Here is a 67,478-nt window from a genome sequence, read left to right as displayed (position 1 = left end):
CGCACACGTGTTACCCACACACGCACGTGCTACCCACACACACACAGGCGGACGTGTGTATACACGCGCGCGCAACGGGTACGCGAGCACACACGCGCACGTGCTACCCACACGGTCACGCACATTTGTAAATCGACGCAAGGCACGCGTAAACTCTAGGCCTGCGCAAGAGGCACAAGGTTAAAAAAATAATCATGGGATGCAAACCAACGATGCATTGCACCACGATGCAATCTTGTACGATTCACTTTTTTTTTTTAAAACAGGAATCATGACGATATATCTATACAGCAGCAAGGTCAACGCAAATCCTTATACTGGGATCGCCCTTGCTAAAGGTCAACAGCACTCGCTCAGTGGTTTCTGTTCCCTTGCAGAGTGAACTCCACGGCTGTCTATCACCAGCGCGCTTGTTGGGACGGCTCCCCCTACAGCCACGTTCATTCCCGAGTTACGAACATTCTCGGTCCACAATTGTCAGTCCACTACCGAATCCGTAGACCGAAACGTCCTCAGTCCGAGGCATACGGACACCGCACAGAAGCCAGACAAGGCGACGTGTTCATTGGCGATTGGCACCGTCGGCTACGTACGGTGCGAAGGAAGTTCAACGTGCGTGCGTGCGATGTGCGGAGCTGTAACGCGACGCGTGTAACCAAGCGTGAATTGGGAGTTGGAATTTGCCGCTGCGCGTGTAACCCCCGTCTCCAGAAGCCCCGTGGCGCTTATCGTCCCTGTGTGTCGACTTTGTCCTGTACTGTACCATGAATAAAAGCGAGTACCTTATTTACGATAAGCCGGGTGACTTGGTCATGTTTTTTGTTGTTGTTGTTGTTGTTCTCTACGTGCGAGCGACGCGGGTTGCTGCGCCGAAGTGGTCATCAGTTCGCCGCATTCCGCTGCCAGCCGCATGGTTCCGAAAGCGTGCAGGTGGCTGGCTGTCTTTTGACCGGGGCTGTTGTATGTTTAACTTCTTTCGCACCGCACGTAGCCAACCGTGCTAATCGGAGGTGCGGTGCAAGGACAACAAACTAAACACACAAAAATAAGTTTTAAATGAGTTTTCAATATAAATTATTTAAAGTGCCGTAGCTCCAGTGGCTTCCTGATATCAGAAGTAATGGCGTTCCAGAAGGCAGCAGAGGCGCATCTGAAATCGCGCGTTGCAGTTGACCGCTCTTAGTTCGTCGACTAGCCAAAAGCCGCTGATGTGGGAGCAATGAGCCAGCAAAGCCGAGGTCTTGGACCCATGTGCAGGATGCAACGACTTGGGACAACGGTGACAGGAAGAAAACATAACATTTCGATTTTGATCTCAAGTTAACGAACTCCGTGCAGTCACACATCAGACCAGAGTCACAAACACCGAACAACTTTTACTCGTCGCCACGCCTTCACATGTGTGCTGCTCGTGTCAGACGGACGCGTGGAAAATATTCGACGAAGGGTGGTCTGCTCACGGTAGGGGGGATTCCAAAGTGAATTCATTAGCAGTGTCAATGTCGTCGTCACTGATTGCGTCGGTCGTGGCCTTGGTCAGGTCGACAGCCGAGGCAGTTTTAGTCAACGCTTAGTCTGTGGATTTCAGCCTTTGGCTAAGTCTATTTCACCGAAGCGGTCAAACATTTTGTCCTCTTAACCGAGTCAACACCCAACGTTGTGTCAACGTGGGGCCAGCGGTTCGAACCGCATGTCACCATTGAGCTAACGATTCGTGATTACTGGGCAGTCACCAAACGTTGGTGTGTGAGGGGGTGGGCAATTCCACCCTGCCCCCAACCCCCCAATATTATCGGGCTGGCCAATCAAATTGAGCTCAGTAAATATGTATATTGCATATACAATATATGGCCAATTTCCATGTTTTGGTCTTCTTCGGTGCGTTGCAGTCTCTAATAACGTCACTAAATTACCATACTCCACTTCTTCATTCAGGCTCGTTCATTTCGTGTCGGCTTAATCAGTGCTGATTTGGTCTTTGGTTGGGCGGCAGTCATAGCCAATCGTCGCGCTTGATTATTTTATTTTTCCGCTCGGTTATTGTTGACTGAAAATAAAATTAATGTTTCGAAATATTTTCGGTCACAAATTTTGGTTTAAAATAAACTGCAACACCGTTTAAAGTAAAGGGTAGCCCAAAAGTTAATTCACCAAGACAGACACACATTCGGTGTTATTGTTATCTTCTCGGCATTAACTTTCCAGGCCACCCTGTACTTCACTTTGCTTAGACGCTGATAACAACCACCGGGATATAATTATCCTCGGTGCTTTTCCATTGTGAGAAGACAAAACAAACCCACCCCAGCAATATTTAGGGTGAAAGTCATTGCGGTTAAATTCCTCCTTGTGTGGAAATGCCATTCCCGTTATAAAAACAAACAAACATAAAACCATCTCTCCGCAGTGCAGCCTTGTCGATGCCAGGCTTATTCCATGCCAGCGTGTTCATTATAAACCTCCTCAATTCAACATAAGTTGACATCAATTACTGTCACGTGACACGAGAGCGTGGGGGGGGGGGTATGACGTCAGTCATACAAAGCACGCACGAAGAGGGACGCCATTTAGAACTTCCTGACATATCACATGGGCCTGGGAACCTTTGAGGCAAGAGGCAGCTGCCTGCCCAACTGTTGTATGAGGCTAGTGGTTAGGGCAACATAGATATTCTGCCTCCTCAAAGAGTCTTCACGCAAACTCTCTCCCATAATGATTTGCCCTCCCAGTTTCGAAATTGTTCCCATATGCCGCTGGCATGGAAACAAGCAGTGGTATGCCTGCGTGTTAAAGCAGAGTAATTCTTCTTAACCTGGGGTGCACGCACCCCTTTGGAGGACGAGATGCCCTTTCTGGGGGTGCGAGACATGCCAGCATTGTTTAGAAGGTAAATCATCTAAACACAAACTAAGGACGGCCACGTAAGGTACAACTGCTTAGTTTCATCAAACCCCTCTGTATTTATTAACATTTTGCATTTTTTTACGATTGAGAACCAAAAGGGGTGCAGGGCTGCTGTAAAGGTTAAGAGTCACTTTGTTAGAGTACGAACCATACAAGTGGATTTCACAGAACTACATCTGCTGAGATCTCCTCCAAGTGACCTCTGGTCTACGTAGCAGAGCCAGGGAGCAGCACTTCTCCAGCCCCGCCACGGAAAATAATGTTCGTCGCGTGACTCCCGAACCGATATTTTGAATGTGCGGAACTGTAATGTAACCAAATTCAGTTGCAGAAGCAATTTTAACGTGAAGGTTTCTTCTTTTTTTTTTATGGCGTATGCCATAGTTTGGCTCATTTGTTGATGAATGCTGCCGATGCCAAGCTAATTACAAATAATTCACCTATTTATCCAGGAAAGCAACACTGGTGAATACAAAGCCACATAAGGTAAAGGCGTCGACTCGGTTATCATTCCAGGGTCTATATAATAAGGACCACCACTTTGTGGGAAATCATCAGCCATCGAACTACGGGCGAGACTGGACCCGGTCGTGGGAATTTCATGAAATATTGCCCAATCATTTAAACTCGCGTGTCGTGAGCGTGAGACACGGGCTTATTGGCCTCGGAAGCACGGACTGTTGCGAGTGACCCCTTTGCAAATTAAGTACAGGAGTAGCAGTCGTAGAAGCCGCTCGTTGTATCCTTGGCTCGAGGAAAAGACCCAGGTTTCTATTGACTGGACACAGAAGCAGCAGCAGCAGCAAGCGAGCAACATGGAAACAAGCCGCTTGCACCTCAATGGGGACACCAGGCACCCAAATGTTCCGAGGGGGCCTCGAAACCTCCGCTGCTCAATGCCCCGCGACAAGGTCGTGTGATCGTTGGGGGGGGGGGGGAGAGTGGCGGCGCTGTTGGATCGTTCAATGATAAATGTTCCCCCCCCCCCACTGGAGCCCGTGCCCCCGTGCACGTCTACCGCACGTCCTGCACGTTCCACTTAACATTCCTCCAAATCTGGCCTCAGCTGCACGTGCCTCGTCCGTCCATCTGCGAGCACCCAATGCCGCTCTACGTTCACGCACACGCCGAGCCAATGGCGAATTGCGTTGTGGGTGGGTAATGTGGGGGGTTGGGGGGTTGGGGGCTAAGGCCACCTCCCCACTCGCAACAAATTTCAAGCAGCGGAGCTTTCCTTGTGCGAGACCCGATGTAAACATACGTATGTTGAACTTATTTCCCACCGTACGTAGCCGACCGTGCTAATCGGAGGTGCGTGGGAAGGACAGCAAACTAAACACAAAAAGCGCTTCTGAAGAAATGAGTTGACAATCTAGATGATGTAAAAGCGCACAGCTCCAGTGGCTTGCTAATATCGGAAGAGCGTTCCAGACGGCCGCAGAAGTGCATCTGCAAGCGCGCGATGCGGTGACCGTCTTTGTTTGATGGCCAGCAGACAAAAGCCCCTGCGAGGATGACCGCAGTTCGCGTGATGGTTTATGTTCCTTGACGAGATTAGCAAGGTGATTTCGGTTCAATCAGCAAGGTATTGTGACTTCTGTTATCCGCGGCCAGCACCTATGCATAGAAGGATAGATGGCACATATTAGAATGCCTATGTGCCCTAATGTGCAAAGTTAAGAGGAAAAAAAAGTTTTCTTATAAATACAGGGCCATCCAAAATTCCATCTATTCATTCATCACTTCTCAGACACTTGTTCTACAAACGTTTACTTCCCACTCCAGATACGTTGGCAGCTCTGGGAGAAACTCCAGGCATCTCTCCAACTAATCCTTCCTGCCATAATCTCACGACCTGTGCCCCCTGTTGAGATACTTGTGAGATGTGACCCTCTGATGTTGAGCACACATCATAGGGGTCACATTGTGATGTTGGGGGCGGTGGTTTCGGATGGTGGTAGTAAAAGTAGTGGTGTGGTTGGTGGTTGTGGTAGCTGTTGTCATGGCAGCACTCTTTTCCGCAACCCAATTGTCCGTTAATCAATTATCAAGTTCAACATCACGGATAGGAAGAGCCAATCACAAGTCACGGCAGCTGTTACTTTCCTCAGAACATCCACACATTTTCTCTAATAAGAGTAGACTCCGGAAGCCATTGTGGTGGGCACTACAATTATTTCCATTATCTGAGATTTCCCGGTGATCGGCGGGCAATGATGAAGTTGCCAGCAACGATGATATTCACGCAGTAGCTGCTCCTGACGGCAACAGATGACAGCAGTCTGCCCTACAGCCGTCAAGTGACTGTTGGGGCAAGCGCTCTTCGTAAGCACCTCTTTAAAAGCCTGCACGGGTGAACAAGGAGGGCTTGGTGTGGCCAGCAATGTGCCCTGATTGCCTTTGTCTCCCCATCGCCGATGTTGACACACCACACCAGGTCAGAGAAGATAATACACGCGCGAGCACACACGTATACCCATATGGACTGTGACAACAACAAAAAACTCACACAAAAACACAAGTATGCACAATAATACACCCCCCACCCACCCACCCACACACGCACGAACATGCAGAGTCATGCACGCGTGCAAACACACACGCAGGTGTGCACAGCGCAGATAAGAGATGGACGCGAACGCGGGGCACGCACAGACTCACACGGAGACGTGGATTTTTAGCTCGCACACACACATCACAGCCAAGCGCAGCGCCATAAGCTGACATTCATCACTAGGTGGTGCTGACGTTTCCATGGCTCTGTGCCAAGCTAGGTTCACTGCGAGGACACATGGGCTCGGCAAAGGCTTACTGACCGGAAAGAAATGCGTAGTGGGTGTACTGGTAATTGTATCAAGCCCCTAGCACCATATCCCTTACCCACTGGCACCATGACATCGTTTTCCCCGTTTTGCGATCGGCGTGCTTCCCCGGAGGGTGGCCAGTGGGTATTTTCATTTACATCAAAAATCATCTCAAACGACTTGATATGGAGGTCGAGGAGGAGGGGATGGCTATGGGCGGATCCATTTCCACGATTGATTTTCCACACATTTTACTCCTTAGATCTGAAACGTAAGCTAGAGCTAAAACACAAATACCACCAACCATGATCTATCCATTGCTAGATGGCCTGCAAAGCCCATTATTAAGATGATTTGGCTGCTATAAATTGAGCCATCATGTGGCCAGGTCGCTTCTAAAAAAAGGAGCTAACAGCTCATTGGGCTTTTTAGCACACTTTTCAGCGTTTGTTACATTTCTTTTGTCAGTGTCCACATTTCTTATCCATGTATCACAGCAGGAAATCACGGATAATGATGGGTCACTTCCTCTCATCGCTACAAAGGCTCTTATAATAGGAAATCAGCGGCATCGGAAGGTGTGTGGGGATCCCGTACAGGAACTTGAGTAATGCTTCTCCACGGGCCAGAGCCGACACTGCTGATACGAGGCTGTTGAAATGCCCCCTCTACCCTCGAGTCCCCATGCCCTACATTCACATCCACCCGGGGCTTAAATTCTCACCAAATATTTTCCGGGTTGCTTCTATATTGGAATAGGCATGTGACTAGTAGCCGCCATGGCCATATAGCATGGATGTGGTGTGCTGAGCCCAGATTTTTTTTTTCTCGGATGGATGACCTGGGTAGACCCGGCTGAAACGGAAGCCCCTGCATCTACCCCTGCGTCTCTGGCCGTGTGCTGTGCCCAGTTTGATTCCATTTGTATCGCCGGACAAAACCTGCATGGGAATTCGATAAATGGGTACGTGGACACTACTACTGCAAACTTTACAGTCTGCAACGTTCCCATACAACCCCATCCACGGATGAACCCAGAACGATACACAGATTTTTTTTCGTTTTTACACCATACACATTGCACACATTTAAAGAGTCACATATCAAAGGCGAGCGCTGTGTTTTATTCGTATGTACACATGAACAGGCAGTAAACTTGATTTCGAAATTTTTTGCCGATTCATTCTTTATCGACGTTGATTCAGCGAATCGAGGTCACTTCCAACTCGCCAGATGACAGCCCATCGAGTTCAAAAAGTGTCAGCTTGCCCAAATGTGCGTTCGATAATGCCCATCTCGTTATTTACAGCCCTGAGCCAGTGGTAGAAATTCCACGTTAATGACAGGGTCACCAGTCTCTCCAAAGGGCCTCGTGTAAAGCGGTACTTATTTTAATAGACCGCCCCCCCCAAGTGTCTGGCCGAGGTGACCCCTGTTTAGGAATGTGGGACTCGCAGCCGTCAGATTTCGAGCAGAGTTCAACCCACAGCGACGGGCAATTACATCGACTTGGCCTGTCCTGCCGTGGCCACCTCATGGTGGAATGGACCTTGGCTACAACAAGATTGAATGAGCGGTATGCAGAGCAGCTAGCTACCTGCAAGGCAGTGGGCGTAGCTACATCAAGTGCACAGGCTGTGCAACTGCACCAGGGCCCACGTAGTGAAGGGCCACGGGGGGGGGGGGGGGGCTGGGCTACGGAGAGGGAGGGGATATTGTGCCCTCCCTAATCGTCTGCTCCCGACTGATCCCCGTTGTAGGCACGTAACGATTCTTTATTTAGAACCGCTTGTTGTTGCGTTTAGTTTGTTGTCCTTCCCCCGCACCACGCGATTAGCACGGTTGGCTAAGTATGGTGCGAAAGAAATTTAACATATTCATGAAACTCGATTCTCTTCGTCGGACAATACACTATTTACAATATATGCAAATTACAAGCAAATTAAACTCTGATGTTACATCTGTGTAGGGAGTGAGGATGCAGTGAACATCTGTAAAAAAAAAACGACATCTGGGAAAAAGAGCTTCATAGCTCAACGGATTCCTCCAGCATAAATAAAGATTCTGATTCTGTGTAGGTGAGTGGGGGCCCAGTACAGGATGTGGGGGACCCCGGGACAACACAGCATGATTCTGCAAAGGACCCTGGGAAAGGTGGAACGGGCGCTTTTATAGGATTGAGTTTGGCCCCAAGCACAGACCCGCGGTCTCGGTCTCATTCGTTATACTTGGCCAGCTTGAGGCGAGGGATGATGTTCATGGACTGCAGCTCCTGGAAGAGCAGCTTGCACGCGTACGGGATGCGCAGGGACGACACTTGCCTCGACGAGCGGCAGTAGTGGCACCTGCGGAGCGAGAGTGAGCATAAGACAGAGACCCGCCCCCCCCCAGTATAGCCTCAAGAGACTTTCGGGGCAAGTGCTGTGAGCGAGAACCTATGAACGCCGGCGCGGCACACGAAGTGGGTGGGTGGCCAGCACCACGTCCGGCCGACTTCCGTCTCGTGGCGATGCATGAAAGAGCCCGTGACGCGCACACCCACTCGCGCGCGCGCGCGCGTGCGCGGCACGCTCACCAGCCCGAGTACGCCATGAGCCCGCAGGTGCCGCACACGTCGACTTGGAAGGAGTCGCTGGAGATCATGAGCCGCTCCAGCAGCAGCATGCTGGCGCCGTAGCCAATCAGGCAGTCGCGCTCCATCTCGCCCAGTCGCAGGCCCCCGTCGCGAGACCGCCCCTCCGTGGGCTGCCTGTCGCGCGCACGAACACGGCGCGGAGAAACACAAGGCAACGGCAGGCGACGCTATCCCGAGTAGCCCCTGCCGGACTCCGAGCTCGTCAAAGTGACCACTTCGTGCCAGCACTCCGATCCATCCACTGGCTCCTAAATCCACTCCCGGATCAACTTCAACTTCACACTCGCAGTGTTTAAGATGAACCGTGGACTCGCCCCTTTGAAGTCCATGGTCATAGAGACCCATTGACTCACAGAGACCAAGAGACTAACATGGATAATGACACTCGTATATAGATAAATACACACTCAGAACCAGAATGTTTAATTAAGACTGGAAGAAACCAATGAGCGATGAAGCTCTTTTGCACAGATGTCCAGTCGGGGCGGGTCAGAGAGTCACAACAACAGGAGCCAGGGGGATTGTTGTGTCACGAGGCCGTGAAGGATGACAACAAGCGGAGGACATCCAATGAGGCTCTCCTTGACACACCTCCAGACCCATGCTGTACAACACAAAGTGCTTGCGAGTGACGATTGCATTTCACCACAGTAACAATTCGACGACTCCGTAACCGCCCCCCCCCCCCCCCCCGCTTATGAGCAGACCTCCCCTGTGTAATGATCATCTCACAGGGTCGAACGTGCGGTGCGCAGTGAACCCCTCTGCCTCGCGAGGCCGGACAATGGACATTTGCCCGCAGGCTACCTGGTAAGCACGGCCCTTGGTCCTCGTGCTCGTGCGTGCATCTTATCCAGGACCATGTGCTTCAGCTTTTGGTAGTAGACGGGCCCGATGTAGATGTACGCTTCCAGCGGCTCCCTGCGGGTGGCGAGCGGCCAAACGTAGACAGCGGGCACGCAGAGGGAGACGGGGGGGGAAACGTGGCGGTGAACAGAGGACAGCACGCGGTTTGTTAAGATGTGGATTCGATAACACGTTGGGCTCGGTCAATTTCACGTAACTTACGTGTGACATGTCGGTTAGGGAAGTGCCATGCGCAGTTTGCATCCGTTGCACACACGATGCCAATCTTGCATTTTGTTTACTTGTCACTGGCAATGATTTGTTATTGCCAGAAAACCTAAAAATCAAACCGGAATCGGTGGAATGATGTGTCGTTACATGCCTAGTGCGTGGCTTTTCCAAGTGTGGCTGTGAACGGGCGAGCGTGGGTGGCGAGGTGCATCCCTGTCCGTGTAAGCGTAGTCATTTGATGGTTGGTGCATGCGTGCGTGCGCACGCGTTCAATCGTTCACTGATTAGTCCGTTCATTAGTTTGTGCGTGCGTGCGTATTTGGCCGCGTGCACACTGCCCCGTATGTTCTCGCGATTGCCGGCACGGCGTAGTACCCTGTGATGCCGGACGTGACGAAGTCCTTGCCCTGGTAGTTGTAGCCGTGTCGGATCAGGTCCTCGCAAACGTCGCGCACGCGGCTGCCCCCGAACGCCGTGCCGTAGTGGAAGCGTCCGTCCAGAACACCAGCCTTGCCGGCCAGCAGCTCCATCAGCTTCCCGACCTGCAGCACGCATGCACGTACGTATGCACGCACGGATGTGCAGACACACAAGCACGCAACATACAGAGCCGGCCGTACGGTTACAACCCTGAGCACGCATGCGTACGGACAAAAACGCACGTTTACAAAATGCTCACGCGCATAGGCGCACGTATGCATGAACTCACACAGATGCGCGTACAACTATGGTGAGCGCACGTTACGTACACAAGCATTTACACAACGACAAAGACACCTCCGTGTGTGCTTTAACAGACTCTTGGGACACGTGCTGTTCGCGAGCACCTATTAAGGCCAGAACAGCACACCAGGGGATCGTGTGGCCAGTGCTGATGGTCACACGCCGCGCCAGGTACTCACTCGATAAAAAGTTGGGCCAGGACAGCTCCAGATAACCGCCACCGCTTCAGATAACAACGAAGGGGTGCAAAGACGCTGGAGCGTCATCGGGCACAGCAATGGATTTTACTGCACTGCCCTCTGCTGCCAAAATTGCCCCCCCGCAGTCAAATTGTGATGCTACTGTGTACACTACGTTACTGACGTTACTTCTGAAACCCCGGCATAACCTATAATGAGAGCTGGGTGACTTTTCAAAATCATCCCTAGCGACACGTGTAACACGATAACGAGACAGAACACGCTACCGTCATGCGAGAGGGGAAGCCGTGGGGGTTCATGATGATGTCGGGGCAGATGCCCGAGTCACAGAACGGGACGTCCTCTTGGGAGGCGATGAGTCCACACACGCCTGCACACACACAGTGATCATCGTCAACAGCCAGGATCTATCCACTACTGGATGAAGGCCTCCCCACCACACGGTCGCAATATCTACAGTCCTGCGATGCAATATTCCACCTCGGTCCCACACGAGCTGATTTCATCGTTGCATCTCCACAGTTGCCCGTCCTCTCGGGCATGTTTCTTCCTTTGCCTGCCACTCCGTCATTAGCCGAGACCATCGGCCATCACCCCTCCTCGTGACGCGTCCTGCTCAAGCCTGCCTTCCCCAACAGTCGATACGGTGTCTCTTTACTTGCGTATGTCCTTTGACCCACGTGTCCCTCCGCCGGTCTCTCAGTGTGCACGTATAGTGGAGGGAGAGGACTGGGTTTGGTGGCGAGGAATGGACAATGTGGTAGCCGTGCACGCGTTGACTGCGCCATGCAGCGGTTGGCGTGTGCCGAGCATGCGTCGACATGAGCATTAGCTGGCTGGCCCTGGCTGGGCATGCCTTGGCCGTGCATGCAACGGTTGAATAGTGGACAAGAATACATTGCCTGCGCATACGCTGGTTAAAGAAGGGCCAACGTGCGAGGGCTGTGCATGCGCTGGCTGCCTGTGCAATGGTTAGCAGGCACCGAGCACGGAATGGTCTTTGGACATAGCGGTAGGCGGTGGCTGGGCATGCATTTGGCCGTGCATATTGTGGACGGAGAGGGCCTCGACATTTGGTGGCCTCTTGTGGCTGTGCACGCGGTGGTTGGCATCGACTGCGTGCGTGCGCTGGTTGGAAAGGGCCAGACATGCGGTGGCCGGACATGCGATGGCTGGACATGTATACATGTTCAATTTCTTTCGCACATTTTCTTTGGTTCTTTCGGTAAAGTCACGTACACCGTACATGGCAAATCGTGCTAATCGGAGGTGCGGTGGCTGGGCGTGCATCGGGTGGATACGCAGCAGGGGAAGTGGGGGGGGGGGGGGTGGTGATAGTTGCTGTCGACGGCACGCGGTCACGGTGTCGGCGCGGTGGTGAAGAGGACTGTGAGACCCACCCTTCTGGCCGTGGCGGCTGCTGAACTTGTCTCCGATCTCCGGGCGCCTCGTCTGCCGCAAAAGCATCTTGATGAGGAAGGCGTCCTCGTTGTTGGAGGAGATCATCACCTTCTCGACGTACGAGTCGGTCGAGCCCTTGTACCTGCGACGTGAGAACGGAAGCGAGGATACACGCAGATGGGACACGGAGATGGGACACGGAAGAGATGGATACACAAGGCAAACAGAGGGCCACGTAAGTAATAAGAGAAGCAGGCCCACAAGTGGATGGTGAAATTCACACGGGCAAAGAGGCACTCACAAGCAGACACGAGACTGTGATGCAGATGCACGGGGGGGACAATGTAGACGCATGGGTGCAAATGGACACCAACGAGTGGACATGTGTGCGTTCATGGCAAACCGGCAGATAAAAGTGACACACGCAGCAATAAATATAGAGGCGGACAGGTGAACACGCGCGTGCAGTATGAGAATAGAGAAAACAGGAGGACAGGATTGTGACTCTAAACTGTTCAAAGAATGGACTCTCGAATTAAATATCACAATTTCCACGTTCCTGTTTCGTCAGGGCTCTTTTTGGCACAAAACACAGTGAAGCGTTTCAATCGTGGCAGCTTTGCATGTGTGCTAGCGTGCATGGGTGTGAAAATACGTGTGCGCCTTGTGCACATGTGCGTGTATGGGTGTGAATAAATACGCGTGCGAGCGCAAATGGGCGCAACCGTACACCCGGGTGTGCGTGAGATGGGCGCTGGGGCTCATGTATACGTGTGCACGTGGCCGCGAGCGCACGCGTGCATCTCGCGCTCGTGCGGGTAACGCACGTGATGGGCACGTCCTTGTACTGCACTTGCGTGGGCGCGCTCGCGCCCTGGATTGGCGTCTGCGTCATCGAGGGCATCGACTTGTTCACGAGCACCTGCTTGTTCTCCACCCTCTCGCCTGCACCAGCACCGGTCAAAGACAAACATGCCCCCCCCCCGCCGTACAGACTTAACAGACTGGTTGGGGTAAGCGCTGTTAAGCGAGCACCTATTGAGGTTGAGTCGACCTAGGGGAGGCCCAGGATCGGTTCAGATAATCATCACTGGCGTTGGCCGTGAGCGTGAATTGAACTTGGGTCACCGGGTTCACAGCGCAGCGCGGTAACCGCGACACTACCGCTCCATGGTACGCCACACACACTCACAAAATATATAAACACTGGCCCCTGCATAGACTGTTTATGGCAAGCGATGTTAGTGAGCACCCAAGAATGTCGTTGATGCTTAACACACCTGCACTATGTACTATTTTAAGGCCGAGTCAACCAAAGGGACTGGAACCGGTACTGATACCACTCCCCACTGATTTTCGCCATGGCTGAGAATTCCACTCTGCTTGCTGGGTTTGTGCAAAGTGCACTAGTCACTGCGGTGCTACCGCAAACCAAACACGCATACACACAACAGTCACAATTCCCAACTAACGGAGCTAGGCTCGATGCACTTTGAGGCCATGTGAGGTGTCAAAGCCTCCCTGGCAGGAGGAGGTTACGCAACAGACCGGTGTTATGGGTGACCTGACTCGAAGTGACTGGCACTGCGTCAACTTCCTGTGTTTGAGCCACCCGGCGCTCTCTCTGCCCGATGTTGGAAACTTACACACACACACAGATATAATTTTGATTACAGCACACCCACATTTCACGGTGCTCGCGCACGCGCGTGTGTTGCATGCGTGCCTGACCTGGGCTGCAGATCCCATCAGAGTCGAGCACCTGGTGCCGCCAGATGGGCTTGCGTGTTGCCGCGTCCAGCATGGGCCCCATCACGCGGTCGAAGGTCTGGTTGGTGTAGCGCTTGAGCGTGCACTTGGCATTCTTGTACACCAAGCAGCGGCCAAAGCCTGCGCACACGGACAGAGATCCCCCGGTGTTCAACCTCACGGACAGCAGGGAAAGTGCCGTCAAGAGTCTAAAGGCTGCCGAGGTGCACAAGGAGGCGGGCAGTGGTTCGCCCTGTGGACAGCTGCCTGCGTCACTCTTGCATTGATGCTGTTTACAGTGCATCAGATAACCCATTTTCGGTGGAGAAGATCGCAGACGCAGAGGATTCCCTCCATAGCCATACAAAAATCAACGCAGTCTCCAATAACACCGTGGCCTTACAGGAAAAATATATAATAGGCGACGTACCGGGCAAAGGCCCTTCCTCGCAGCACGTAAATTATGTGTTGCGCATTTCATTATTTGGCTTTGTGCACCACTGCCAATGCAGCCTCCCTAAATATTTGTTTTACTTTTATAGCCACACAGACTCTGTTTGGGGCAAGCGCTGATGTCGACCACCTAAGGCAAACATCCCGCCCTCCCCCCAACCCCCTTCACACCGACGGCTCAACCGGTGACGCGCACCACCCGCCGCTCGTGACCTATCCGCACCGCGGTCGAGCGAGGCTTTGTTGAGGACGAGGGCGTCCTCGATGTCGTAGCCGCTGTAGCTCATGACGGCCAACGTGGCGTTCTGGCCCGCCGGCAGCTTGTCGAACTGGATGAGCTCGATGGTGCGCGTCTGCACCATGGGCCGCTGCGGGTAGGCCAGCAGGTACATGAGAGTGTCGATGCGGTTGCGCTGGTTATAGCCGATGGTGCCTGGCGGGAGAGAGGGGTTTGGGTTAAGGCGGAGGGGGGGTAGGGGAGGGGGTTGCAGCGATGATTGTCATCGATCTCGTCGGGCAACCAGTGTGCGATTCAGCCCGCTACAACAAAATGCACAAATAAAACAGGTTTTTGCAATGTATACGGACTAAGAAGATATAAAGAATACAAATAATAATTTACAGCTCCACTGTCAATACATTGACGAATGAAGTGTCAGCCACCTGAATTGTTTGACGACACTTCACCATGTCGGTCAGTGCAGGTTGGTGTAGGCCCAGGGACTGGTTCACTGATGTTAGCCGTGGCCACAAATCAAATTTAGGTTGCTAGATTCGTAACTAATCATGATGCCAAATATTCAGAATGGGAACAAATGAATGTTCCTGGAACAACCAAAATTTGGGGGTAGGCAGGGAACATATATTCTCTGACACGGGCTTACGCTGCACTGAGACGCAGATTCATGGGCTCACGGACACAGGAGTACACAGAGGGTGATACGAGGAACTGATCTCGTGAGAAGCATGACGAAGAAAGCGATCACGTGTCCAGATTCGTGCAGAGAGAACATTAAGGATTTGGGTGACAATTAGTGGCGGCCGGCCTACAGAACTCGACAAGCAAATGGTGCCGAATCTGGCAGCAGTTTATCTCCTAAACACTGCAAATCTTTTGGTTGGATCGGCTTCCCGTTTGGGCAGATGCTCGCTCACTCACTCACCCATGGCCTGCTTGCCCATGGCGCACTGGTAGGTGTTGCGGGGGGATTGGTTGTGGTGGGGGTAGGGCACGAGCCCCGCGCACACGCCCAGCAGCGTGAACGGCTCGATCTCCAGGTGCGTCGTATTCCTGCCGCCCGCGGGGAAGTGTCACGTAAGGCGCGGGGGGACGACGGCAGACACGGCGCAAGGCGGGCAGAAAACACCGGCGTGACACGGAGAGACGAGGTGCGGACAGACGCATTCCGCATGCCACAGGAATGGCGATGATGGTGAATAATCAAGAAGGAAACAGCGTGGATTATGTGGGAATGAGAGGCGGGGATTGGCGGCCAAATGGGACTAGATGCGACAACAGTGGAAACACGTGACAGAAGGGCACGATGGAGACAACACGGGAATGACGCAAGACATGACATGGGGACACAATGTGACAAGAAGATGCCTACTTTATTGAGGGCTACATAACACACATGACACGCAACGCGGAGCGAAGTGCCGGAGAACGACACAACAAGCGGACGAAACGACGGTGACACGGAGGCAACATCCAGGCGACAGGGAAGGTTGTAGCACGTTGACAACGGAAATTACGCAATACGATGGAGGCCGCAGACGGCGCGTGACAGGGGAATGCATGGCGTGGGAAAAGGGGTACCAAATGGAGATCACGCAAATGACATCGGGGATAATGGCGGAATGGTACGAGACAGCAGAGTTGATACGAACAAGGGGACAACAACGCACAACGCGAGATTACAAAAACACGTGGAGATAAACATGAGCGCTATTCAAGACTTGGAGATGACATTGTGACAGACACAGAGAAAACACAGCGATGACACATGCCTGCATAAATAGCACGGGGGAAACAGCATGGAATTAATATAGCACAGATGCAAGGAAATTACATACTGGCTATATGTAAGTATGTATGTATGTTTAACATCTTTCGCACCGTACGTAGCCAAACGTGCTAATCGGAGGTGCTTTACAAGCATTGGGGATGACACAGGGCAACACGAACACAACCCAACGTAGACACAAATGGTAGACACATGGACGATACACACCGGCTACACACAACGATGCGTGCCCCCCCCACCCCCCACCCCCCACTTACGGATTGATGATGTGCTCATAGAGCGCGATGTTGCAGTCGTTCTCCTCGTTCACGTCCAGATACTCGACCAGTCCCTCGTGGAGGAAGTCCTCAAATGTCCTGTAACCAATGGGAGCGCAGAGACAGATTTTCCCGTTAAGCTCTATAAATCGCAAGGGGGCAAAGCTGTTATTAAGACACTGGCAAAGATCCACTCGTACAGCGTTTAACACTGTTGGGGCAAGTGCTGTTCGCGAGCACCCACGAAGGCCGCCATGACACACGAAGGGCATCGGTGGCCAACACCACGCCCAATCACCTTCGTCTCCCCAGTGCTGATGTTCACACACTGCATTAGGCACTCATTTAAGGCCGAGTCGACCTGGGTGAGGCCCGGTACCGGTTCAGATATTTGTCACCGACGTTGGGAATCGAACTTTGGTCGTGCGTTAACCACTGCACTGCCATCCCCACTCATCAAACACACAGCTACACACATGCCACAATAACACACATACATGTACATCTGTATCGACACACACACTGTGATCAGTCTATACAGAATCTGCCCAAGCTACAGGGAAGTTATTTAATGGCGATTAATGTTTGTGCAATAATTTTCATTTCTCACACGAGACAGTTATTTTGATCCGATTACAATTTTGCTTCTTTTCCTGTCCTTTTAGATTTTGTTATATTGGTGACCCAGGTCACTCTTGCAGATGAAGACGACTGTGGTCTTTTGAACTCCCACCTGGTTAAACAAGAGTAAACTTGAAACTTAAAACACAACAACATATGCACGAAAATATCCTCAACATTTAAACTGCGTGTGCCCATGAAGAAAGTCAAGCTGAAAGTGAATATGGCTGAAAGATGGGCCACACGGCAACTGTAGAACACAACGTTGAGGCCTCTCCATGACGGACACACCTCATCACGACTACGTCACACCGAGTTGGAACTGTAGATACGTAAAATAACTCGTAATGACCACAACAATGTCACGCACTTCCATCGACACATTGCAGGCCTCGTCCTTCATCTCCAACCAACACACCGAGTGCTCAACTGCACAACGCGACTGGTGCACCTGCAACGAACCCCACCACAGCAAACGTAAGCCGCACGATACGACAACGCGTCATCACACCTCACCACACCTACGACACACCACGTTTGCATTCTACACAAGAGGGACCCCATCAAACTCAAGCCACACGAAAGGACCCGTGATGCCCACTCACCGGCAGCCTTGGCACAGTTCCTCGATGTGTTTGCTCGTCACCATGGGCTGCCTGTTGTTCACGATGATGTACGGCCTTCAGAGGTGAGGGGGAACGAGGGAACGTCAAGAGAGCAAAAGAGGAATTAGTCAGGATGGAAGAGAGAGAACGGGAATACACAAGGCAGATTAAAACTCTACAACGCAACGGTTTCGAAGGCTTCTTTGACCAACATCATGATTCTTAATTCGTTTCTCTTGGGTTAGACCGTGTATTGGGTATGTCGATGATTGCAGATGCAGTAGCGAGCACCTGCAGAGGCGCCCGCCGTCGGACGAAATGTAGACGCAGCGGTCGTTGAGGTTGGTGGAGATGGAGACGAACTCGTTGATGTAGCCGGCGCGGCGCATGATCCGGAACGTCTGCACCAGCTTGGGCGGGTCTTGCGTCACGCCCAGGATGTTGCCTGCGCGTGCGCACGTCCACACACCAACACACGCGAGCACGGCGCGCGTTTTCACTCGAGCAGCAGGGCACGAGGACTACTGAGTCCCGCACTTTAAAGGCGCACGAAGCTATAGCTATAAAATAAAACTTGTTTTTTACCAGGTAAGGCCGACTGAGCTAAACAGGTCTTTTACAGAAGCGACCTGGCCACAAACGATAGCTCCATGAAATGGATTATCACGTGGAAATGGATTATCACGTGGAAATGTATTGCAGCGAAATACTATAAATGCATGTTGATTCTAAATGTGGAGGGAAAAACCGGAGGACCCGGAAAAAAATCCATGCGACCACTTTGGAGAGAGACTCCAATATACAGGCGTCAGGGTTGAGATCGAACCCACGACCTTCTGTACACCTGGCAAGGTAGTTACCATCGCGCCACCGTGGAGCCCCAAAGAAATAATGCAGTGCTCTAACCCCTACGCCACCACTCCCCAACAAACACACACACACACACCGTTGAGGAACACGAGGTAGGTGTCGGGGTAGCTGAGTTCCTCGCCCGACAGCAGGGACAGGTCCTCAATGCCCAAGTTGAAGGCCAGCTTGAGGATGGGCCCATCCTCCATGTCCGTCGTTATGTGGGTCATTAATGCCAGGTTCTTAACAAGCCCGCAAGCCTGAATGATCACGCACACACACACACACAATACCAAGATCCCCCATATAGCCTTGACTGTTGGGGCAAGTGGTGTTAGCGAGCACCTATGAAGGCCGACGCAGCAAACGAGGGGGTGGGTGGCCAGCACCATGCCCGGCCACCTTGCCTCCCCTAGTGTTGATGTTTACACACCGCACCAGGTACTCAATTGAGGCTGAGTCGACCTAGGCGAGGCCCAGGACCGGTCACAAAATCGTCACTGGTGTTGGCCGTGAGCAGGTATCGAACCCAGGTCGCCGGGTTCGTAGCGCAGCGCACTAACCACTACACTACCGCTCCCCACGTGTCCCCACGTGTCCTCATGCACACACACATTATATTTAATCCGTGCACACGTATGCACCCACAGGTGTCACGTCTGCACAGCCAGTGGCCGTGCTCGCCGGACGGGCGCACATCGCTCACCTCCCCCTCGGGGGTGTCGGAGGGGCACAGCATCCCCCACTGCGACGGCTGCAGGGAGCGCGGGCCGCTCACTTTGCGCGTCTTCTCGAACTGCGAGGAGATGCGCGTCATCATGCCCAGCGCCGAGATGTAGGAGAGGCGCGACAGCACCTGAGTCACTCCCTGCCGCTCCATCTTGAAGCGCTTCAGGGACCAGTTGCCCTGCACACACGACACAGGCTTCCCCTGATTGGCCTGCATAGACTGTCTCCACAGGTGTCGCCCCGTCGTTTGGAACTCCAGCTAATGGCAGCAGTAGAGGTCACTCATTCTCGGCTGTCCCCTGTCTCAACTCTCAGAGCGATCCTTGCCGTTGGCTCCCTGCCCCTGTTCTAGTCCAGGCTCAAAACTTTTGTCCTTCATCTGCCCATTTCTCTGCCTATAGTAAGTTCAAATACCGGTTTGGGGCCTACTGAGTCCATCATCCATTTGAGGGTGATAAAAGAGGTACCACTTTGTGCCGAGTTAACCTTTCCCGTTCCGATGACATACGTACGTGTATGTCATCGGAACGGAATCGATTCCGAACGGATTCAATCCATTCCAAACAGAATCGTGAGTAAAAGGCCATGCGGAAGGGCGTGTGGCACAGTTTGGAGCCAGCTGTCGTGGAGTTTGGTCATGTCGATACAGTTCTCTGCGGTGAGTACATCACAATGTATTTAAAAACCGCAGTGCTACGCCTCTCTGAATAAAATCTACGCTAACCACTTGCGCGTTCCGAGATTCAGCGGTGAACGGGACCCAGCCTGCAACATGGAACGGGTGAACACAGTGATCGAATGGCTATACTGCTTCAAGGCCACCGAAAAAGAAGGGCACATGGTAGTCGAACCACGTCTAATGGCCAACAAGAGAGGGACACACGTCGATGCGTGGCGCCACTGGCTTGGCTGGCTACCGTGGAGATGGCGTTGGCCAGCCCGTTGGTGATCTGGTCTTGGCGGATGTGCTTGGCGATGTCGAACTGCGCGGCGCGCGGCTTGGGGATCGTCTGGTCGGCGATCTTCTTCAACTCCGAGTTGAACTTCTTGAAGAGGTCCTCAAAGAGGAGCGAAAGGAGCTGCAGGGCGGACACAAGCGGAGTGTCACGCACAACCAGGGTTTACGAGTTAGGGATGTAACGCCAAAATCTCACTAGCACTAGTTCAGTGCACTGACGCAAGCAAACTCAACCTGCTGGGTCACTCTTTACAATACGATTACAATTTAGCTTTAGAGACCAAAAATGTACATAATTTAAGGGATTGCACCAATGTTGCCTTTTTGGTTATGAACTTACACGCACAATTGCTCGACGCAAGATAGGTATATGGTATGTTCGGCCTTGGAGAGCAACAGGCATTACAGAGCCAAAGTGAGTGTTAGAATGTTTGTTAGGCATTGCCTGGAAAATGTATTGATGTTAGGCACAGTTACAAATAAGCTATGCTAGGAATGGGGGGTGGCTAGGTGAGGAAAGGCTGAACAAGGCTAAGCTACAGTAGGTCTATTAGCAGTTGGGATTATACCTGGGTGAAAGCAAGGGATTAATTCGTGTAGGACCTAGTGGATGCATCGGGTAGATTCAAGATTGGTTTATGACAATACTAAATCGGGCCTGGTTGATGGTTAGGCTGTGCTGGGCCCTGAATAGATTTGTTATGTAACGTAATTTTTTTAAAGGAAAACCGGGTTGAGGCCCAGCTTAATGCTAGGCCGTTTTATTCCATTACAAAATTATTTGAGCGTAAGCAATAATGGTATGCAAAACACATTTTGAAAAAAATATTATTGGTTAAGCAAAACTCACCCATCCACTCTGACTAGTGTGGAAGAGTTGTGTCAAAGAAGCCCAAACGTCAACACAGTGGGCTGAGGACTTCATCCAGCAGTGTAAAATCACATTGGAACGTGCCGTGCGGTTTGAACATTCTTGCGCGCGCCAAATCGGTTCGACCGTCACTAAAACCGACCGTAATTTGACCTGCGATTTCACGGCTATTTCCGAGTCCATAATCACTTTCGCTTTTACTGTCACTGAAAATGCAATAAATCAATTATCAACCCTAAAGCCCATTACGAGAGCTGTGCTAGGTCTGGTTGTTGCGGGCCTGGTGTAGGTCTCGCCTGCCCGGCGAGCTCGAGCCTCTTGTTGCCGTAGTAATCGCGGTCGTCGACGCGGTTGTCTCCCTGTGCCAGGATGATGCGCCGCACCATCACGGCCACGTACACGCACTTGGGCCGGAAGTTGAACTCTTTCACCTGCGGCGGGACCGGGACTCACTCAGTGGGACGGTGGTGGTGCCGCCAGTGGGGCGTAGCAGAAGAAGCGCTCAATTCGTTATTCTAGCCTCAGGGAAGGAGGAGTTACCCGGGAATGGCAGAAAATCCTTTTGATGAAATGCGTTTATCCGCAAATATGTAACCGCAGGGATATAGTCTTGCAGAAGCGCAAAGTTCGTCTCATTCTCCACTTTTATCCCCCGACAAGCGGAGTGGTCTGAAAAGTGGCAAATGCATCCTATTACTCCCATATACCTGCAAGGAAAACAACGGGAGCAGTTTGCACAAATAAATGCAGCTCACAGGATCCTCCGGTAGAGCCGCCCGTATCGATGCGGATAGGAGACAATTCACGGTTTAGTATATTCAGTGAGAAAATTCGAATCAATTAAACCCACATCCAATGCTTGCGACGGTGCTGTAATAATCTTTTGAGCCGATTACCCGTAAAACAATTTGTGGATACAACAACTTCGTCCGGGTTCACTTGAACCAGGACTAAAGGAATCGTCCGATTATCCGCGACGGTGGCACTTTACAAGGAGGAGGGAGGGGGTCTCTCTCCCACGTGTGATTACCGGCACGTGCGCCAGCACGGTGGTCGCCAGGAGCTCCCGCGCCTCATCCATCTTAGATTTCTTGGGGCCGCCCCACATGCGCTGCCTCCGCACTTTGTTACCGACGTAGCGCAGCGCCTGGGAGGGGAAGCAAGGGGGAGGCAGGTGGCGGCAGAAGGAGACTGAGGGACAGGAGGAGGGAAAGACGTGGAAAGAAAAATACATTGAGACGGATGGAGATGACGATGGCAATAGAAGGGAGAGACAGAGAGATGGGAGATACGTTATGAAGAGAGTTCACGACATTGATCAGGAAGCAAAGAGAAACTTAGAAAGAGAGATTGGAGAGAGGTGGAAAGAACAATAGAGAGGGTGATAGAAGAGAACACGTGTAAGAACAAGTGTGATGCCGAGTAAGAAATTCGAAATGAAGAGAGAGGATAGAGAGATGAGAAACATGGTGAGACAGAAGGGCAGAGAGATGCAAAGATAGATAACGGGAGGGGAGAACTTGTAAGGGACAAGGTCAGTTAACAGAGTTCATTGTGTTCGTCAAAATAAGAAAAGAGGAGGTTGGAGAAGGCAAAAAGAGACAAAAGAAAACATTTGGAGGGATGAAAGGAGGTGGGATGGAGAGTGTGTGTGTAGAAAGAGTGGTATAGGGGGATGAGATGTTGAGCTTCTGGAGAGGTGAGATAGTGAGGAGACCATATTACGCTATTAAGGGGTGAGTGAACGAGGTGGTGAGATCAGGTGGTGAAGGAGAGTGGATGGTGAGCAGTGGAAGAGAGCTGGGGATAGGGCACGTGATTCCTCACCTGCAGCTGAGTGAAGACCTGTGCCTTCTGGCACTCCTCCAGGCTGGGGGAAAACGCAGCCATGACGCGCTCCTCCGTGCCGATCATCTGCACAATGTCCTGGTCACACTCCACACCCATGGCCTGCGAGGCAAGGTGGCAACACACATTATCAATAAAGGGGCAGGGACATGTCCTAGCGGCAGCATGTTCACCTCTTAAAGTAAACTAAACTATTTTTTATTTTACCAGGTAAGGTCCAATGAGCTATGTAGCACTTTTTCAGAGGCGACCTGGCCACAAATGATAGCTCAACGAAATAGGCTTTTCACGTGGAAATTTATAGCAGACAAATACTTTAAACGCATGTTTCCAAATGTGGAGGGAAAAACCGGAGGACCGGGAGTAAAATCCACGTGACCACGGGGAGAATATGTAAACTCCAAATATACAGATGTTAAAAGTCGGGATCAAACCCACGACCTCCTGTATACCAGGGGAGGTAGTTAAGATCTCACCACCGTGACACCCACTTGTTGCAGAGGTTCACAGTACAAAATCCAACAGCCGCCCTGGATATTACTGTGGTAATATTAACCATAAAATATTACACGCCATCTTCTTAACTCACAGTGGACGCTATAAAATCCTGTAACGCAATTCGCCAGAGTTCGCCATTGCGTGCTAGCGTCGTGATCCAAATTTTACAAAATTCCATGCAATTCATTCAATTGGGATTATAAATTTAACAACATCGCCCCCTACTGAAAAAAAAACTTGGCAGAATTTCCTGTAAAAAAGAGTCATGAGACTCGGTGAGGTTTTCCTGGGTAAAAAAATAGAAGACTAATAAAAAATGCACAACAACATGTGCTGCTAGTGTTCCTCTTTCATATGGCTGATGTTGAGTGGAAGATGTCAGCCTTCCCGAGACCCACTCAAAATTTCAATTTAAAGCTTTCGTGACTGCAGGGATTCATCTTCTTGGTTCTTTCGGTAAAGTCACGTAGAAAGGAAATAATAAAATAAAAAAATAAAACATCATAAAATGCAATTCTCACGACGTTTCGGCCACAATGCAAGCAGCCGTCCTCAGGTGAAAAACAGGTCTGTCGGAAAGATGCTGCTTGCGTTGTGGCCGAAACGTCGTGAGAATTGTATTTTATTATGTTTAATTTTATTATTTTATTATTTCCCTTCTACGTGACTTTACCGAAAGAACCAAGAAGATGAGGCCCACTCTGCTAAGTGAGACATCGCAACAAATACCGTCACCAACCCGGCGGGCAACCCGACATCGATCAACTCAAGTGCTATTCGGCCAGCATGGTACACAAGGGGGTAGAATGCAGCCAGCACCAAGCTCGCACACCCACAGGTCACCCCCCATGAGGGCACTGAAGAAGGGTTCACCCGTGGGTCCACGACCTGATGCAGGACTCTACCCCGCAGCGTGGTGTAACGCCGCCGAGTTCCGCCATGTCACGCTGCGTCGCTGCTGCTACTGCTGTTGTGGCTGCGTCACCTTCAGGATGATGGCGACGGGGATGTCCTCGGCCAGGGTGTTGTGCTTCATGTAGAAGCGGCCCTGCTTCATCACGAGGTTCGTGCGAGATTTCTTCTCGTGCGTCGAGCTGGGGGGCAACCGCAGCCAAAGAAACACAACCAGCGCCGTCAAAAGATTGGATGCACAATTTATACAAGCATACCGATGAAACTGGCCTCTGGTCCAGAAATGATCCTGACACCCTCCCCTCTGACCTGGTGACCGATGCCCCCACGTTGCCCTTGCGGTCGATGTCCACGATGATGCGGTTCTTTGAGAGCTGCTCCTGGATGAGGCACACCTTCTCGACACCGCGCACCACAAAGTACCCTCCTGCAAAGACAAAGATCCCCTGTGTAGCCCACGGAGACTGTTCGGGCAAGTGCTGTTAGGGAGCACCTACGAAGGCCGGAACGGGACACTAAGAGGTGGGTGGCCAGCACCATGCCCGGCTGCCTTTGTCTCCCCAATGGCTATGTTTACACATTGTGCCAGGTACTCATTTGAGGCTGAGTCGACCTATATATGCTAACACACGCACATTCACCACACACACAACTATGTCCGCACAAAAACCCACGCACCCGGGTCAAGTGGGCACTCGTTGAGCTTGGCCATCTCGGCAGGAGTCTTCCCCGTGAGCACGCAGTTCGAGCTTCTCAACATAATGGGCATCCTGCACATGCACAAAGTACACATGCAGCACACAAGTGGTGATTGCCTGCATAGCTCGAGTGCGCATAGCATACGCACGCACGCAGATGCGGGCGGGCACACACGTGGCAAACACACGGGGTATTCCGGCACAGACCATGCACACAGAGCATAGGGATGTGTGCGGCACTCACGTGGCACATGCATGTGCATGGTGCATAGTGACCAGAGCAAACCTCTACCCCGGGGTTATCTTGTAGGGTACACGATACAACAAGGTACACCGACTACACATGGTACGTTAACGTGTTCATAGTGCGTGTACACCTGAGTTCTTATGCTACGTTGCCACAGCCATTGGGAACTGGGCTAATCCGGTCCATTGCTAGGGTTGACTCGATCCCCCCCACCCAATGTTCCATGCGGCTCTGCAGGCCCCATTCCGCTTCTTACGAAGTCTATTTCATTTGGAGTTGGCCAAACATCCCAACAAAGGATCACAGAGCTTGGGCAAACGTTGGAACTAGTTCCGGCTGCCTTTTGCGGAGTATAAACATGGGCAAAGCGGAGACAAAGGTGGCCGGGCGCGGTTCTGGTCACACGACTGTCTTGTGCGCAGTGCAGGCCCTTAATGGGTGCTCACCAACTGCACTTGCTCTTTCAGTATGTTAAAGGCTATAGGGGAATCTTGATTTTCTGTGTGCGGGTGAACCCACCGTCCAATGGGCAGGGCGTTGCGGATGATTCTCTGGTTCCCGCGCGTATACTCGATGTCCACCGTGATGGGGGCAGAGTACGTCATGTCCCTTAGGCGACACTGTGTGTGTGTGCGCATGTGTGCATATATGTACGAATACATGGGTTAGCAAATCTGTATATTTATATACATGCGTTTGAATGCGTTTGTGTGCGTGTATGAACAGGACATTATTGTATTAGAGCTGCCGCTTGCTTCCACGCGAGCGCACTGACCTCGTGAGGAGCCACAGGCCTCGTGACGTTGAAGCTCTCCTCCACGTCAGGCGTTCCCACGTAGATGTTCAGGTACCTGGCATGCAGACAGCACACAAAGCACAGCGCGCGTATGGCGTACCGACCGTCACTGCGAGTGCCGTTAGAAACACCTCGCAACCGTAACGGCGCTTGGGATCCACTGCACGCGGTGACGTTGTTGAGGCCTGCAGTTGAGAAATACCGCTCTAAGTTCCTCCTGCATCGCACAGATATGCCTGCTCTTGAACACATTCTGTGTTTGTTTGGACCTCTCCATCCAAAGAGAAGCTGCTTTGTAATTATCTATACAGGAACGCAGGCTCCATGATCCGGACAATGTTGCCTCACCCGCTGGATATACCTACTCACGTGACTTTGCCCAATTTTTCATTTTACCTTTGAACACCTTACACCAGGCATGTCGAAAGTCCGGCCCGCGAGCCAATCACGGCCCGCGGGCAGATTTCATACGGCCCGCAGCTTCGGTCTTATAACGTGTTAGTTATGGCTCGCCAGCTCTGTCAGAATAAATACATAATAACACTCATGGAAATTTAAGGTATTCTATAAAGTTTGTTCAATGTTATCTTACTGAATGAAAGGCAGAATTGCGTTTTTAGAGTTGTTCCCGTCTGCCTGAGTGGCTTATATTTGGTTACATTGTCACTTGAAAAATAAAGGTAATTGTGACAATGAAAATTGTTTTATAACAGTGTGTATTTCCACGTAACTTTTGTGGTTAAAACAATGTCAGAAGGAACTATTGGCCCCCGGGGCATCTTCACTTTATCAAATGTGGCCCTCTTTGCAAAAAGTTTGGACACCCCTGCCTTACACATTTCAACCTAAGAAATCCCATGTTGGGCATTGGCTAGCAAATGTTTTGGAGGTTCGACCAGGACTTACGTCGAGCTGGCAGTTGCTTCCTCTGTATACCACGCCCACTTTTACAAAGCCACACCCACTGATCCGCTAACCCCACCCAGTGAGTGGATTCACTCTCTGACAATTGGCCCCCACCCACTGATCACAGCCCCCACCCATTCCGCTGCCAACCTCTCCCATTACTCAGGTATCCCCATCGTTTCCCACATCATGAGTTGACCAAGACTAGATATCAACTTTCACAAATGCCTTGGAACACCCGGACAGCATGCCTGAATCTTGGAACTGCCCTGGCGAAACCAGGACATTGCTAGATTTAGTAAAGGCAAGTCTGTTTAAAGCCAGCATAGGTGCAAATGCAGACAATCCATGTACACAGTCAAAATGAGAGCACAAGCCAAGCAGAGAACAAATGCAGAGCTACTCAGTAAGCAATGTACAGCTGACAAGATGATCTCATGCGTTTCTAATTTATACAGACTGTTGACAGCCCAGATCCAGGCACGTAGACATTTCCCAGGTATGGAAACTTCTCTACCCTCACAATAACCACCCTGCCACTCAATGTGATGGGGGAGAGTGGAGTGTTTGAATTCATTATTTACTCAGGCAAGTGAGTTGTTCCGAGGAGGCGGATGGTGAGTCACCGCCTCTTATGTGTGTATGTTGAACTTCTGTTGCACTGGGATGGGTAGCAAGTTTGCTCATGTTTCACCATATCAGCATAATGCATGTATTTACTACACGAGGTAAGATAGCAGACTGAATCTGTATGCATGCTGAACTTATTTCGCACCGTACGTAGCCAACCGTCCTAATCGGAGGTGCGGGGAACCAGGTTATGAGATGGAAGACATCGCGAGTCGGAAATCTCACGGCCAACGCGGCAGTGGGACTTACTTCAGATACCACATGGGGTCAGCGTCGCTCGTGATCTTCTCATTGGCCATCATGATCTTCTTGATCTGCATACGAGAGCGCAAGGATCCATGACTCGCCCACGGGAAACTCCTTGGCTGATTTGCAAGCAGAGAACAGCTGCAAATGCATGGTGATCCAACAAGGTACAGATACCCCGTTGACTTCCGATGACCCTCTTACTTGCTTCTCAACAGGTAGTTGAATATTGTTAAAGCGATGGCAGAAAATCTTACAGAGGAACAGTTACGTAAGGCGGTAGGGCAAGGATGGAGATTCACGGAACTGTGGCTCACACATGAACAATGTCTGTATGTATGTTGAACTTTTTCGCACTGTACGTAGCCAACTGCGCTAATCGGAGGTGCAGGGAAACTTGCAAAGTGCAAATGGAAGCATGGAGAGGTGGATGCTTTGAATTATACCGAGACAGCAAGGACACGTGGTTCAGAGAATACACGCACATTACGTTTATTCTATTAGCTGTCAAGTAAATTAAGTGGGGGGCTTGGTAACGGACGATGGTTGATGGTCAAGACTAACGTTGGAGTGACAGCCAAAGGCAGGAAACATGCTCAAGAGGACAATTACCACAGGCAAGAGCGATGAAATCGGCTCGTGTGTAAGAGCTAGATGGATGTTGCATCATGTGGCCATTAGTGATGGCGACGACTTGGGCAGTCTTTAATCCAGCAATGGGCAGATCATTACTGACGATGAACCGGAACCTATTGTGAAACCAAAGATGGTCAGGGTCAAAAGGTCATGGCCAGGAAAACGTCACCTTTCTTTCTGAGGCACGTCCGTATGTTGAATTGCATGACTAGACAAAGGTTTAGAGTAAGTGCTGGTTAAAGAAAAGTGTTGCAATTACGGATAGGTATTATGGATAGGTAGGTGCTACTGATAAATACATGCTGTCTGAAATAATGCACCCACCTCCACATTGATGAAGTAGTTGAAGGAGTCTATGTGCTGCTTCACCAAACCCTTCACCTGCAGACATGAAACATTTCTTTAACCCGGACCAGGTAAAAAAAAAATACCCAGAAATTGATAAGGCAACCACATATCTTCACGGTGGAAACAAGGCGAACAAAATGTTTTTTACTACAAAGCCTATTATGCCGCGAACACAAAGAACTCGCTGTGCCTCTGTATGCGACGTCCGTTCTGTGTCATGCGGAACAGGCACATGAGCATCATCACTCATGCAACGCTTTCCATGGTCAATTTCTTTCACTCTACGGAAAGATTCCTACACGACGCATTGTCTCATGACACGTGGCAATTGCACACAAAAGTAAGAGGAGCATCATGTGACTTTACATGCACCAGACAACACATTTATATTATCTGGTTCGGGAGCCCAGACAATAATGAATAAGTATATGTATTTATGAATGTGCAGGATTTTAGATCTGCATACCTTCAAGAATGCTGGAAGAAGCTTCCATTTGTCCTGTCAAGGCAAATGTTAACTGTTAGTAAACGATTCACTACATACTAAAAAATATCTGTACTGCTTTGGCGAAACATGCTGCAATATAAAAAACCATGGCGTAGAGCGGTGACATAGTGGTTAGCACACTGCACTATGAATATTTCTACCTTGGTTAGATTCCGGGCCACTGGTAAAATCAGAGTGTTGAGTGATATCTGAACTGGTCCTGACCTCTCCACCCTTCAACATTTTCTGCACTGATCAGCAAGGTGGGATATCGATCACCGTCACGAAACGGAGAGGCCTTCAACCAGAATATAATTGATAGCTCTACACGTTTTACATTAAAACCGGTAGGGTTTGTTAAACTGAACTGGCAAAACCCATCAACAGGCGGAGACGCGTCATGTTTCCAAGTAGCAATGTAACATTTCACTGGTTCACTGAGCCTCTCAGGAAAGTATTATGTTTGGAATACAAAAACAAAACATTCCAAAGGTTTTGGATATTGATACGAATTTGATACAGATGGCATCTAGCACAGTCGCATTGGTTTAACAATCAATTAGTACCGTGCATTGTGTTGCTCAGCAACTACATTTCAAAATAAGTTCCCAGCACGCAAAACGAATAGGTCAGATGTCACGCCAAGCAATGTGCGGCAACAACCCGAAAACCCATCAAAGTTCTGTACAGCGGTGCTCCGCAAAGACGATATCATAGGAACTTCACTGCTCGCAAACTCGGACAAGACGAAATCTCCGTGCCGTTCAGTGTCTGATCCAGCCCCTCCCCACCCAGCCACCTCCCCCCCCCCCTCTCCATCGGTTGCAGCGCAATACAGCAGCAGACAGCTGCCCTCCGCCACCTACCCCCCTACAAACCCAACCACCCAACCCAGACCAAAGGTGAGTTTACGGCTCGTTGTGTCGTGAACGATCGAGCAAGCTCGAACGCGAGCGCGGTGGAATGGGAACAGAGGTTGCGGGCTAAATGCTGTGCAGTACAACGGCGGAAGCGTTATCCACAGATCCCGCCCACCTCAATGGTCCTGATGGGTGCTGTAAGTTGCTCCGATGTCAGCTTAGCAAAATCTTCCTCGAAATACTCCATGCTGCTGGGCTCACGCCAACGTCACTGCAACGACGACACCAACAACGCGAGTTTACTTCTCAGTTGAGAGATAGCGCTCATCACCGGTTCACGTAGCTGTCAACCCACACGGTTTTACTCCCTGTTCTTGTGCAGGGAAATTGAGTTTGCAGGTCTGTACGGCGTGCAGCCGTTTCAATGCGGGCAAAAATGTTGTGTCTATTTGTTTGTGTTTCTCTCTTGTGATAGAGCTTTGTAGGATGAACGTTGAGATGTATAAGGGCACGGGGTGATCAATAAGGTCTAAATTGGTCGGTAATAACGTCGGCTTCTGATAAGAGGTTGACAGGTATGCGTTCACAGCCATGAACCAAACATGTCAAATCCCCATTCCTTTGACGTCAGGGGAGTTTATCCATACATATATAACCGCTTACCCACAGCGGTACATATTTTATCGACCCCCGAATGAATGATGGGGTGTCAACCTCCAAGCAGGATTTAAATTCACAACTTTGCAAACGCTCTACCACTGTGCCACCACGTTGCGCCGACATCTACAAATATACTCAACAATGAACAGCAGCGTGCTATTTCAGTGGGACGTCGCATATCCGACTCGCTGGAGGGACTGAGGTATAAGGCGGATACGTGAACATCGATAGGAAGTGCCAGTAACACCATGTAGATTCTAGATTTGCAGCTTTCGTGACTGCCAGGATTCATACTCTTAGTTTTTTTCGGTAAAGTCACGTAGGTAAACATAAATAAATAATATTTTACCAAAATCTAAATAATAGCTATCATTATTTTTTTTAGTATTATTTATTAATATTTTTTGTTTATTTTCTTATTTATTTATTTTCCCCTACGTGGCTTTACCGAAAAAACCTAAGAGTATACCATGTAGAGTTGTAGACATACAGAGACTGGGTGTGAGCGGCTTATTGTATCAGGGTGGATACGTGACGGTCGGATATGCAACGTTACGCTGTGCGCTACACGAAAAGGTCCTTCTAAATTACATGACAACTTTGTGTCCATCAGGTAAGTATACTCATGAACGTAAACTTCACGTAAAACAACACAAGTCAATAGCATTGTCTTGCAACATATACTGTACGTTAAAATAGGGTGACGTTTCAAGCAATGGTCCTTGTTCTGAGCATGCCACCCTACCGAACTCCACGCCACTCTGTACCACACCACTACAATTAAACACGTCTCTATAACACACCATGCTACAGGATACTAACATATACACCACTACACTATATGAAATCGCTCCATCACACAAATTAGGGGCCGTCCATAAATGACGTCACGCGATTTTGGACGATTTTTGACCCCCCCCCCGTCGTCACAAAAATATGACGTCACAAAGCTCTGCCCCCCCCCAAATTAAAACATGCTTCAAATCGCTTTAAACTATTGTTATTGTAGTGCGTATTGAATGTGGCGCTGCCCTCTGCTGTTGTAGAAAACATTTATTAAAAGTATATTTAATTAAATAGGACGTGTTGTCTATATTTATTTAAAGTTGCGCATTTTGATGTGACGTCACATTTCTCATTCCCCCCCACCCGTCACACATCGTCACAAATGTCTGACCCCCCCCCCCCCATGTGCGTGACGTCATTTATGGACGGCCCCTTACTCCACTCTGCAGCACACACCATTATGCATCCAACTCTCAGTGTTTACAACACACTATACACACCACACTCTATGCACTCCCCGCAATGCTGTACACACACCACTCCAAACATGACTCTAGACCCCCCCCTCCGCCCGCCCGCTCCAAAGATCCCCCATATAACCATACTAGACGATTGGGGCAAGTGCTGTAAGCGAGCACCTGTGTGGACCTGACGTTGGCCGTGAGCGGGAAGCGAACTTGCGTTGCTGGCCGGGTTCTTCGTAGTTGCACGGCGCGAATTAACCGTTGCACTACCGCTTCTCCACAACCCCACCCTCTCTATATATAAACCCTACACACTCCACTCTATGCACACTCCACTCTACGCACACTCCACTCTACGCACACTCCACTCTACGCACACCACACTCTACACACCCCCCACTCTACACACACTCCTCTACACACACCACACTCTACACACACCACACTCTACACACCCCCCACTCTATACACACCACACTCTATACACTCCACTCGACACACACCACACGACACAGACACCAAACACTCACGCCACCTCTCCGACACACCGCACCACCACTCCACGTGTGCCGCGCGCCAACACAGCACGCGGTCGCGCGCCGATGACCTCACGTGCCGCTCCCCCTGCTCGGCCCCGCCCCCTCGCACTTGGCTCCGCCCCCTCACACTCGGCTCCGCCCCCACGCCCTCCGCCATCTTACCGTGGGAAGCCGCATCGCCTCGTTCGCTTTGTGGTTTCAAAGGGGGCCAAGACTGCCGGTGTCTGTCGCTGGGGAAAGGGCGCTCTGTAGCACGCCACGACTCATCAACACGCCGCTGCTGCCGCGACCCTCACGAGGACTGGCGGACTGAGAAACGAAGCAAAGAGCGGCCAATGCCGACATCCCCGTGTCGCTGACGACAACGGAGCCTCCTCCCTGAGCCTCCCTCTGTACACACAAAGGCCTCGAAACGTCAAAGCGGCCAGCCACAAACAGCACTATCGAGAATTTTACGAAGACGCTTGTTTTTTTTTTTGGGGGGGGGTCGATTGCTGCTTTGGCAGTGTGTGCACAAAGTCAAATTTAAACGCACGCACCAAAAATCACCAATCAATAACACGTGCTGCTTTAAAAGAAAATAGAAAAATGTGACGTTTCGGGCAAACACCCTTTTTCGTAGCACGATGATGAAAGTTTTATAGATAGAGTCATGACAACTTTCTTGAATCGTGCAATGTTGTAAGAGCTTGGGGAAAACACGATAGGAGGGAGTTCTAAAGTGTGAGCAGTGCGATGGAACAGGCGGATAGAGAAATGTTGTGAGTGTGGCGAGTGAGTGTTTACCTGTCAACACATACGGTTGACCCCGTATTCTTGTACAGGGAAATTGAGTTTCAATACGGGCAAAACACATTTGTCTGTGTTTCTCCCTTGTGATGGCACTTGGTAGGATGAACGTTGAGATTTATAGGGTCACGGGTTGACAAATAAGGTCTGAATTGGTCTGTAATAAGTGAGGCACTGATAAGGGGTTGACAGGTTTGTGAGTGTGCTGTGACCAGCAGCGTGGTGGAAACGCGTGGATAAGACCGAGTCCTCAACAACATTGGAGGAGAATTAAATGTTCAGTTAATTTACTAGGTATAGCCCTGTGAGCCATTCGGCTTTTAAATCGGGTGCAACCGCAACAAACAAAAACATGAACAAGAAAACATCTTAAAGTGACTACACGCAACAGAAAAGTCCAGGAAAAAACAGCAGTCTTTGAGAAAAAGCACCGCATTTCAATGCTGTGTGCAAGTTAAACAATAACAACCATAAGACAATTTTGATTATTGTGACGTGCACGGAAACTCAAATGGTGGTAGTAGCGAGAGAAAGAGTGATGTGGAGGCGATTGGAGTAGGGATGGGAGTTTGTAAGACTACGTACTTAGTAGTTTGAATGAAAAATCGATTTACACTAAAATATCGAAACAAAATCATTGATGTTTTTTATTGACTTGTTAGAGCAATGGTAATATTCAAAAGCAATGTTTGTTATTTAACAAAATGAGGAATAAAATAGCAAATAGGCAAAAGGCATCAGGCTGCTGTTGGAGAGAACACTCAACATACTTTTTCACTGATTAAGGCATATTTCAGGTATGTAATAGAAGATTATCTTCATAAGCAACATGAAGTTTTCGCAATGCATCAAATATGTCTATTGTGAGAAAAAGAGATCTATGATGGGAATGCACAACTCGATATGTGACAGCGCCTTGCCAGACATTTCTCTGACAGTGTGATGCACTGCTTGCTGCGGAGTTCCAAACACAAACTTCTTCATATCAAGACATAACGCAGCTCGAATGTAATTTGGGGAAAACGAAAATAAATATCCACAAATGGCTCCTGCGTTCACTCGCCATGGGAGGTGTGACCTTACAGCCAAGGTTGGACCAACTAATCTTAGCATTTTCCCTGATGTCACTGTCACACCCTACCATAGCAAGAGGGATAATGCACGTATATATTTACACTTCAACATACACTTACATATTTACACAACAGTTACGTACACGTAATTATGACTGCCTAATGTGGAAGATGGGAGAATGGTGGCATAGTGGTTTGTGCGCTACGCTATGAGCCTAGCGATCTGAGTGAAATTCCGAGCCACAGGTTAACATCGATGGTAAATTATATTTTAACCGTTCCTGGACTTCCTGTTCATCAACCAGCTCTGACCAATGTCAAACAATCTCTACGACGAAGATGGCAAGAGGCTTTTATCGAGCAGCGAACTGACAAAGAACTGTGAAGTAAATGCGTAGAATTGAGGAGCTTCAATTCCAGAGGAATCTTCAGTTCCTGGCGAATCTTCCAGCACGTCGAGCGAAACGTCGGACATCGTGCCGAACAACACGTGGTACAAACCTGAAAAAATAATGGAGAGATATACAGCATAACTGAGAAAACCTGTGGAGTGGAAATGTTTGTTTCCCAGACAAAAAAACAAATTCTTACATTTTTAAAATATTACCCTCTATAACATTGAAGTTCTTTCGTGTCAAAGTAGATCCCTTGATGTTTTCCTTGATCCTGCCTTCCCCTCCACATCTCATTTCCATCACCCAACTGAGAGTGAGCAGTGTAAATATAGCAAGATCAAAAGACTATGGGCCAAAATTAATTCAAGGGGGGAGTAAAACCTTCGTCACAAAACAATGTTCCGCATTAAATAGAATCTGCATGTCTCACGGCGGATCAGCCCAATACGACCTCCACAAATATAAATTCAAAGCAAGCCTGGTGTGCGATTGCAGAAACAATGGCCACGCCGATGGCCACATAATCGTGAGCCTTTGTGAATTCTACGTGAGCTTGTGGGTCTCTGGGTCCCTATATAAGTCTACAAACGTATAGGGGTCACTATGTGAGACCATGCAGTAGTGAACTAATGTGAGCTCCAACAATTAATTGAAGGCAGTGAAGTTGTCTATCTACTGCACATCAACTGAAGCCATATAAACTGTGGATATTCATCCACCCGAGCAGTGGCTAGACCATGGCTGATGAAAAAAATGCCCAAACATCCACCCGGCAGTGGAGAGGCCACAGCTGACGAGGAATGCTAAAACATCCATCCCAGCAGTAGATAGACCACGTCTCATGACGAGAATGAGGAAGAGGGATTTGAGTGGGTAAGAGTATTTTGATTATTTTGCTGCTAGAAATTTCTACGCAAAAATCCATCATGTGTAGCCAGGTCGCTGCTGAAAAACAAGCTAATAAGCTCAGTGGGCTTTACCCTGGTAAGATACAAACAATTGTTTGGTTTTATTTGAACATATATTTTTAAAGTGATGCGTTTACATTCCCTACACTTTACACTCCTGTCGTGTTTTTTTGTATTTGTTTGTTGAACTTTCTGACCCTCCCGTGCCCCCCCCCCCCCCTAAACTGGACATCTGCGGGGGTGGGGGATGTGGGGGGGGGGAGGAGGAGAAAGAGCTTCATAGCTCATCGGATTCCTCCACTATAAATACACATGATCTGCCTCTAGATTTGAAGCTTTCGTGACTGCAAGGATTCAAAATAAAATAATAAGAAATGAAAATAACTAAATTAAATCACTTTTTGTTATTTTCATTTATTACTAATTTTTTTTTTTACCTACGTGACTTTACCGAAAGAACCTAAGAGTATATGATCTGCCTCGCTGATGCACAATCAATGCCTCTTGCACGCACGTGTTGCTACTGCCACTGCCACCCACCACCACCACCGCCTCCTGCCGCTGTAAACACACTGCTGACGTCACACCCCCACCACCCACCCCCCCCTGCCTGGCCACGTATGCAGCAGCAGCAGCAGCGGCGGCGCAGTGAAGAAAAGGGGGCCCTCTCCTACTACTCCTGCTGCTTGCGTTCGACTGGCTGGCTGGAGCTCATCTCTTCTCGCACCATCTCTCCACCATCACCTTCTGCGTCTCTAACCCCGGTCCCCTCCTCCTCCTCCCTCCCCCTTGCACCTCAACAAGGCCATGAAGGTGAGAGACACGCGCACACAACACAACAGGGGGGTTGGTTGGTTGTTGTACGCGGGGCATTGAACTGGTGCGGTGAAGAAGATGATGATGATAATGGTTGTGATGGTGTTTGGCCGGAGCTAGTTTTGTAACAGCCATTGGCCACGTCTCTCTGTGTCTCTCTCTGTGTCTCTATGTGTGTTGTGCGTGAGGTTTGCCTTCGTGAACGCAGCCTGTGCGAAACTAAACGCCGCGTCGTCTTGCTGCTGCGTTGTATCGTGTGGCACGGAGTGTACTCTCTCGTGTGAGTGCGGAGTTGTGGTGCCGTCTAATTCCTCTCTCTCTCTCGCTGCTTTATTACGGCGACACACGAAGCCAGCAAGCGGCTCTGTTGTTGGCAAAGTCGGGGAAGGAAATCGGTGTTCGTCTCGCCACTAACATTCGTCTCGATGTCGTCGACCCCACATAGTCGTGGCCTCTGCATTCGTCGACAAATTGTCGTGGCCTCCTCTCGATGCTGCTGTGGTGGTGGTGGTGGGTGGACGTGCAGCGTGTAACGCACGTGTGCATGAGTCGAACCTCCATCGATTTCGGTGGATGTTGTCCGAGTGACCTTTAAGATCATCAATGTTACCGTGACCGATTAGGCGACGCGTCGATAGATTTAGACGCCTCCGCGTTCAGTGTGTCGCACGGGTTTTTGTTGGCCGTGTGTGCTGCATATACTGTCTGCCGTGATGCTGTGGGGTTGGTTTGTGTGTTGCTGTGGAAGTAGTAATACTCGACAGAAATCCACTGCTGGATGAATGCCTGTGTTAGTTGTGGGGGGGTGGGGTGGGTAGAGGCATTGGGGTGGTTGACCATACTTCACCACGCCAGTCAGTGCAGGTTGGTGAAGGCAGAGAGTAAAGCCAGGCCCTTCCAGGTGAAGGGGACATGAGGTAGGAGATGAAGATGTTTGTTTAACAAGGGAGAGTTGCATAAGATGTGGCTAAAGGGGAGCTGGGGGATGGAGAGAGAGAAACGGACCGGGCAGCGTTTAGGGGATATGGAAGATACATTTGTATAAAGCGAGGGCTGACATAATATAAAGTGAAGATAGTGTATACACTGTAGAGGAACTCAGCGGATGATGGTGCTGGAAATCTTGAGAGATGCAGATAAGGCATGGTTACAGCGAACGATGGAGAGAGGCGGATGGAGATAGGCAGAGGAGGGAGAGAAAAAAAGATATGACTTTGCAGTGACAGAGAGATGCACACACATAATGGTACATAGTGTGCTTACAAAGGGAAGGGATGTGCAGTTAGGGAGATGGAGGAAGATATTTAATGATGTATCGACAGAACGTGCTGTAGATGGATGCAGAAGGAGGGGGGGGGGCATGGTTGTGTGTGGGAGATAGTGGGCGATCTTTCGAGGGAAGGGATATACAGAAGGAAGATGAATGGAGTTATACGATTTACTGCGGCTCATGGAAAAAAATGTAGGTATAGAGTGGCAGCCAAGGAAAAGTAACGCTTCCGAAAGTACGTCTGCGGAGGAGATGGAGCGATAGAATCTGCTCGTGCCCAGGTGTCAGGTGGATTATTACACTATAGGGTTGTGAGGTGGATGGGCAGCTTTTTGATGCGTTCATCATCAGCAGTGGCTTTAACCCTGCCGCTGCTGATGATAGACACATGGCGCACACACACACGAGAGAGGGAAAAAAGTAGCCTCTGGCTGACACCAGGTCAGGGTTTGGGTCAGATGACCCCAGCTGTTGCCTGTGCCACGTTTTGCTGCCAAGGGGTGGAGTCTGTGGGTGGTGGTGTTGGAAGGAGGGTTGTCGCTCAGGGGGTGGGAGCAACACGTGGCTCTGTTAGGAGGTGAAGGATGAGAGCGAATGGCAAATTAACCCGAACACTACCCCCTAACCATAGTCTCGGTGCCAAACCTACCATTATCTCTGATCTTGACTCTAACCCCAATATCGGGCCCTCAACCTACAGTTTGCCTTTAACCTAATTCGAGCTCGGTGTTTTGCCCCCCCCCACCAACACTTGTACTAGCGATACGCCTAATTCTAACCACCTAACCCTAGTTCTAACCCTAACCTAATGTTCAAGTCATAATTCCTATCCCTTGATCAATAATGAATCGCAATCCTAGACTTAACCTGATACACTACTTCTATCAAGAACCCTTAGCTATTACCGATAACTCTATCCTGTATCTAGTTCTAAATCCAACTGTAGCCCTGACCTAAATTCAGTCCTAGCCCCTGACCCCAATTTCAAACATAGTCCTAACCATAAGACCGAGAGCCATATAACTCAATATAATGTGTCCTCGGCAGGTTAAGGTCAAGACTGTATTGAAATAAGGCAAGCCATAATTGCCTCGCACTAGATATACTCGCACATTAATTGGGAAATGAGATCCATTGCAAGAGGCAAGGTCATCCTGAAGGGTCACGGATATCATCTCCATAGCTGAACTTGTGAATGCGGTGTTATGCAATGCTTAATTTCTCAGTATATCCAGGTTTATAGTCGGCACGTGTCTGAGAGTGAAAGCAAGAGGAATACTGGGTACGGTGTGCCCTATTTTCTGGGTCACTGACATGGGCAGACCTCGCCTAAATTAAGCCCTGGATGTTGGCTATTAAGGATTTGCTCAACCGAATGCCGTGGTGGGACACGCGGGACGTGTTTACGACAATCGGAGATGTAAGGTCGGCAGTAGGAGTGGTTGTCATTGTTCTGTAAATAGAAGGGGTGTTGCTGGTGGCGGTGTGGTTGTGATGATGGGTTCCTTTGTTATTGCTTGCGTTGATAATGTTAGCTCCGATTGGGTTAATGATTGTAAATATTACTTTTTTTAGAAGGTCTTGTATACTTGCCAACCATATCGATTTAAGACTTATGCTGCAATTTTGAAACCCTTTTAGTGCATACCTATTTTCAAAGCTCATCATGCCACTTCATACAATTTATTATTATTTTGATGCAATTTTGCTTTGAAATTCGGTATGCGATAAAAGGGCTTTAAAGGCAGCAGCCGGACCACTCACATCCTTCGCGTTGGATAGTGAGTGGTATTGGTGAACGTGGTGGTTTATGTATGGGGTCAAGTCGTTGGTGTTTGTGGTTGGTGTGTTTGATTGTTAAGGGCCTTGGTGTCGTTGGTTGTGTTAATATACACTGTGGTTAGGTGTTTGCTCATTGGTATTACAGTAAAGTGGACTTGCCTGTGATTTTGTTCCGGTTTGAATTATGCCAATTATTAAGGGATGCTGATAAAGGTTACGCTTTTAGTGCATCTAACCTGAGGTAGTGTATGGTATTATGGTTAGTATTTCATGTTGGGGTTAAGCTCAGAGATATTATTAGTTTATGTGGCTCAATAAAGACGAGTTATGATTGTTTACCGCTAAAGCTAAATTTAGTATTATGAAATAAGGTTAGCTTGACGGTTACGGTTAAGTCTATAGATAGGCTTAGCACGAAAGGTAGGTGTAACATTATAGTGAAGTGTGAGACTGAGATTAAGGCTAAAGTTCGAGTTATGATCGTGGCTCCTGTATATATTTTTTAAAGGCCACAGAGCCCCAAGGTTTATGGCGTTAACCTTCCCCGCATGAGTTGGAGTTTGCGTTATATAACGCAATGAAGTACATTTGACGAAGTAGAACATATTCTTATGTTTTTTCGGTAAAGTCACGTAGGTAAAACATTAAAATTAATAAAAGTAAAATAAAAATAAAAATCACGACGTTTCGGAGGCAACACTTTTATTAATTGTAATGTTTTACCTACGTGACTTTACCGAAAAAACCTAAGAATATGAATCCTTGCAGTCACGAAAGCTTCAAATCTAGAAGTAGAACACAGCACGTCCACAAGAGGAGGGAGATGGAACGATCATGCCCAGGCGCAGCACTGGGTGATTTAAGCGGCGCAGGCTGATTGGTTGCTGCCTCCATTCAGCAGTGGATTGACCGTGGCCGCTGATAATGAGGACGAATTCGAGGTTTTGACGCTCACAATCCCAGGATTACACACAACCCAGAGACTCAGCCTGCCGATTGGTGGTTAAGAGGGGGGTGGGTGGGCGTGAGTGAGTGAGCCTTGGGGGCAGAGAACTCTGCTTGCTGGAGGTGCACACGTGGCAAAGACGTCCACATGGTACGTGGTCGTGTTTCCCTCCCCCGTGCAAATATACCGACGGAGGCAAGTAGCAGCGACTTGGGCACTGGTTGTTTATGTCTTTACTTTAGTCACGGTCTTCGTCGGCAACAGACTTTTGGAGATGTTGTCTTAGTCTGCGGATTAATTTAGGCCTTTCTCGAAAGTCGCGTTCATCGAGCAGACGATGCAAGACAGTCCGCGTTATTCAGTGTTGATGAAGGGCACGCAAATTCCTCCCAACAATAGTATCCGGTCAGACAGTTAATGTATTTGAAACTTATTTTTTTAAATAATATACTGTATAGCTTGGTGATTTTCATCCATAGTCGTTGCTCATAAAAAAAAACCACTTCGTCGAAAGTTATTTTCGTCACTAATTTCGTGAACAAAATTAACATTGCACTGTGTTCTGCCTGACCGCTGAGGATCGAGTGTGTCACACCGAGGTAGACAGGTAGAGAATGGTGATGAGTTAACATCTGAGTGAGTGCTCGGCTACAGTTTAGCTGAGTTAACATCTGCGTTAGTGCTCGGCTCGAGTTTAGCTGAGTTAGTATCTGCGTTAGTGCTCGGCTCGAGTTTAGCTGAGTTCGCGTCTGAGTTAGTGCTAGGCTACAGTTTAGCTGGGTTAGCATCGGCACGAGTTGAGCTGAGTTAGTATTTGCGTTAGTGCTAAGCTAGAGATTAGCTGCGCTAGTATCTGCGTTAGTGCTCGGCTCGAGTTTAGCTGAGTTAGCATCTGCGTTAGTGCTGGACACGAGTTTAGCTGAGTGAGTGCTAGGCACGAGTTTAGCTGAGTTAGTATCTGCGTTAGTGCTAAGCTAGAGTTTAGCTGCGGTTATGGAACGGATTGAGTTAACAGGACAGTTGGACTTGTGGTTAGCGTTCAAGCTATACAGTCAGTACTAGGGCTTTAGGTGAGTTGATGGTCAGGGTTTGTTTAGGACGGGGTTAGGTTGGGTGATGGGCTACCTGCTTGAGTCTGGGATTCAGAATTGGTGAAGGTTAGGTTTGGTTAACATTTTAATGGGAGTTTGTATTGCGGTTCAGGATGAGATAAGGTTTTAATTGGGTTAACTCCGAGGTTGACCATCGTGGAGATGGAGTGAAGATCATGTTCTGAAGCTAGAAGAATAGAGTGATGGTTGGATAATGCCTTCATTCAGCACTGGATATAACATGATTTCAGATTATGGAGTTTTGTGATTGTGTATGCTGTTTATTGAGATAGAGTTGCATTAAGAGTTATGGCGAGCATCATGCTCTGGGATTAGCAGTGATCAGAATGAGGTTTATGTGATGGGAATGTGTCTGGTTACGCTTGGGATTGACACAAAGCGTATTGTAAGATGAGGTCAAGTTTCACGTTCGGTTAAGTATTCGTTGGAGTTGTGAAGACTTACACTTTGACTGCGTTTCAAACAAACCCAGCGTTTGCCCTGATACGATCGTGGTTAAAGTTAAAGTCCATGTTGCATTCAGTTTTGGTGTAAGAGCGTGGTGGTGTTATTAAGCTCAGGCTATGCGTTGGGTAATGTGGTATATCATATTCGTGTTATTGTGTTGTGTGACAGAAACAGGACCCACATTGTAGCCAGGAAACTGGGATTCAGGTCAGGCCACTGGGTGGACTCACAATGATGGCCAACAAAGGATAAGCCATTTAATATGTTAATTCATGCTCCTATAAATTATAGTGAGGCTTGCAGCGTTTGAAGTATCCTTATGAAATACATTATTTACACGATACTGTATGACATGATAGAGAAATAACATTTTTATTCTGACTTTTTTAGTTCACTGAGTAAAGGGAAACGCTTGTTATCTATGACTCTATTCTGTTTATCCACAATTATCTATGTATTTTCCCATCCTGCTTTGCAGAATGGCTTCCAAGTATTCACATCGTTTTTGTGGATAAAAGTTCATCGGCAAACCCATCCGATTATGTGATTATCTGCGAATTCTTTCCTGCAGATAAGTGGAGTCGATTCGCGAGTAATCCTGTCGATAATAATATCCGCAATGTTCGCCCCCTACTTCACTATGGTTAAGAGGCGGCGTTCTCATGTAAACCTCATTCACTGTAAAATGAATGACCAGCTGCATTGGATCGGATTGCAGTAGAACATGTTTAGAATCTCTAAAAACCATAGGAGCGTGGTTAAATCCTGCAACGTCAATAGCTGAAAAACACTAACCTTCTGGTTTCATCCCTGCACAAGAAGGCTTGTTTTATTCATTTGTGAATGTGGCCAGACACTCAGTTTATTAACTCCCACAGCTTGCTTTTAAAACCATTAATTCCGAATAAAAGGTACCGTGGCTTTAAAGGTTATTTGGGTCTAGATCACGGGGGTAATTTATTATATTGGCTGCTGTTTTTAGTGGAGCCACAAGGGTTTGTTGATTAGTCGTGAAAAAATAAATGAGTAGACACTTTTCCCTGGAGAATAGAGTTTACAGTGGAAATTATGTCTTTGCAATTGCCCACATCACATGGCCGAGACATCCCCATCCAGTACCAAGCCCTTGAAATCATGCTACGATAACTGTCGGGCAGCCGTACATTTTTATTGTTTAGTCGTGAAAATTGTCGACTAATTTGAGTGGAGAATAGCATTTAGAGTGGAAATGGTGGCAACGATCAGCCACGTCACACAGCTGCAGCGACCTATCCGATACCAAGACTAGAGCTGCCAGACCTCTCGAGTTATACTCCAAAGCCCAGATTGGCGTTGGCTCCTCTATGCAAAACCATAAGCACACATGTGTGTGTTGAATTAATACAAGAATGGATGCGCTGACTGAACCGCAAGGCCCTCTCTTCTCTTCGCTGTTGACTACAGCCACGCTTTAATTGATTCAATCAGTCAATGAGATTTTGTCAGTGCATGTCTGAATTTTATACTTTTCGAACGGAGCACACGGCATCAAAGCCCCCACTCGTTTGACGCAGCTTTCTCTCGCCACGTCACACTCGTAAATGTTTACGTAGCCACTCGAAATGTATCGCTGCTTTAAAGTGAGTTGAACATGCGGAAACCTACGTGGTACGTTTAGACAAACATAACGTGGTGCTGTAGTAGGTAGTATTTGTTTACATGCACGACGCCTGCTGGAGGAAGGTCTCCCCAACCCGTGTGGGTTCTTGGAGTTGTATGACCATACTTCACGCTGTCAGTGCGGTCGGTGAAGGCAGGGAGCACAGCCACAGGAGCATAGCAATGACATTAAGTACAACACTGTATACACTTCACGCTCCTCTTCTTGGTTCTTTCGGTAAAGTCACGTAGAATGGAAATAATAAAATAATAAAAATAAAACATAATAAAATAATTCTCACGACGTTTCGGCCACAACGCAAGCAGCCGTCCTCAGGTGGAGAACAGGTCTGTCGAGAAGACAGAGTCTGACCTGTTCTCCACCTGAGGACGGCTGCTTGCGTTGTGGCCGAAACGTCGTGATAATTATTTTATTATGTTTTATTTTTTTTATTTTATTATTTCCATTCTACGTGACTTTACCGAAAGAACCAAGAAGTTCTAGATTTGAAGCTTTCGTGACTGCAAGGAATCATATTCTTAGGTTTTTTCGGTAAAGTCATGTAGGTAAAACATCAAAATTAATGAAAATAAAATAAAATAAAACAAAAATCACGACGTTTCGGAGGCAACACAAGTCTCCGTCATCAGGTGGGACCGTCACAGCCGAATTAGCTGCATCAAGTGAGGCAATGATTCAAGATGTAATCCCTTATAAGCAAGTTGAAGGGGGGAGGAGAGGGGGGGGGGAGCTCATCAGAATGTGGTAGCCAATGAATGGAACGTATCGGGAGGGAGGGGGGCGGGGCTCAAAGACAGCACGGAGTGCTAAGTACAACGCATCGGGAGGGGGAGGGGGGCGGGGCCAAAAAAGATGAATCCCTGCAGTCACGAAAGCTTTAAATCGAAATACATCACGCTGTTAGTGCGGGTCGGTGAAAGCAGGGACCATAGACACAGGGGCATAGAAATCCCATTAAGTACAACACTGTATTTTGCTGCGCTGCACTGTGGTGTCAGAAATGTAGCGGCCACAGCCTATAATGCCTGTTATGCCTGTTATGTATGGTAGTCGCCCATCTAAAAAGTAAACAGGCTCAGCCCTGCTTAACTGCTGAGATCTGATGAGATTGGATGCATTGCCGTTGACTTTGGTACTGCAGTTACTTTGTTACTTCTATTACTGCTATAGTTTCTGTTTGCTGCTACAGAGAAAAACGTTCTTCATTTGGCAGGCAAATTCTAAAATATGGAATTTAACCAAATTAAGTGCAAATCTCTTTTAGTATGCTTTTTTGTGCACTCATTGATGACTTGGCTGAGAACGCTAAACTACGCTTTTGAAACTGGTTTAGTCACAAGCGTTTGCTTGGATTCGAACCCAGGATCTCAACGGTGCAAGCTCAGTTATAGAACTGAAATTACTGTTTAATTGATATTCCTTCGACATTGATAAAGGAGACCCTTTCCATCGTCTTTTTATTGACTCCGTACTCAGGAGCTGTTAAATACAAAAACACTCCCATTATCTGTCAATTCCAGATGAATCGCAGATAAACTGGACTGTGGATGAGAAATTAACTTTCAACCTTGTCAACTCTGCTATCACGACCTCCTCGCTAAACCTGACCCCACTTCCATCATTATGTAGTTATCCGCTTTTATAAAGTCTTGAGATATTGTTGTGTTTAGACGTTATATAAATTGTTCTGGATTTTAAGTTTTCGTGACTGCAAGGATCACGTAGGTGAAAAAATAAAAAAAAAGAATAAAAAAAATAGAAATAACTAAATTAAATCGCGACGTTTCGGAAGCAACACAAGCTTCCGTCATCAGGTGGGACAACCACAGCAAGAAACAAAATTACTGTAGAAGGGCAAAGAGAACTGTTTGTGTGTTTTTTAAAATAATATTTTATTTTTTTCACCTACGTGACTTTACCGAAAGAACCAAAGAGTATGTATATAAATTGTTGTTTTAGTCTGAGCCAGCAGCACCGATTGAGTTTGTGGGTTTGAGGCCCAGGGCTAGTAATCTGTCAGAACGCCGATGCCGAGATCTGGGTATGTGTCCCACACATCTCAACACCTGAGTTCAAACCCTGGGGGCTGTGTTAGCTGGAATGTGCATGAAAAACAACATCTCAGCCAAAACACCGATTGCCACGTAAATACAAACATAATTGCAAAAAAATGCAATTGAAACTTAATTCAGCACGAACGATAATTACATGGACGTGGCATAAAACAACTCTGGGTGGGGGGGGGGACATGGCACAGTCAATATTAAACCATTTTTTTTATTAATGGTAAACACGAATCACAGAATGTGTAAACACGAAACACAGAATGTGCATTATCTGCTTTGTGCCTATCGTGCATTTTGCTTTTGCTCTCAACCCCTTATGTATACGAGGAAAGGCTATGACACTAATCACTTTCTGAAACAAATTGTTGTGCCAAGATATTTGGGCTTGACTTGAATAATTCAGCAGGGGCTGTAATCAGATTTAATGCAAAAAAATGGAATAATTTGCATAGTGGAAGCATAACCCTGCTGTGTGTGGAAAACAAAATGATAAACATGAATATCGTGCAGTGGGAACTCGTGGATGGTTGGCGGGGGAGCTAGTGATGTGGTTTGTGTTGGAGAGCCATGCCAGTGCCACTGAGCTCTTGAGTAAAATTTCAACAGCCGATCAACATTCCATCAGTTTTCCATCCATACGCCGTTTGCTGGTCTTACCTTGTGCTGGACAACTACACAAAATGTAACATACACATATCTTTAAATACAAAGTTATTTACTTATAGTTTTTAGGTGTAAGTCAACATCGAAGCTGTTGGTGAACATTCACTCAATTGGAAATTCTCTCCTCTGCTCACCCTGAGGTCTGGTTGAAAATACACTACAACCGGCCATCCGTGCTTTCAACTCCCTGCCCCTTTACTGCCTCAGGGTCTTTGTCTTCTCGACTATAACTGCCTCTTTTCTATAAAAAAAAACCTAATAAATTAACGGCACCTTCCATCCGCCAATGACCAACATGTCCCACTCTTTCGTACAGCACGTTGAGATGCGGTTGCATTTTAGATGGGTTATAAATACAAATTGTGTTTTATATTACTGTGGGATTGTGGTGGTTAGTAAACTGATTTACGAACACGGTGCCCTGAGATCGATTCGGAGCTACGGCTAACGTCATTGTCGAGTGATCTCCAGGCTTGTCCTGGACCTCCACTTCACCAACCCATACTGACCATCACCCCATTGGTCTCTTGAGCTGTTCAAGTGGTTGTTAAAGACCCTGGGATGTCATTGACAAGAGTGGGGCCCCACTTCCCTGCTGGTAGGGTGTCACAGCGCAATGCTCGAATGTGAGAATCGCTTGTTTAAACAAAGGGCAACAGGTTGATTGACTGGAACACACAATACAGTTTTGCCCCTGCAGGGGAATCTTGAAAAATGTGGCGAAGGCGCATTTCTGCTTCAAGTTGTTGTGTTCGGAACAACCGCTGTGAGGACCGCTATGTGTGTCAGTGGACCTGCAGGGGGTGTTGGATAAATCACTGGCTGTGTTCATGTACAGTGGTTGCTGTGATCGCATTGAGAACCACAATGGGTTTTGTCCGTGTAAATGCTTGTAATGTTACGCCGTGAACTATTACTCTTATTACTGATGCTGCCGTGGTGCGTTTGTTATCACACTGGACTTGCAAGCCACAGATGGCCGGGTTGCATCTCCCGGTGGGCAAGATTCTTAACCCCCCTCCCCTGCCCCCCCCCACTGCCACCGCCTCTATTCACCTCTTCCAAAATGTCTGGGCAGTGTGGAAGAGTAGGCCAAATAACCTCCACAGAGGAGCTGCCCCATAGCAAAGGCCCGTCCGCCAGCAGTGGCGTTACTCAAGGTTCGCAGGGCTGCACCTTTACCACCGTTATCCACAACAGAGTGCATAAGGGGATGACTTTGTCACTCGACTTGTGTTGTTCACAGTGGGTTACGATATGTAAACCATGAACTTGGAAAATACGTACAACCCACTTGGCATTTGTGGGCATTGCCAAGCGGTGCATTTTGCAACACCCATTACACAACTTGCTGTCCGGTTTGCCCGAACACTATCCGAACGCCAAAGTTTGTGAAAAGTGCAGTGTGTGCAATTGCGACGTGAGACATCTCGCCTTTCACGTGAAAAAGTGAACCTTTATACCCTCACGTGAACTTTTAATTGCGCAAAGATTTGCGATTATGGAGTGGAACTATCACTGAACTCCTTCCGGTTGGTTGTGCCGTATTCCTGAAGGACCCTGTCCTCGTTCTCTGCAATATTCAAGTTGTGTTGTCTTTTTTTGTTGTCGCTGTGTTCGCACACGGCCGACGGTCTCCCTTGTAAAAGTGGCAGCCTACTGGCTAAACCGGAACATCCGTGTAACGAATAAAATAAACCTAAACTTGTAAACTTAAATCGCACCGAGCCGTCCAAACGGCCGGTTCATTGATTTGACCTGACTGACCCCATGAATAACTCGAGTCATGGATAAGAGGACCAGAGATTAAAGCAGTCTCGCAGTATTGCTGCTGGGTATGTAATTGCCCTCTGTTTGGTTTTGCAAAGTAATATAAATGTTTATTGCCCCACCCCCCACAACCGAATAAAGTGGTTTCAATCTCGATTTAAAGCTTTCGTGACTGCAGGGATTCATATTCTTGGTTTCAATCTATTTAAACAAATTGAAAATAGACGTCCCCCAACCCCTACTCAGCCCCCCCACTCACTCTGCCAAAACACCACTCGAACGTGCATGTTGTTTCGAGTGCCTGATTCAGTACGTGTAATTAAAAAGGAAAAACATATGGACGTGTCTATGCACTCTACATATCAGTGGCTGGGGGTGGCTCCCGGGGCTAATAACATGTCGGAGCACTGAGCTGGTACTGCTGGGCTTGGATCCAGGCAATTATCCTTGGTTAAAACCGGCTTGTCAAGTGTGGCAAGTTTATGGTCTCAGCCTGGTCACCAATCAAAACAATTGCAAATGTATTCGATATGGTTTTCACTTCATTTGGCAAATTCCAGGTGAGTATAACAATTGAATTGAAATGTGAGGAACACGCTCTTTGCAGGGCACATATATGTAACAAAAAACGCTCAAATTGGCTTCAAAGGTTACTGTGATGTTAGCTTCAATATTGTTTTTGACACACTGTGGTGCAGTGCAAGGTGCACGAGTTCCGAATAGAGCCTTGCGTCTCATCTCGGATCGTGCCGCTGATAGCAGGATTATAATATTCAGCAAGAAAACAACGACAATATAATTGACCTCGACGAAGTTTATTCTCTTTCTCACATAGTCGTGATTCGTTATGACTCGCAACTTGGCACGCACACAGTCCTGTGCACAGTGTAGTCCTTAATTGAGTACTTGGTGAGGTATGTCAACGTCAGCAGGTGTGGTGGGTGGTGCTGGACCGCCTGTTTGCGCTTGTCAGGTACGGTGGGACGCCTCCTATCCATGAATGATGTCGAAACTGCCATTGGCAGACCTTATTATCTGTGACATCTGTAATTATAGATTCGCAGAAGAATGGATAATACAAAAATAGACCTGCGCGGCAATAGGAATATATTCAGATCAGCCTAGGACTGTGAATTATCGGAGTGGATGTTAGCATCATGAATTAAAGGAGTCGTACTGAATCAGCCTGAATAGGCGCTCAAGAATGGCTCATCTCAACAAGCTACGAGACTAACGGCGTGCCTTTTTTTTCTGTGCGCGTGCGTGCATGTGCGAATTTGTCCGCGTGTCGACGTCAGGGCCCAAACGGAACGGAGAGCATGAATGCGGATATGATGGGCACACCTCCTCACTTGCAGACTGAACCGCCCACAGGTAACCGTGCCCACACAGACAACCCTCCTGCGTCTCCATACCGCAAAACTCGTGGCTCCCGCTGATATGGCCTCACACCACGTCACATCTCGTACTCCTTTTCTCACTTGCACATCCGAAGCTAGGACGCGGGCAGCCCTCACGTGGTCCTTCACTGTCTATTTCCCATGTCGACCCGGATCCAAAACCTGACACGCTGGTCTCATAAAGACGTCTGTCTGAATCTGGCTTGAGGACAAGCAGAACCCAGGGGTGGGGCTAATCGCGTCCTTCATATCACCGTGTCATCTACACGCGACTTAACTGGTTAATTGCTTGTGATGTCAGGGGCACTGCTCGGCTTCTGCATTGAAAAAACCAACCTGGCGCCTGGTTAGCCATGCAGGGCTGGCTTGGCACGGCTCGGTTATGTAGTGGTAAAGAGTTATCGGGGGATGGCACCGCTATACTTATTTCCAAATTCAAGTGAAGACAACATATCAACACTTCTGGCTACAAAGCCACAGGCATGGCCTAGTCCAGTTGTAGCTCCTGGCCAACTGTCAAAAAAAAACTCTGCACGAGGATTGCGGTGAAGCCCTCCTCCCTAAGTCTGTCTCCATTTTAACATGGAGAGTTTTGCTTGGAATATTTTTGCCGTCACAAAATTTAGTTGTCGGAGACGGTGCTGTCTCCCCTGACCTATGTCACTGACGGTCTCTGTGACATTTCTATTGAGCCGATGAGGTCATAGGCTGAATAAAGTCAAGGAGACACTCCAGCCCAGTTATTTATGGCCTAGAAAAATACTTTCCTGCAGTGACGAGGAAAGTGAGGCGATTCGTTTTCCAGCAAATATTCCCAGTTTGGCAAGACAAACCACCCTTGGTTATTTTTAGCAGATGTTGGGTGGAGCCATTTGACCCTCATTGTTATGTGTGTGCGTTTAGAACCACATGCGTATGTGTTCAGGAATGCACAAATTATGGGTAAACGTGCTTGCATGCTCACAAGTAACACATGGCACAGTTACACATGTGAAAATGGTATGCAAGCAATCAATTTAATACGCACAAGAAACACACCGTTACAGGACGCATGCACAATAATACAACACGCACACACAAACATACACAAATGCAGCTTGAAATGCCACCAACAGCATGCTTGCACAAGAATACACCATGCACACTAACGAACACACACACACACATGCAGCGTATACTCACATCGACACAGCATGCATGCAATCCGATACCACACGAACATACACAAGCGCAGCTTACAATGGCATCAACAGAGGATTAATACACACAGGCATTAACAATAAGCTCAAACAAGTGCCAACAAAGTTTTCATATGTACCAGCATAGCTAGCGCACAAGTATCAACAACACACGTGCATAACAACAGCATCGCACACACACACCACACACAGAATACTACAAATATTTAGCACGTGGCAAATACTGGGCAAGCGTTGCAAGTACATGTGTAGAGGTGTAATTGTGTATGGGAGCGGATGGCAAACAAACACAAGGGGCGTGGTTAGGGCCGTACACATAGGAGGTGGCCACACCGACGTCCGCACCTGCATCCCCCACGGGCCCCTCCCGGGGGGGCCGCGGACTATAAGAGGGGGTGAGCCGGAGGGCTCGAGGTCGAGGTATCAGCTTTAACCAGCGAAGACGGAAGACCAGCTAGAATAGGCCCCGGAGCTCCCCTGGCTCGCTGTCCTTATCAGGGCCGACCAGGGCAAGCCGGTGGCGTGGCCCCGAGAGCCCAGACTGACGAGCAGGTCTGGGAACTCAGGGGGTCGGATCCCAGCTTGACCAGGGCTGGGACAGGTAGCCTCCCCTAGCTCCCTAGTGGAGGACTTGGGCTTAGGTTAGCGGGGCTTAGATGTTGTGTCTCCCTGTTAGCCGAGTAAGGGGACGTTACCCCTTAGGTCCTGTGTATACTCGCTAACTGTATACAAGTTGTGTTAATAAATAAGTGTGCCTCCGATCCCGTCGTCAAGCCTCCTGAGTAATTACTACATCTGGTGTCAGAAGTAAAACGTCCAAAGATGGACACACGAGGGACGACACGTACCAGGGAGTCGGAGAGGGAGGACACCGCGGCCGAATCACCACCAGAGATGGCCGAGGTCGGATCGGAGCAGCCGGGGCCGAGTACACCCGCGCCGCTACGACAGGAGGGGGGGGATGCGTCGGCCGAGGGACTTCGGCTGGCTCACTCCCGCCTGGCGGAGCTGCTCTACGCCGCGGCCGCCGTGTTGGAGGAGATCACGCGGCTGGGAGCTGGAGGGGCTGCGCGGGAAGACGGCAGCAGCCGACGCACGCCGGCATTTCCCGCCACCCCGACGCGGCTCGCGGTTAAATTTCCCGCCATCACTACAGTGCGAGCAGAGGGCGGGGCCGGCCTGCGTCAGGTGACTGCTGAGGGCCAAGCACGAGCCGTGACATCATCAACGCCGGCCAGCGCGTCAACAACGGAGCGACCGGCGATGCCATGCTCACAGCCCGCCCACACTGTAACGTCGGCTGGGAACGAGGGAGCGAGATCCGCAGCCACGGACGTCGCCTTACAACAGCGACTGCCGCCTCTCAAGGAGTTCGTGGGAGCGGCTGGAGATTGGGGTGGCTTCAAAAGGCGGTTCATCGCTCATCAAGAGATGGCGAACTGGACGGACGCCGAGGCACTATGCGCGCTGCCGGCGATGCTGGACGACGACGCCCTGGCTACCCTCACCTCGGCGCCTAAGGAAAAGCGCGCCACGCTGCACCTGGCGCTGCAGCTGCTGTCAGCCGTCTATGGGCCGCCTTCGGACTGCAGGCAGCTGTTCCACGATCGGCATCGGGGCGCCAACGAATCGCCCCTGGCCTTCCGAACGGCTCTCCTGGCCCTGGCAAAGGCAGCTTTCCCGCGGATGGACGAGGAGGGAGTGGACGCCATGGTGGCTGAAAAGCTGCTGCTACTCGCCGATGAGCTGGACATCGCCGTCTTGGCTCAAGACGACGGAGAGATGTCGTCCCTGCTGGTCGCGCGCCACATCCACGGGGGCTTGCGGTCCCTGCGTCGCAAGGCTGCCAAGGGGGTGGCCGGCCATGCCATGGCGGCCACCGCCCTCCCATCAGAGGAGGTCTGCGGGGTGGAGCGGCGGGGGGAATGGAGATCGGCGGCACCGCAGGCTCGGAATGGACCGAGCCGCCAGGAGCAGCCCAGGCCATCTGGGGCGCTCACACGCTGCTACAACTGTGGCCTGCAAGGCCACGTTGCGTCAGGATGCCGGGCTCCCCGTCAGCGCGGAGCGACACCTCGTCAGGACGCCACGCCGTCTCCACCCAAGCTCCAGCAGAGAAATCCGGCGAGTCGTGGCACCTCACACGTTTGGCCCATGCACACATCCGACACACACTCACGCGCTCAACTGAACAGGGTTCGAAAATCGCCGCCCATCGCGCGCGATTGTTCTGAAATGCGGCGAGCGCTCCAACCGGGTCAGTGGTCGGAGCTCGCCCATCGTGTCGTTGCTGCGTCGGCGGGATCATCGGTTGTGGTCGGTCATATTGATGGGGTAGAGGTGTGGATTTTAATTGACACAGGGGCATCGGCGACCATTATATCTGATTTGATTTATAACATCCTTCCCGTTCAAAGTCGTCCCTTGCTCCCTGTTGACGTGCCATGCTATGCTGCTAACGGGGGCTCGCTGGGCATTATTGGGCAAATCCGCGCCAAAATTTGCATTGGAGACATTAAATTATCCGGGCCTGTTTTGGTTTCCTCCTCACTCGCGGTTCCGTGCCTGTTGGGGACGGATTTCTTGGCCAAAATGCCCATCCGTATCTTGATTGACCAGGGGTGCATCGAGCTCCCATCGGGCCGACGTGTTACATTTTTGTCTTCCCCCACCACGGAGCGTCGGGCGTTTGCCACCGTGCAGGCGCTCGTGACAAAAACTGTGCGCGTACCCCCGGGGGCTCAGATGCTCGTCCCTCTTAGGTTGCGTCGGCCGTTTGCTAAAGGGGTTGCGGATCGGGGGGTCTTGTTGGGACCATCTCGGGCCGGGGTCAATGGACCCGATTTGCTAGCGGCTCAGACCATGGTGAAAGGGGATGGGGACCCCTTCATTGCAGTCCTTAATGTAGGATCGCGAACGGCCGTGGTTCCTCAAGGGACCGTGCTTGCACACGCAACGCCGGCGCCCTATGAGGAACCACTCGTGGGTCAGGTAACCACCGATCCTCCGTCGCGACCGCATTCGGACTGTGATGACGGATGGCTGGATGCACTTTGCGCGGGATCTGTGGATCTGTCCGACACGCAGCGTGCGCAGCTGCGAGTTCTCCTGAAAGAATTTGCCGACGTTTTTAGTAAACACAAATTTGATATTGGTTGTACTAAATTGCTGCGACACCATATTGACACGGGTGACAGCGCGCCAATCCGCCAGAATCCCTTTCGGCTCAGTCCCGCCGAAAAGGATCATGTCAAATCGGCTGTTGATGACATGCTAGCCGCCGATATCATTTCCCCTTCCAACAGCCCGTGGGGCGCACCCATCGTTTTGGTGAAAAAACACGACGGCTCACTGCGGTTTTGTGTCGACTTTCGGCGATTGAACAAAATTTCTGTGGCAGATGCGTACCCGCTTCCTCGAATGGATGAGTCGCTCGATGCCTTGGCGGGGGCACGATTCTTTTCCACCCTCGATTTACTATCTGGATTCTGGCAGCTTCCTCTGGATGACGAATCAAAACCTAAAACTGCTTTTCGGACACCGCAAGGTCTCTTCCAATTTAACCGCTTGCCGATGGGCTTACATTCTGCGCCGGCAACTTTTCAGCGGTTAATGGAACTGGTCTTGGCAGGCTTGCAATGGGATTCGTGTTTAATTTACTTGGACGATGTCATCGTCTTTAGCAAATCCTTCGAGGAACACCTCCAGAGGCTGCGTGCTGTTTTTCTCAAAATGCGGGCTGCCAATTTAAAATTTAAACCGCAGAAGTGCCATTTGCTCCGCGAATCGGTGCGGTATTTGGGTCACATTGTTGGGCGCTCGGGGATATCCACTGATCCCGCCAAAACGGAATGCGTCAGCTCCTGGCCGACTCCCACCTCGGTGGGAGAGGTCAGGAGTTTCATTGGGTTCGCGTCGTACTATCGACGGTTTGTGGCTGACTTCGCTACGATCGCGAAACCATTGCATGCCCTGACGTCCAAGGGAGTCAGGTTTCATTGGGGGCTGGAGGAGGAGGCTGCTTTTCACGCCCTCCGGAATGCCCTGGTGGGGGCTCCGCCGTTGAATTACCCCGACTTCTCACAACCCTTCTTGCTCGATACAGATGCAAGTAACACGGGCATCGGGGGCGTGCTGTCCCAACTCATTGGGGGCGTAGAGCATGTGGTGGCTTACGGTAGTCGGGTACTGTCTCCAGCGGAACAACGGTACTGCGTTACCCGTCGGGAATTATTGGCAATTGTTTATTTCATTCAGCAGTACCGCCCATATCTGTACGGTCGGCGTTTCACCGTCCGTACAGATCATGCGGCCCTACAGTACGCTCTGCGGGTTCAACAACCATCGGGCCAGTTGTCTCGATGGTTGGAGATTCTCCAGGACTACGACTTTGTCACCACATATCGTAAGGGCGTCCGCCACACGAACGCTGACGCCCTGTCACGGTTGCCACCCACTTCGGAGTGCGCTTGCCTCCTGGGTTCGGGGCGTTGTAGGCCCCCGAACGTCACCACCGATTCGGTCCTCGTGGCCGCCGCCGATGCGCCTTTGGCTTCGGGTCCTATCGAGCAAGAAGGGAGGGATTCGTTGCTGGGGTTGTCGGTCACGGAATGGGGACGCCTCCAAATGGAGGACACCTCCCTCCTCGCTCTGCGCCGTCGCGCAGGGGGGGTTGGGCAGGGGGTGGCGAACATTGACTCGTGGGGGTTGTTCCAGGGTCTTTTAATGCACTGGGACGGAAAAACCCGCCGCCAGCAGCTCGTGGTGCCTGCAGCATTGAGGGGTAAGGTGGTATGGGCTGTTCATGAGCGGCTTCTGCACTTGGGGGTTCACAAGACCTTTGCCACGCTCCAGCTCGATTTCTTCTGGCCGGGCATGGCAAAGGACGTGGGGGATCTCCTGGGGTCGTGCACACAATGCGCGCAGCGAAAGCCACCAGCTAGGGGGTCCAACCCTCCGCTGCAGTCCATAAAGGTTTCCCGGGTTAACGAGCTCGTTGCGCTAGACATACTCGGCCCATTTCCCGCTACACCCAGGGGGAATAGGTATTTATTGACAGGGGTCGAATACTTCACAAGATGGCCTATGGCCTGGCCCCTGGCCAACCAGTCGGCAGCAGCCATCGCGGAGGCCTTTGTCCAGGGCTATGTCCTCGACAAAGGTGCTCCGGAACGGCTGCTTACTGACCAGGGTAAGAATTTTTCGGGAAAACTCCTCCGCGAGGTGTGCGACCTCTTGGGTACGGAGAAAATTCGGACCTCCCCGTATCACCCTCAAACTGACGGGATGGTGGAACGGCTACATCGGACCATCACGTCTATGCTGTCCCAACAGGTGTCCGAATCCCAGACAGATTGGGACCTTCGCATAGCCGGTGTGTTGCAGGCCTACAGGATGGCTCCCCATGCGGCCACCGGATTTTCCCCTTTCTTTTTAATGTATGGCCGCGAGGCTAACCCCCCTGTGACGACCCAGCTGAAGCTCTCGGCGCCTCAGGCGAAGTCTACCTTGTCCGAACACGTTAAATTTAACATCAGCAAATTGTCTGAGGCGCGGGAAGCGGCCGTGCAAAATTCTGAACTCCGCCAGAAGGCGAACGAGAGGCTTCGGCTGGGGCGGGTACATGTGTTCAAATGGAAACCAGGGGACAGGGCATGGTTGCACTGTCCCCAGGTGCCACTGGCAACCTCGTCAAAGTTGGTACGGCCGTGGCGGGGGCCAGTGGAGGTCGTACAGGTCTTACGGCCGCAATGTGTTCGCGTCAAATGGGGGAGGCGTCGGTGGTACGTGCACCCCTCAAGGTTGAAACCGTTCATTGCGCCGGCCCGTGGTTCACACACACACACGCATGGCCAAACGTGTGAGGGGTCCGCCGACTCCCCGACGTCGCTGCTCTCGCCTAACATGACATCAACTGTTCCATCTCCAGGTGCAACAGGAGTGACGGGTCCACGCCCGCCAACCCCTCCCGGAGGGGTCGGGGGTCACTCGGCAGCGACGCCAGACTCTCTTGCACCCGGACCGTCACCAACCACCACTGAGCGTGCCGGGTCGAGCCCTTGTGACGGGCCCGCCGCGAGAACGCGCGCCAAAACGCGCAGACTATTGTGAGGTCGGCCGTTGGGGGGCCCTTGCGGACAGTGGGGGAGGGACATCCGGAGCGCATGTATATATGTTGGGTTTGCGGAATGGGGTATTTATTCGGGAGGGTGCGCCGGGTTATTTTTTTCTCTTTCTTCTTCTACCTGTTCCTGTTGTTGTTGTTGTTGTTATGACTGTTATCGTTCTTGTTAAATTTACGCGAGGCACACACGGTTTTGGGGAGGCATGCACCTTTATTCTGGTTTTGTTGCAGCCGGGGACGGCTGCGAGCTGTACAGGGGGGGGTGATGTAGAGGTGTAATTGTGTATGGGAGCGGATGGCAAACAAACACAAGGGGCGTGGTTAGGGCCGTACACATAGGAGGTGGCCACACCGACGTCCGCACCTGCATCCCCCACGGGCCCCTCCCGGGGGGGCCGCGGACTATAAGAGGGGGTGAGCCGGAGGGCTCGAGGTCGAGGTATCAGCTTTAACCAGCGAAGACGGAAGACCAGCTAGAATAGGCCCCGGAGCTCCCCTGGCTCGCTGTCCTTATCAGGGCCGACCAGGGCAAGCCGGTGGCGTGGCCCCGAGAGCCCAGACTGACGAGCAGGTCTGGGAACTCAGGGGGTCGGATCCCAGCTTGACCAGGGCTGGGACAGGTAGCCTCCCCTAGCTCCCTAGTGGAGGACTTGGGCTTAGGTTAGCGGGGCTTAGATGTTGTGTCTCCCTGTTAGCCGAGTAAGGGGACGTTACCCCTTAGGTCCTGTGTATACTCGCTAACTGTATACAAGTTGTGTTAATAAATAAGTGTGCCTCCGATCCCGTCGTCAAGCCTCCTGAGTAATTACTACACATGCAAGGCATTATAAGATAATAACTTTCAGTCATTCACTGCTTGAATTAATCCTGCACATCTGATAGACCCGAAAAATATTATGATGAAAAAGTAGCATCCTTTGATATTTGCTAGAAATACGGTGGTGCTGTACATTTTGACAAAAATGCAACGTATATTTGGTTAAAAAAATCGTAGTAATTTGGCCTAGTTTCCATCGACTACTTGCAGAACATGCCTTTTCGTGCAAAGCGTAAATGAGACCCACATTCTTGAACAACCGCATCTATTCTCAAAGAGACCAATACACACATGCAGACATGTACGTCTTGTACAGGGAGCGTAAGTGTGGTGGTACAGGCACTAAACACGTACGCCTCCTGGGTCCAGATATATTTATCACAGTCCTGCAGGGACGTTGCCTTTAAGAACGAAGTTTGCAAAAAAATTGTTTGCTGCGATTCCCACGGTGGCCTGAGTGGGAACAGGAATCGCTGTCTCACTTTCTAATTTGGTGGTGCAAAAAAACATTCCGAGCCCATACTCTTTATTGATTTGAGCCTTTAGACTCGGAGCTGAGTTTGTTTGAAGTTGGTCAGGCGCAAATACTGGACTCGTGGCTTTTTAGGTAGGTGCCTGGCCCTACTTTGCTCGCTCGCATAAGCATGCACAACATACTTTCACCTGGACCACTCTTAGAAACGAACTGATCCTGTGACATCATGGGGTCATCGTTTAAGAGAGATGTGAGGTCAAATACCATACCTCGCTCAGGTCAAATTCAGTCATGATTTTGTTTTGTTTTTCTAGGTTCCCCAACTCCTTAGCACAACTCTCTGTTCCAATTCAGTGCAACCAACTGATGACAAATACTCTCTGTTACTTGAATCCCAACCCACCTTTGTCTCCTTCCCCCCCCGCCCCCCCCCCCCCAGATGACGAGCGAGACCATGGCAAGCCGGCTCCAGCGCCAGGCATGCTCTGGCGGGTCTCGGGCGGCATATTCAGCGCCACGAAGGGGGCGGTGGGCGCCACGCTAGGTGGCGTGGCCTGGCTGGGCGGCAAGGGCTACGAGGTGACCAAGACGGTGGTGACCACCGTACCAGCGGCGGGGGTCGGGCTGGTGAGGGGCAGCGTGTCGGCCGTGGCTGGTGGGGTCTCAGCCATGGGATCGGCCGTAAGCAGCAAAGTCCCCTTTGTGCCAAAGAAGAAAGACAAGTCCGACTGAATAACACTGCCGCATAGGTTTTCACAGTTGCGCTGTATAGCTCTCCCCGATGTGTTTTCTGGTTGAACCACGTGTTGTTCGTCTCGTGGAGTGACAAACACGTCGGACGTCATGTCGAGCAACACGCAGTGCAACCCGAAAAAACATCGAAGAGCCAAGTCCGACTGAGACTGGCGCGCATGGTTAGACCGCCGGATTACAGTACAGGGCGGAGACGAGGGGTCTGGATCGACATGCGATTCACACCTTCGGCCTCCCTGTCTCTCTGCGCTCTCGTTGTACGACTTGCGCGCGTGCCTCTTGTCCCTTATCGCTCGCCATCTATCCCTCCCGCTGCAAATACAACAGTGTTTTTTTTTTCTATCGCTATTTTTTGATTGCGTTGTCGGCGTCTTATGCGCATTTTTGCCACGTTCGTGTGTTCGGTTTACTGTTGTTGCTTTTGGACAGCCGACGATGTGCGTCTCCGCAGCCCTAATGAATTAAAGGTAGAGCTGCAGCCCGGTTATTGCTTGCTCACACAACTGCTGGTAGATGGGGCCTCTATTATAGGAAGCTCTCGGGAGCCGTTCCAGAGCGTGCTTTGGCCTACTCATCCACATTGGCCAGACATCTAGCAAGAGGTAGGCGTACCCACAATTGACCTCACCACATGCGACCTGTTGATGGACAAATTCATCACAATGCCCTATTTAACAATGTTCAGAAACATTTAAAGTGATCAGGTGCTGTTTGCAGCAGGAGCGAGGCAAGGGGGTGACTTGTTAAAGAGATCAAGAGATTCACGCTTGGTTTTGGGGGCTCGGGGAAAGGGACACATACAAAATTCCTCCCAATAACTCCCATCTACTGTCCTGTGAAAATAAAGCCACTTCTGGATCCGTGATTTGGAATTTTAATTAGCCCATCGGATGAAACAATTTTCAGAGCTTAATTTTTTTTACGACTTCACCTGGAGACAATCGTGCTTCAGCCAGCAATGTTTCAGAATGTAATCATGTTTTGTCTGGTTTATGAAAAAAAATGGCAGAAATGGGATGTGGATGTTGTAAAGTTGCACTCCTTTCTTTGGTAGAAACCTCTGTTGTTAGTTCACTTTCAAAGCTAGGGTGTCAAGAGCAAGTTTCAGACGAATGCTTCAAATGCAGCAAGCTGCCGTTAAACTCCTCCGGTAGCTTGGAGGAACTTTGGAACGTGCAACATTTTTGTTCTGATTGGCTTTTATTGGAGCCTCAAGTCCCAATGTTTGTATCCACACGGTGGCTTTAAACCTGGTCTCTTGCAATATAGTTTCAAACAGAAAAACTGAGCCATTTTCATTGTATCAGTCAGGTGTTACTAAAAACCACTAACATTAACCGTATGTGCATATTTAAAATAAAATAATATTGGGATTTATTTACCAGTCAGGAGGACATCACGTTGGTGTTGAAATATGTGGACGATGACATCTCAACTGCTCCTGGCGTCACCTTATGGATGACCTCTTTAACTCAACACTAAACTGCTGCACTGCTTTGTGTTTAGTAAAAGTAAAAGAAGCAGCTCTTTGCATGTCACAATTGGACATTTTAGACTGAAAGCTGGTTTTGGCCAAATTGAGTTTTTTTTTTTTGGTGGAGTGATTTGTGATTGGGCTGAGGTGATAAATTCACTGCACTTGATAATGAGGTTTAATCACAGGTGGCCAAAATCCAGATCAGAGCTCATCAATTCAGCAGTTTGGCTTATTGCTGTGACATTTATTATCCTGAGTTTTGCCACCCAGCTAACATACAATTCACGCATATTTACGATACAGAAACACCGATCTAATGTGTCCTGAAACTCCGTGCTGAAAGACGGGTTTGGGCCAAGCTGTGGGCACATTCTATCGAAGGGTTTGAGGCTCCATGGCACCTATTGATGTCGACATGACATGTTTGATGTGTTAATGAGACATTCCTGGAGACCATAGAGAAGTGAGGTTATGGAACGGTCACAGCGTTTGAAGCGTTTGTCTTGTGCTTTCTTTACGCACGTCCGCTTAACAGTGCATTGCGATCGCTACGAAGAAATATATTTCATCCAGCAACACATTTAACTGGGCAAGGATTGTTGAGCAAATCCTGAAACAACTGGCATTAAACTAATATTTATTTGAACACAATGACTTCTCGGCACTACAAAAGTGTCACCAGATCCAGTTTCCTGTAAATGATGCTGAATAAGTGGCCTCTTGTTGTTCGTGCTCAACAATCCGGCATCGCGGTCACTTTGAGTTGGATTGGCGCGACGGTTTCAAGTTGTAGTTTTAAGACGTTCAAAAGCATTGAGTTTTCTTTTGTCCCCCCTGATTGCGTTCCGCACGGTGAACGGGCGTAATTTCGTCTTCGACTAAAGGCTGCATTGCACCAAGCTGCACACAGCTTCGTTTATTTTGCAGCCTTGACATCGCTGAGCCTTGCATCCCCTGTGCTATGACTCTAGCTGCTCTCGCCACGTAGTCTGTTGTCACGTGAACAGCGCTTTGAATTTCGGGGTCGCTCACAAACTGAAATGCAGAGGCCACGTGGTGACAATCCAATCTAAGTTCCGTATGGTTTGCATTTTCCCCCCGAGGGTTTTCTTAAATCTTGGTTGACGATTATGACTTTATTTATTTAAGACATTATTGAAATTGGTTGTTTCATTTCAATTACTATGGTCTGTGTTTAACCAGGTTAGGGACCTGTTGGAATTCACTACCGTGGCAGGTATTGTGTGTAACCTTAATCGAATAAAGACTAATTCATTTTTGTTACATTTAAGTTGGGGGGGGGGAGGGCGGGATAATTCCCAAATGTGAAAACTTGCGACTCTCGCACCATCCTTGTGCAAATTGTCACACAATTTACAGCATTTTCTTTGCAGGAGGTGGCATGCTCTAGGTAACATACATTATCGGTGTCCCTGCCTCGTGTGCACCGGTGCTGATTCTAAGGCTGTCGTAGAAATTCCACATTGCTCTGCCAACGGCCAGCCTGTTCGTAGGATGACATTGTAGTATCAAGCACCATTGGGATGATGGGTCAAATTAACCCCCAACCAGCATTTGAACCAATGAGAATTGGCTTCTGACTGCCAGTTTGAGCATCGGGACACAGTGCCACGTGGATAGGGGAAAATACTGCCACCAATAAACAAATGAGTGACTGCAATTGAACCGTCCTCGTTGTGCAAGCTCCGTACGAACTGGTGCATTGGCATGGTATGCCAAATGCGGTGCCACCCAGCTGATAAAATTTGATTAAACTCCCCACAACACTGTGGGTAACTGTTTTTTTTAAACCAAACTTCACGCTAGTCAATGCAGATTGGTAAAGGAGAAGACCACATAAGCGGTACTGATATCACCTGCCACTGAAGTTTACCGTGCCCGGGAATGAGCTTTAGGGTCAATGTATTCATATAGCGTAGGTTGCTAACCACTGCGCCACCCAAATTGTGCATCGCAAAGAGCCTCGAATTTTTTGCCTCATTGTTCTAGCTTGCCTGGCCTTTTTAGTGGCATGGGGGCTTCAAAACATTTTATTGTGCAGCCTGCTCTAACGAAGCTTTGCCTTTTTGAATCTAGAGTTTACACTTCAATGATTTAACCTTTGGCATGTGAAAAGTTTATAGATGGGACTTGGCAGAATTAAATCCCTGTCTGTTCCACAGTTAGGGAAATGTATTGTGATTAACTTTTCATAATAACCTGCATTGTAAACAATATTGAAACGTTGAATGAACTTGTCATTAAAGGGAGTTGATGTTTGCAAGTAATCTACACTCCAGCATTTTACCTCTTCGAGATGATCATTCTGCCACCAAACAATACAACAAAATGACGTTATGCAGACCCACATCGGTTTAATACTGTCGTTAAGTCATAACTCTTGAAATATTTGCAGTTGGGAAACAAACGACGTGGTATACTGGCCTATATCTTGAGAAATATTTAAGCATTCAACAATCTCAAGCTAGAAATTAATCGAGTGACACGTCTGGTCTGGAAGTTCAACCCACAGGCAGCCGAGTGGGTACACAGACCGATACATTTTTGATTTTAGAACTTTCGTGACTGCAGGAATTATTATTTGGTTCTTTCGGTTAAGTCACGTCTAAAGATAAAATAATAAATTAAATTAAATAATAGAATACTATTATTTAATTTAATTTATTATTTTAAATATTATTTTAAATAATAGAATACTATTATTTAATTTAATTTATTATTTTATCTTTAGACGTGACTTAACCGAAAGAACCAAATAATAACCAAATAATAAAACGATACATTTTTCTATCTTTTAGCTTAAAATTGCTGAGCCTGAAACTCTTCAGAACAAATATTTAAGGTTTTCCTACAAGTCAATCAATCTTGTCGAGTTGACCTACGCAATCCGTTTGTACGGAACGGGCTCTGGCGTTGGCTGATTCTAGTGCAGGCCTATGGAAGGCTTTCTTCGCTGGCTTTCTGCAGGCCTGTTGAAGAGCATTACATGAAAGGTAAATATTTTTGGGAACTTTCACTCGTTATATCCCGATTGTGCCTTTGGCATTTACGGGCAACATGCAGCATTCCCCCCCCCCATTTTGAATCCCTCTACGTAGAGAACAGATCAACTTTTTGTTGGGGCTTTGCTTGAAATATTTAGAGGGCCTCTTTTCCTACCATCGCTTACCTTTGCTTTAATTACCAGCGCAGATGGGTGGGTGGTTTGCCTATTCTGAATTAGCCCTCGGAGCCAAGCTGCTCTGAATGTACTGTAATGCATCGTTCTTGTGATGGTGTATATTGTGCATAAACTATTAACTGGGCTGTGATCATCACACTCGATTTTCCTGTTCAACCAGTTATGGCTGTGGGCTAATGGATTGCACACCCAAGTTTGGACTTAGTGTACTGGCTGATAATTAACTCTTGGTGTGGCCATCAGCCGCAAGGGAAAAAAAAGTCCATCTCAAGCACGTTATTACTAAATGATAACATTTTCAAAAAAGATAGTTAAAAAAATAGTTTTCAAAATAATGTTAAGATTAAATTGTCATAACTGCTCTTTTAGTATTCACGTAGAAATATTGTTTGAGTCTTCTTGAGATGCAAAGCTGCTGCAAGGCAAGGAAAATCATCGTCCAAACAGAAAGGCAAAAAGTAAAGGTGCAACCCTGCAATGTCATGCTCACGCCTCTGCTTCGAAGAAGAATGGCCTCTACAACATGGAGCTTTAGAGAACCCCTCTAGTGGAGCGTTGGCCTTCTCTTCCACTTTGGCCAGACGTCTTGGAATATGTGCGAGTACCCACACTTTACCCCATCACACGTGACTTGCCGATTGAGTGTTTGTGTACCCATTCATACTGCTGGGTTGACAGACGGGTTCATTTAAGAAGCGTGCCCATTGCTTCAGCTGCTGCACTAAGATTGATCCATGGCAGCATCGCCGTAGCATACAAATGCTGACTATATATCATGTGTCTCATCACATCTAAGGATGTGCAGATGGCCGTTATTTGTGAGAATATGTGACCTCGTGATTTGCATGTTCACCGATAACTCATGTGCAGGTGTTGGCCATTGTGTGGCCAGTGCCATAGCCCAAACTTGACACATAACCGGTGGCCAGACTAACATCGACGATCAATCTAGCCAACTCACAACAACAACATCCCCCCGTCGGTGATGCACGCTAGTCGGGTACGCCCCAAGATGTGACTGCTCTCCACCGCCGAATCGATGCTTTTGTTCGGCTAAGCTCGAGGTGGCGCAGAACAAAAAGCTTGCGACCGCCTTTCATGCGCCGCTCGCACTAATGCGTAGATTAGGAGTTCAGTGTTCTTCTTTCTGTTTTCATCGTTAATGTTTACGTGGCTTGCGTCGGTAAGGTCGTTGCGATGCGCCTTGTCCGCTGGTGAGGTGTCGTTAGTAAGCTGTGAGGTTGCGTCGTACCCTCACTTGGTTGCCCCGTGTGCTTTAGGAGCCTGGGGACGTTTGCATGGGCGACTGGGGTCGGTCGTTGCAGTTGTCCGCAGCAACGGAGTCCCCATACTTCACCGCTCTCATTCGCTCACCCTCGCCACCACCACAACACCGAGAACAACCAGACAGGTTTCGATTGAAAGCTCTCGTGACTGCAGGGATTCATCTTGGTTCTTTCGGTAAAGTCACGTAGAAGGGAAATAATAAAAATAAAACGTAAAATACAATTCTCACGACATTTCGGCCACAACACAAGCAGCCGTCCTCGGGTGAAGAAACAGAGCTGTCGAAAAGACAGCGCTCCAATGAACACTGCTAAGCTTGGCAGCGTATTTCCCTTCTACGTGACTTTACCGAAAGAACCAAGAAGATGAACCAGACAGGTGTTATCTCCGATGTCGGCTTTGCAAACCTGATAATACAGGTCACGAGTTGAACTTTTAGGGGGTTCTGGTTGGCTCTATCGTAAGCGTTATGATTTGATTTAGTGTTAGAATGGAGTTAGCTTTTAATGTAAGGGTTAGGTTGATAAACAAAGGTTTGTGTGTTGCAGGGTAGGTTAGAGGCGTTATTGTTGGCTATGGCTATAGGCATGTGCACAATTGAAGTTAGCTTTATCATTATGGATAGAGTTGGTGGTATGGTTTAGGTTATATCTCAAGTTTATATTTGAGTTCACGTCAGATCAGTGGCTGGTTGCTGAAAACACGTTTATTTTGTAAGTAGATTCGACACGAGTTGCGGTGAAGCAAATCACTCGAGCGGTTTTACGCAATTGGCCCCACAGAATTACTAGCTTCAATGTGAGGTTGGATTTCCCATTGTGGTTTTGACTGAACTGGGATTGGAAGGTACCACTACGACTGCTGCAATGTGAATGTCAACCAAGTAAAATGGGGTTGGAGTTGGGGGAGGGGTACAGATCTAGAGACCCCTTTTGGCGGAGAGGGAATGAGCCCGAACGGCTTGAGAGCTCCACATGACTCGTGTACACAGCCCCAAGCCTCGACAATTTAAACTGGCCAGTACTTCACAGTTCGCTGAGAAGATTCACCACCCTTGTCACTTCCGTTTACACCGCCGTGCTTCAAAGTTGACATGCCCTAGAGTTGATGTGTTTTCGGTTTTTATCAATTGACGTTTTTTTTTTTTAAACCCAGGTGGAATGGTGACTCGCGTCAGTTGTGCAGATCAATGTCATGCCCAGGGCCAGAGCATTGAGGTGGCACTGCTGAGATCTTTGGATTTTATGGTTATTGAATGTTGTGCAACGTTAAACCTGGTTCTCACCATACTGCAGATGTACTCGCTAATACGCTAGCGCTTTTCCCTGCTCGAGCAAGTGATGGAGCCAGTGGTGGAAATTCCGTATTCTGTTGGCAGGGCTGAGTTATTCCAAAAGGAGTGACTTCCCACAATGCAGTACTCGTCTTATAGAGGGATGAAAGGCAAACTTGAAATCCGATTTGAACTCTCAACTGGCAACACTCCCCACCCCTGCACCCATTGTGAGTCAAGCGCGTCCCGCCACAGTTCCCACACGGATGTTGTTATACATCTGACACGTTTCGCATTAGACGTGGCCCAGCACAGCTCTGCGGTAGACAATTGTAAATATGTGTGTAATAAAGATGAGGGATTCGGGGCGTTCCACGCTTCACAGGGCACGACGAAGCACTGTCTTGTGGTCGGTGGCAACAAATGGCCCTCGCGAAGCGACGATGCCAAGGCGTCTCTGTGGTGTCTCTTGTGCGCTTTTGTGACACCTTTGGTGTGAGACTCTGTACAACGTTCCCAGGATAGTTGTATTGTGACGTGGACTCCGTTAACACAATCCTTTGTCAATTCGGTGCAGGAAAAAGGCCTCGGCATGCCACGGCGGCGACGGGTGTTGTTTGACGATAGGGGGCGCTAAGGACCCGTTCGGATTTCCGCTCGCCACTGATCTCCATGACCGGCGATAGAACTAAAGATACTGGGTTCAGAAACATTGTGCCACCGCTCCTTTTCAGGGATACAATTTTCTGGATTTACAGCAGTGTGGTTACCATTACGTCAGCACTATACCCTCAACTGGGATATTAGTGGCGACATCGTAATAAAAAAAAGTGATGTGAAAGGTGTAACAGCTGGCTGTATATTGGGCAATGTGAGGGAGGTTTACAAAACGTTGAGGAAATTAATCACAAAAGTAAACCGCAATGTTTCAGACCGTACTTCTAAAAGGAACGAAGGTTAGTCGTGTGTTGTTTGCGTTGTGATGACGAGATGTCGCTGGGAAGCCTGGCTCTGTGCGATGACAGAAAATAGAGGGGAATAAAAACATACAAATCGCTAACTGTTGTAACGTTGTGGGTTGATGTCGGTTTTATCAAACCACCCTGAAAAAGTGAAGTCATGTAGGAAATACAAAATGTGTAAATGTCATCGTTTTAAAACGCGACCTGTCCGAATTCTGGTCAAACGCCAATAGCAAAGTGAATCCACGGTGGCAAATTTTTTTTTTCCCCCTTTCAGTTTTGCGAAGAAAGTCGTTAAAACCCGACAACACAAAACTCTAACCATATACTGCACAACCTATTTTTTTGGCAAATTGATATGATAGTATTATGTATTTTCTACTGATAT

The 67,478-nt window shown here is 49.2% G+C and overlaps 2 protein-coding genes across 3 annotated transcripts; one reads left to right on the top strand and one right to left on the bottom strand.

Annotated features, from left to right (window-relative positions):
• Positions 1–6,830: 6,830 nt before the first annotated feature.
• On the bottom strand, positions 6,831–32,766 carry POLR3B (RNA polymerase III subunit B). Of its 2 annotated transcripts, none has more exons than XM_078856521.1 (29): positions 32,587–32,766; positions 30,151–30,246; positions 29,095–29,127; positions 28,605–28,661; positions 27,648–27,712; positions 25,842–25,917; positions 25,586–25,686; positions 24,800–24,891; positions 24,431–24,548; positions 24,195–24,303; positions 22,691–22,813; positions 21,894–22,010; positions 21,160–21,294; positions 19,952–20,113; positions 19,012–19,212; positions 18,403–18,565; positions 17,748–17,901; positions 17,457–17,531; positions 16,231–16,329; positions 15,110–15,237; positions 14,170–14,379; positions 13,476–13,634; positions 12,572–12,689; positions 11,744–11,886; positions 10,610–10,713; positions 9,796–9,962; positions 9,151–9,264; positions 8,284–8,457; positions 6,831–8,053 (listed from the first exon to the last, which is right to left on the bottom strand). In XM_078856521.1, exons 2-29 carry the CDS (start codon positions 30,220–30,222, stop codon positions 7,924–7,926), a joined length of 3,399 nt encoding a protein of 1,132 aa, XP_078712647.1. In that variant the 5' UTR covers positions 30,223–30,246; positions 32,587–32,766; the 3' UTR covers positions 6,831–7,923. The 2 variants fall into 2 exon arrangements, with proteins under 2 accessions (XP_078712647.1, XP_078712646.1); XM_078856520.1 differs by lacking the exon at positions 32,587–32,766 and adding an exon at positions 32,060–32,447.
• Positions 32,767–36,196: 3,430 nt separating this feature from the next.
• Positions 36,197–62,986, top strand: TMEM263 (transmembrane protein 263). The gene is made up of 3 exons (XM_078856519.1): positions 36,197–36,402; positions 49,420–49,495; positions 58,576–62,986. The coding sequence occupies exons 1-3, from the start codon at positions 36,397–36,399 to the stop codon at positions 58,866–58,868; spliced, it is 375 nt and encodes a 124-aa protein (XP_078712645.1). The 5' UTR covers positions 36,197–36,396; the 3' UTR covers positions 58,869–62,986.
• Positions 62,987–67,478: the final 4,492 nt, after the last annotated feature.

Source organism: Lampetra fluviatilis, chromosome 5 (assembly GCF_964198595.1).
Source record: "Lampetra fluviatilis chromosome 5, kcLamFluv1.1, whole genome shotgun sequence".
Classification (NCBI taxonomy): Eukaryota; Metazoa; Chordata; class Hyperoartia; order Petromyzontiformes; family Petromyzontidae; genus Lampetra; species Lampetra fluviatilis.
Note: the sequence above shows the minus strand (reverse complement) of the source record. Positions and strands in the feature narration are given on the sequence as shown.

Bases quoted from the DNA above. Each gene is read 5' to 3' on its own strand.
- POLR3B (XM_078856521.1), bottom strand. From the start codon at position 30,222: ATGGAGTATTTCGAGGAAGATTTTGCTAAGCTGACATCGGAGCAACTT. The intron at 18,566-19,011 runs GTGAGCGATGTG...GTGATCATTCAG, and splicing joins CCGACACCCCCGAGGGGGAG to GCTTGCGGGCTTGTTAAGAA. The intron at 8,054-8,283 runs GTGAGCGTGCCG...CTCGCTCCGCAG, and splicing joins CTCATGGCGTACTCGGGCTG to GTGCCACTACTGCCGCTCGT.
- TMEM263 (XM_078856519.1), top strand. The intron at 49,496-58,575 runs GTAACCGTGCCC...CCCCCCCCCCAG, and splicing joins GCAGACTGAACCGCCCACAG to ATGACGAGCGAGACCATGGC.